Consider the following 72,089-nt stretch of genomic DNA (forward strand, 5'->3'; position numbering starts at 1 on the left):
TAGACTGTAGCCCACCAGGCTCTTCTATCTATGGAATTTTCCAGGCAAGAATACTGGAGTGCGTTGCCATTTCCTTCTCCAGGGGATCTTCTTGACCCAGGGATCGAACCTGTGTCTCTTATCTCTCCTGCATTGGCAGGTGAGTTATTTACCACTGTGCCACCTATCTGCAGGGAAAAGAAAAGGTGATATGAAGATTGGGCTCCATAAGGCTTTAAGCAAATGCCAGAAAGGGCAGGATGCCCTGGTGGGACATCTTGGCGCCTGGTCTGAGCTTAACATTTCTTATCCCTCTCTCTTAAGTACTGCTCCTCTTGGAAACAGATACTTGTGGCTTCTCTCATCACAGAATACTAAAATAGAGTGTGTGCCTATGTGTGAGAATCTGTGTATGTGTTTCTAAGGGGTCATAGGCCAAGTGCTTTTGAAGACAATAACCCAATCAAGCATCTTCTGATTGTCCCTTGACCTCCTCCAGCTTCTGGTTTTACTACTTCTTAGCATGAAACCACATTTGGTATTGCTCTTTCTTTTTCCATGTGACGCTCCCTTGGGCTTCTACACATGTTTGGCGCTGCTCAGTTCAGTTCAGTTGCTCAGTCATGTCTGACTCTTTGCAACCCCATGGACAGCAGCAGGCCAAGCCTCCCTGTCCATCACCAACTCCTGGAATTTACTCAAACTCATGTCCATTGAATCGGTGATACCATCCAACCTTCTCCTCCTCTGTCATCCCCTTCTCCTCCCACCTTCAATCTTTCCCAGCATCAGGGTCTTTTCCAGTGAGTCAGCTCTTTGCATCAGGTGGCCAGAGTATTGGAGTTTCGCTTCAGCATCAGTCCTTCCAATGAATATACAGGACTGATTTTCTTTTGGATGGACTGATTGGTTCTCCTTGCAGTCCAAGAGACTCTCAAGAGTCTTCTCCAACACCACAGTTCAAAAGCATTAATTCTTAGGCACTCAGCTTTCTTTATAGTCCAACTCTCACATCCATACATGACTACTGGAAAAACCATAGCTTTGACTAGATGGACCTTTGTTGGCAAAGTAATGTCTCTGCTTTTGAATATGCTATCTTGGTTGGTCATAACTTTTCTTCCAAAGAGCAAGTGTCTTTTAATTTCATGGCTGCAGTCACCATCTGCAGTGATTTTGGAGCCCCCCAAAATAAAGTCTGTTGCTGTTTCCATTGTTTCTCCATCTATTTGCCATGTGCTGCTATTTACCTCTTAAAAATCTGACTCCCTTTAAGTAATTCAGAGATTCATCACAATTTTTTAAAAGCTTCTTTCTTTTATTTGGGTGAGTGTGATTTTATATATATATAAACACATACACACACACACACATAAATGCACTTTCATTTCTAGAGTTCACTGTAAGATGACAGAGTGTGTTGCATGCTTAGCCTGCTATTTTGAAATCAGAACACCTTATATTTGTCCACTGGGGACTTTTCCTAAACTTGAACCTGATGTCTTAAATTTTAAAAAATTAATTGAATGAATAGTAAGAGCAATATCAAATGTGACTTATCTCAAAATGGCCTCTGTCTTAATCTAAATATGGGAGTAGAGGTTAACCAGTTTAAAAGCTATCTGAGGATCTTTATGTTTGGGACCCACTGACTCCATTTATTACTTCTGTGACCTTGAATAATTTGTTCCTTATCCCTGAGCCTCCAACACATTGTTGTGAGGGTCAGTGGGTAGAAAAGTTTACATAAAAATAGTTTATAGTTGGCTAAACACGGTGCATGGAAATGATCATCATTTGCTTTACCCCATTATCTTTGATTTCCCACCTGGCAGACCTGAATTTCAAGTTGTTCATATGTCAATATATCTTGCCCACTTATTGAAAAATATATTTGATGGAAATATTTCCATGCTTTTCCTAAAAGTTGGTAACATATTGTTTTGAGTATATGCTTTATGTTGACTGAGAGAAAGAATAGTACTGTGGATTTTATTATGGATTTTAGGATCAGGCAGATGTGAGCACTAATCTTCACTTCTTTTCTTCCTAAAGCCTTTATTGAAACAATCACAGCTCCATGGCTGCTGCACGCAACTGTGGATTCCTTGACACTGTTATTCCTGCAATAACTTCAGCTGACTAGAAGGATTAGGAGAACATCTCTGTGTCTCATTAAATTTCTGTATTTGAAAGGCTGGTGGAGTTGATTAAGACTGCCTCAAAGAAGATTATTAGAATATCCTGACAAGAAGAATTTTCTGGACTTTCATTGTGCAAGATGTCAATTCTTTTTATTGAATCTCTCCTTCAATCTTGCTAAATTACTCATGCAGTTTTACATTGGTCCATCCAAATGTACTGAGGATTTATCAGATCCCCCATCCCAAAAGTGTATCTAGATTCTTGCTCTATATGCATCAATTCTTTTTTTCAGCATGACTTTATGTTAATCTTTATCAGACTGTTAGATACTACAGAGCTGAGTCCTTGTGAAGCCTGGATACAAAGAGCTTCACGTGGTAACATCATAGTGTAACCACATTGTGGTTACAAAGGACTTCTTTAGTGCAAGGAAATTTTAGACACATCACCTTTCAATTTTTATCAGTGTGGAGTATTGTTTGTTTATTATGTTTATTAACATAAATCTCACAAATAGAACATCCTTTTACTGATTCAGTGATAATACCAGCTAAGAGGAAAAGGTGGTTGTATGTGATAGGATTTTTCTTTGTTATGCCTTGTAGTTTATAGAAAAAGTTATAAGATTATTTGGAATTAAGTATTAAAGAAATAAAAATCAGTGTACTGAAAACCCTGTTTTTGTCATTTTTGCTATTCTTATGTGTGTGAATTAGAAGCATTTTTTATGGAAATTATGTTTCATTGTCCTCCTAAAATACCAAAATCATTTTCTTATGACCATTGGTGCTATCATGTCTGTTAAGAATCTGTGAATACAAGCAGTACTCAGCATACAGAAACCTAGAGCATCAGATAATCCTGTGCTTTATTGGACATTCCCAGGGGCAATCACATGACCTCTGACCCTGTGAACAGAACTTGTCATTCAAAGGAAAAACAATGTCTATCATTAATCATTCAAAAGTTAAGATTTTGAACTCGGATAATTTAATCCTAATGTATGGGAGTTACAATACAAAAGACCCACAGATTCAATATGAAACCTAATAGTCTCTATTGCTCACTGGAAAGCTGAGTGGTTCCTTTAAACTGTGTCCAGAACATGGGACTTAGAGGTCATACTACCCACAAGCTATGTAACTTCCTTGAAGGAAATCCATGTGAACGTTTCAAAAGAAGACACTCCCTCTCTTAATAGCTTATTAAGATTCTTGTATCAGTTGAAAAATACTTGTGAAGTTGCTTTCTAAATGACTGTTAAAATTGCCTTATATTTACCGCTTTATTAGCTTCCAGAGCAATTCAGAAAGTATATGCTTCTCCAATATCAGAGCAGATTGGAACCACCTAGGCACCCAAAGCTTTTGACATGATGGGAATGTTGTCTGGGAACTGGAAGAATCCAGTATTTCTTCTAGACTCCAGTGTTTCTTTGTCCCTCAGCAAGAATGTTTTTGTTGCTCCTCCTCCATGGTGATAATTTGGGGAATTTGTCCACCTTGTTTCTACCAAACGTACCACTTCTCACCTGTAATTGTCCACTCTCCTGTCCCTGGCTCTTTGATTCTCATTACTCATAGTTTATTCTACTCAAAAATTTATCTCAGCAAGGCCTACCCTGCGCATCTTTCAGCTTCCATTCCCATTACCAATGAAGCAGTTATTTCTTAGCTCACAGTCAAGGAAAAAAACATGTTTAATGCTTCATTTCTTCTACCAGAAATGGTAGGAAACCATTTCTGAACATAATATTCCGCAAGCTCCTAGCCATGGATATGGATGCAGGCAGAAAATTCATTTTGTAATGGTTACATAACTATGTGTTGTTTCCTTATCTGCCATTAGTCGAGCAACCCAGGTCAAAGTTTACAAATTTGTTTTTGAAAATACCTAAAACCAGGAGAACAACGCCTTTGTGGTTACATTTCAACTTCGTGACATTTCTCAAACACAGTAGGAGCTGAGTCATGCAAAGTGCTGCCTCCAAGGGGACACATTTGGGGCATGTTGAAATTATAGGCCAAAGCTTCACTGGCCACTGCAGACCATGGGCTCTTCGCATTCACGGTGAGATTTGAGCTGAAGTCTTAGAGGTTCCCACTTGTTCCAAGGCCACAACCAAATGTCATGCATCCTACGTTGCCTGTGAGGTTGTTGGGGCAACCCGAAGTCTCGATGTTCTGAATGCAGGGAGCATAAGTTCTTTCAAGTAACTTTCGATTAATAAGCATTAATAGTAGGGCTGCATATGGTAATGGGCTTCCCAGGTGGCTCAGTGGTAAACAATTCACCCATCAAGTAGGAGACGTGGGTTTGATCACTCGGTCAGGAGGATACCCTGGAGAAGGAAATGGCAAAATACCCCAATATTCTTGCCTGGGAAATCCCATGCACAGTGGAGCTATAGTCCATAGGGTTGCAAAGAGTCGGATAAGACTTAGTGACTGAAGAACAACATTTGGTAGTAAGAGAAGGTAACAGGAAAAATCAGGACTTCTGGTACCAGGAGACACACTGTGGCTCCATGGAGGTGGAACCCAGAGTCCACTCGGCACCAATGACTTCGCTAGAGACCTTGCTAACTTGTCTCTGCCAGCTTCAATGCATTAAAAATACTCCATCATGAATCATATACAACTTATAAGTCTGGGAGATCCCACATCTCTTCCTAAGCTACTTAGCAAGTCTTATCTCTCATACTCTGCCCCACTCTCCACCCAGCTCCAGCCACACCAGCCACCTATATTGTTCCTCAGAACACCAAGCACTCTCTCCTCTCAAGACATTTTCGCTCAATGTTCTCTTTCCTTAGCTTTTCCTTTCTCAGGGTTTTTTTTTTTTTTTTTTCAGAGAAGTCTTTGGCATTTTATCTAATTTATGACCATCCTATCATTATCTCCTTGATCTCTTTTTATCCTATATCTTCTTCTTTGTTTTTTGACTGCCTTCTCTACTACAGGTTAAACTCCATTATGGCAAGGAAATTATCAGTTTTATTTACTCCTATATTCAAATATCTACAATAATGCTTGGCACATAGTAGGTGCTCAATAAACATTTGTCAATAAATGTATACATGAATGAGTTAAGAGGTACCATAGGCATGAAAGAGCGTGTCTAGAACAAGAATACCAGAGGAGATGAATGAATAATTTTAACTGTAGCGAAAAATGCTAAGATTTGGGTAAGCAAAGAGCTCTACCATGTTTTCTTTGGGCAGATGGGAAAGGCTTGATTTACTTTTTTGAGACCTGAAACCTAGAAAAATGGCATTTTAACTGAGGAGCCTCTGCACAGATCAGAAGGAAAGAGAAAGCATAACACATTTGGGGCAGCTTCTTATCATGACTTCAGCTTCAAATTTGTACCCAGTTATCCAATACAGGGACTTCAGCTTATCCTTAAATCTTCTTCTTTCCCAGGCCCAGCATTCACTTGCTCACCAGACCCTGCTGGTTTGTATGAAGGTAATGGTATGAGAATGAAACAGTAATGGTATCTCAAGGAGATGCTAGTGTGCTGGGACCATTCAGCAGTTAAGTTAAGTCACTAAGTCGTGTCCAACTCTTTTGCTACCCTATGAACTGTAGCCCACCAGTCTCCTCTGTCCATGGGATTTCCCAGGCAAGAATACTTTTCCTCCTCCCAGGGGTCTTCCCGGCCCAGGGATCGAATCTGCGTCTCCTGCATTGCAGGCAGATTTGGATAATTCACAGAACTAGGCATTAAAGGGAGAAAGGATTTGATGAGGACACAATGGTTATTGTTTGATGTTCTCAGATGGAGCACCTGGTTGAGCTCCCTGTATTATACAGCCACTTCCACTAGCTATGTAAAGGTTTCTTAAATGAGAAAGACAGAGTCTGGGACAGAGAAGAGAGGAGAAAAGATAATATGGAAATAAAAGAAGCAGAAAAAGAAAATAGCTACCTCCATGTGACTATGAATGTGGAAGTATACCTGAATTGGTGCACATTACATCAATCTTCCACGACACAAAATAAAAACACTGCATTTTAATTCCATGAATATGAAAATCAAGCTGTATAAGAATCATCTCTGACAAGAAAAAGAAAACCCTGGAAACTCCAAGCGTGCAGGTCATTTGGTGCAACAACTACTCTGTGTCTAGTGCAGTGATATGCTTCATAAAATTATTTGACAATAATGCTAGAGGGCAGGTGCCATGCCTGTTCAAACCACTTAGCCCATAAACAAGAAGATAACTAAATGCTTTAATGAGGAGGAAAGGAAAGAGAAGATAAAAGTCTGTGCTTAAGGGAATTAGGATTTAACTACTTGCTGCATATTTATAAATGTCTAATCATATTCATGGCTTTCCCTGGTGGCTCAGTGGTAAAGAACCCGCCTGCCAAACAGGAGACATGGGTTTGATCCCAGGTTCAGGAAGATTCCCTGGAGAGGGAAATGGCAACCCACTCCAGTATGCTTGCCTGGGAAATTTTATGGGCGGAGAAGGGTGCAAACCCCTACAGTCCATGGGGTCGCAAAGAGTTGGGCACGACTTAACAACTGAGCACGTACACACAGAATCATATGTGCGTGCACACACATACACACACACACAAATATACTCACGGTACCACATTTCTTGATTTAGTTTATCAGCTGAATGTTCAACTTTAATTTATAAGGTATTAGAGGCTCTCTATGACTCTCAAAGGAAATTCCTTCCATAATGAGCAAAAAAAAAAATTATCCTGTAAACCATTATATGAACAGAGACTAAGATTCATTAGAGAACTGTATGAAGACAGAATCCAAATAAATAATTATTATATTTACAATCTTAACAATGCTCAACAGAAGACCAGAATATTTTGTGACATGCTAGACAAGTTCAATATAAATGGATGCATATATTACAAATGCAGAAAAAAATGCACATTAGTATATTGAGAGTATTGAAAGGTATATTAAAGTTAAATATACTGAAAAGAAAATACTGATGCAGACATTTTAGCACTTAATTAGTAGAAAACTATATTTATATAGAATGTATGTTCCATGAGGTCAGGGACCACATTTGTTTGTATACCACTACATCAGCACATAGCATAGAACCTTGTACAAAACAATCAACAAATATAAAAATTAATCTAGCCTTGATTATCCCAGGAGCTATGGTATTAGCAAGAAAAATGCTAAGCTTTTTGGTTAATTTTAAAACTAAAATGTAAGAGCAAGACAAACATACAGGTCATATATAGACATGTGTCATTTATCATTTATCATTTGCTCACACATACTTCATTCTGGAAAGTATTTAAGAAGCCTTTTTTTAAGATTTTTTCATGTAGACCATTTTTAAAGTCTTTATTGAACATGTTACAAGATTGCTTCTGTTTTGTTTTGGCTTTTTGGCCCCGAGGCATGTGGGGTCTCATCTCCCTGACCAGGGATTGAACCCACGCTGCCTTCATTTGAAAGTGAAGTGTTTACTACTAGATCAGCAGGAAAGTCCCAAGGGATCTTTAAAAATATTGAACAGGAAAGATACATGCAGAAATTGGGAGGAAAATATGAAAGAATAATAGAATAAAAGGTAGAGAGTAGAGTTTGTATTCCAAGTGTATGCCTTACAAGTCTGGGCCTTTGTCAAGAATGCCAGTGGGGTTCTGTCTTAAAGGGCAATGCCAAGAGAAACAAAGCAGGCACATAAAGCCCTTAGCACCGTAGTCATAAATACAGTAGGTTACCATCCAGCTTCTGCTCTGATTCACTGGGCAAATCCATCATTTAATTTCTTGGAGAAATACACTACAAAAATGTATTATCAAGACAGCTATTCATTTTCTTTCAAAGCGAAGTAATTACATAAAATCCTGGTACATTGTGCTGGTTCCTGTTTGGTTCTCTAAATGAGTAATAAACAAATTTTTTTAAATTGAAGCTTAACCTTATTGCAGTTTTCAAGGTTTATAATAGAGGAAAATGTGTAGGGAGCTATTTAGATGACCATATACTTACTTATATATAAAGTTCAGGCAATAGAAAGAAGAACCACTGGTGTAATTAACTTGTGAATTTCCTTAGCCAACATGTGCTCATATTCTATATGAAAGTCATATAGAGGATTTGTAATGGTCAAGGTGAAAAGAAACTACAAGTGATAAAAAGGAAGGACTGTGGCCTGAGATTTCATTACTGACACTGCAATTAGACTTGAATATGGGCGCAGGCAGCCTGCAGAGAGGCAGAGAGAATGAGGGCCAGAGAGACTGAACCGTTTGTGCCTGGCAGAGGAAATGAAAACACAATTGGAGAAGTGAGATGTAGAGTGAAGACATTCTCTTCCTGGAGTAGCTTCTGGGATTCTATTCTGTAATCAAGAGCTGGCTCAAATTACACAGAGCTATCTACTGAACTCAGAGAAGGGGTAAAAGTGGGGAAATGCAAAACCCATCATTGCTTTTTACTTGAACCGCTGGGTGGCTGGATTCATATGTCTTGCCATACTTCTGTATTCTGAAGGACAGTGAAACAAATGATCCGGGCCAAGTGTGAAACTTGGGAGAGGAGTGTAGTCCTTAGACGTTTTGAAAGGGAAAATAATAAATGGAGTTCTCACTGAAAGCCTGTCCTCCTTGGCCTTTCTCCTTTTCTCTTCCAAACTGAGATTTATTGTATTCCTTTGCATATTTGAGATTTGCTCTAAGCTTGACTTCAGAATCAGTTATCTGTTTCAAATAAACATTCAAGGAACTTTTCATACATTTTCTCAGTCATTTCTTCCAGTTCTTTGAATCTTATTCTTAAGAAAATATCTAAAGCTCAGATTATCATACTAAGTGAAGTAAGTCAGACAGGGCTTTAGACGAGTATCATAGGATATCACTTATATTTGAAATCTTAAAAAATACGGTACAAATGAATTTATTTATAAGACAGAAATAGATTCACAGACTTAGAAAACAAACTTATCGTTGCCATAGGGGAAAGGTGGTGGGTGAATAAATTAGGAGATTGAGATTAACAGATACACACTACTATATAAAAAGTAGATAATCAACAAGGATCTACTGAATAGTAGAGGGAACTATGTTCAATACTCTGTAATAATCTATATGGGAAAAGAATATGAAAAAGAATAGATAAATGTGTATGTATATAAAACAATCAATTTTCTGTATATTGGAAACTAACACAATGTAAATCAACTATACTCCAATTTAATTTAAAAAATTAAAGATGAACACTTTTTTAAAAGATAAAAAATTAAAGCTCAGTTATTCAGAATGTGTATGGACATAAAAAATGTTTCTGTAATTCAACTGGACTTGAGTAAAAATACTCCAGGAGAAATTTTGCTATACACTTCACTTTCATTTATTGCCTGCTTAAATAGTGCTCTTATGTAGATTATATAATATACATTATATATATATTTATTATCCTCTCCACAAACACTATAGGTTGATTATTATTATTTTATCTGTTTACAGATGAGGAAATGAAGAGGCTGTATCAATTAATTACTTTCCCAGATGGCACAGTGGTAAAGAATCTGCCTGCCAATGCAGGAGATGTGAGTTCCATCCCTGAGTTGGGAAAATCCTCTGGAGTAGAAAATGGAAATCCACTCCAGTATTCTTGCCCAAAAAATTCCATGGACAGAGGAACCTGGTGGGCTAAAGTCCAGGGGATTGCAAAGAGTCAGATGGAACTGAGTGCGCACACATATGAACACACCAATTTCTCACATTAAGTTGTACCATGAGAATCTGAACCCAGCCTGATACCCAATCCACATTCTTAACCATCAAGTGACCATTTTTACATTATATTTCAGCTCTCTATAATAAACAAAATGTATATCCTTGGAAAGGGAAGACACTTACTTAATTCACTCATACAGTCAAGAGTAGCCAATTTTGAATTAGGAGTCAAGATACATAGGTTCGTAGCTTGATAGGGATTGCATTGAATTTGTAAATTGCTTTGGGTAGTATACTCATTTTCACTATATTGATTCTTCCGATCCATGAACATGGTATATTTCTCCATCTATTAGTGTCCTCTTTGATTTCTTTCATCAGTGTTTTATAGTTTTCTATATATAGGTCTTTAGTTTCTTTAGGTAGATATATTCCTAAGTATATTATTCTTTTCGTTGCAATGGTGAATGGAATTGTTTCCTTAATGTCTTTTTCTACTTTCTCATTATTCGTGTATAGGAATGCAAGGGATTTCTGTGTGTTGATTTTATATCCTGCAACTTTACTATATTCATTGATGAGCTCTAGTAATTTTCTGGTGGAGTCTTTAGGGTTTTCCATGTAAAGGATCATGTCATCTGCAAACAGTGAGAGTTTTACTTCTTTTCCAATTTGGATTCCTTTTATTTCTTTTTCTGCTCTGATTGCTGTGGCCAAAACTTCCAGAACTATGTTGAATAGTAGCGGTGAAAGTGGACACCCTTGTCTTGTTCCTGACTTTAGGAGAAATGCTTTCAATTTTTCACCATTGAGGATAATGTTTGCTGTGGGTTTGTCATCTCCCAGAATTCTGGAAATAAAAGCAAAAATAAACAAATTGGATCTAATTAAAATTAAAAGCTTCTGCACAACAAAGGAAAATATAAGCAAGGTGAAAAGACAGCCTTCTGAATGGGAGAAAATAATAGCAAATGAAGCAACTGACAAACAACTAATCTCAAAAATATACAAGCAACTTATGCAGCTCAATTCCAGAAAAATAAACGACCCAATCAAAAAATGGGCCAAAGAACTAAACAGACATTTCTCCAAAGAAGACATACGAATGGCTAACAAACACATGAAAAGATGCTCAGCATCACTCATTATTAGAAAAATGCAAATCAAAACCACAATGAGGTGCCACTTCACACCAGTCAGAATGGCTGCGATCCAAAAATCTGCAAGCAATAAATGCTGGAGAGGGTGTGGAGAAAAGGGAACCCTCCTACACTGTTGGTGGGAATGCAAACTAGTACAGCCACTATGGAGAACAGTGTGGAGATTCCTTAAAAAATTGCAAATAGAACTGCCTTATGACCCAGCAATCCCACAGCTGGGCATACACACCAAGGAAACCAGAATTGAAAGAGACACATGTACCCCAATGTTCATCGCAGCACTGTTTATAGTAGCCAGGACATGGAAACAACCTAGATGTCCATCAGCAGATGAATGGATAAGAAAGCTGTGGTACATATACACAATGGAGTATTACTCAGCCGTTAAAAAGAATTCATTTGAATCAGTTCTGATGAGATGGATGAAACTGGAGCTGATTATACAGAGTGAAGTAAGCCAGAAAGAAAAACACCGATACAGTATACTAACACACATATATGGAATTTAGAAAGATGGCAATGACGACCCTGTATGCAAGACAGGAAAAAAGACACAGATGTGTATAACGGACTTTTGGACTCAGAGGGAGAGGGAGAGGGTGGGATGATTTGGGAGAATGGCATTCTAACATGTATACTATCATGTAAGAATTGAATCTCCAGTCTATGTCTGACGCAGGATACAGCATGCTTGGGGCTGGTGCATGGGGATGACCCAGAGAGATGTTATGGGGAGGGAGGTGGGAGGGGGGTTCATGTTTGGGAACGCATGTAAGAATTAAAGATTTTAAAATTTAAAAAAATAAAAAACTAAAAAAAAAAAAAGATACATAGGTTCTATTCATGGCACTAGCTATGTGAATTTAATCAAGTTAATCCACCTCTTTGACCCTCAACTGAAAAATTTCAGGATTCAGAAAACCTGATTGAATTGAGGTATATGTAAGTCCTTTCATATTTTACATTCTTTGTTTTCCACTTAGATGCCTGAGATAATTTCATCCTTTCTATTACATAACTCTTGTGAATGTAGTGTGCAATTGGACAGAAATTCAAACTGCAGCATTTCAGTAGTAAAGCCCCATGAATTCAATATTATGAGCAATAATAATATGTGGTACAGTTATCACAGTAACCAGCAAGATTATTTTAACATACCACTTGGCAGATTTTCTTTTCTTAATTAATACTTTTGAATTGTGATGCTAGAGAAGACTCTTGAGAGTCCCTTGGACTACAGTGAGATCAAACCAGTCAATCCTAAAGGAAATCAAACCTGAAAATTCATTGAAAGTACTGATGCTGAAGCTGAAGCTCCAATACTTTGGCCAGGTGATGAGAAGAGCTAACTCTTTGGAGAAGACCCTGATGCTGGAAAAGACTGAGGGCAGGAGGAGAATGGGGAAGATAGTAAAGGACAGGGGAGCCAGAGTTGAAAATACTATAGCCCTCCAGGCTCCTCTGTCCATAGGGAGTCTCCAGGCAAGAATACTGGAGTGGGTTGCCATGCCCTCCTCTAAGGGATCTTTCCAACCCAGGGATTGAACCCAATTCTCCCACACTGCAAGTGGACTCTTTACTGTCTGAGCTACCAGGAAAGCCCAAGAATACTGGAGTGGGTAGTCTATCCCTTCTCTGGGGGAACTTACCAACCCAGGAATCGAACCAGGGTCTCCTGCATTGCAGGTGGATTCTTTACCAGCTGAGCTACCCAAGAAGCACACATCAAGTCAGTAAAAAAGCAAAAATGGAAACAAGCATTTTTTGAGTCACAGACAGTCAATGACAGACTCAGTACTGAAGCACAAACTCACATTAGCTTACAAAATAACCATGGAAACATTTCCCCTGAAACGAGGCCATGTACTCAGTGCATTCCCCAGTACATCTGCAAATTAATTGTTGGCAGTGGGAAGCCCTGGTATTTTCAACTCTGGTGTGCTAGTAATAAAACAAATAGACACACATCAATTCATAAGTGTTTGTCCTGACAAAGTATTGATTTTTTTATGAATCAATTCTATAAACTTTGATTCTTTGTAAGCCACATGAAAAATGAGATATCACAAAAAAAACTTAAGAAAATCTGCCAAGTGGTTGTTGTTTAGTCACTAAGCTGTGTCAGACTCTTTGTGACCCCATGTATTGTAGTGCGCCAGGTTTCCCTGTCCTTTACTATCTCCTGAAGTTTGCTCAAACTCATGTTCATTGAGTCAGTGATGCCATCCAACCATCTCATCCTCTGTTGCCCCATTCTCCTCCTGCCCTCAGTCTTTTCCAGCATCAGGGTCTTCTCCAAAGAATTGGCTCTTCTCATCACCTGGCTAAAGTATTGGAGCTCCAGCTTCAGCATCAGTACTTTCAATGAATTTTCAGGTTTGATTTCCTTTAGGATTGACTGGTTTGATCTCACTGTAGTCCAAGGGACTCTCAAGAGCACCCCACTCCCACCTGACCTTACTCTTTTAACCTCTTTTAACCCTTTTAACCCATCTTTTAACCGTTATTTTCCAGGCAAGAATACTGGAGTGGGTTGCCTTGCCCTCCTCCAAAGGATCTTCCCAACCCAGGGATGGAACTCACTCCAGTACTCTTGCCTGGAGAATTTCATGGACAGGGGAGCCTGGCAGGCTACAGTCCATGCGGCTGCAAATAGGCAGACACAACTGAGCAACTAACACACACATAGCCAAGAAGATGAGTGAAACCCAAACAGGATAAACACAAAGAAATTCATACTACAGCACATGATTATTAAACTTTTTTTAAATGAAAAATAAAAATTTGAGATAAAAATACAGAGAGAAACAATGCATTGCCCTCAGAGAAATACCAGTTCAAAAGACAAAAGATATCTTGTCAGAAACCATGAAAACCAGGAAAAAGTGACACAACATTAGTCAAGTGCTAAAAGTAAAGAACTGGCCACCACGAAGTCGGTATCTGGCAAAAAGTGTCCTTCAAGAATGAGAGAAAATAAAAACATTTTCTGAGAAAATCTAGGAGAATTTGTTTCTAACAGACACATCCTTAAAGATTTGATGAAGGGAATTCTTCAAACAGACAGAAAATGATTGAATTTAAAAAAGAAGAAAATACATCTTAGAGCATCAGAAAGAAAGCAAGCACAGAGAGGAAAGAAATACAGGTACATCGTACAATAAACTATCCTTTTCTCACAAGTTTTGCACGTGTTGTTTGTTGTTGTTTAGCCGCTAAGTGAAAGTGTTAGTCACTCAGTCCTGTCTGACTCTTTGTGACCCCCATGGACTATAGCCTGCCAGTCTCCTCTATTCATAGAATTTTCCAGGCAAAAAAACTGGAGTGGGTTGCCATTTCCTTCTCCAGAAGATCTTCCTGACCCAGGGATTGAATTTGAGTCTCCTAAATTGCAGGCACATTCTTTACTATCTGAGCCACCAGGGAAGCTAAGTTGTGTCCGACTCTTTGGCCACCCTCATGGACTGTGGCCTGCCAGGCCCTTCTGTCCATGGGATTTCCTAGGCAAGTATACTGGAGTGAGTTGACATTTCCTTCTCCGAGGGTGGGCTTCCCTAGTGGCTCAGCTGTTAAAGAATCCACCTGCAATGCAGGGGACCTGGGTTTGATCCCTGGGTTGGGAAGATCCCCTGGAGAAGGGAAAGGCTACCCACTCCAGTACTCTGGCCTTGAAAATTCCAAGGTTGCAGATATGACTGAGTGACTTTCACTTCACTTTCACTTTCTCCAGGGAATCTTCCCAACCCAGGGATTGAACCTACCTCTCCTGCATTGGCAGGGAGATTCTTTACCACTGAGCCAACTGGGGAGCCCCTTTATAAGTTTTAATGGTTAAAACAAAAATTCTAACACCATCTGATGCCCAAGGCAATGATATTTAAGAGTTGGGGGGGATAAAGGAACTTAAATGGAAATATTTCCACACTTCATTTAAAGCAGTAAATGTTGAATTAAAGAGACTATGATAAGTCCCACATTTATATTATAATCTTCAGAGCAACCACTATGAAAATTATACAAAGAGACACACTCAAAATTACTGAGTTAATCAAGATAAAATTCTAAAAACATGTTCAGATAACCTATAGGAAGCAAGAAAAGTAAAACAAAGGAACAAAAACCAGAGGAAACACACAGAAAAATAAATAATAAATTGGCATACTTGAGTGCTAACATATCATTCATTACTTTAAATGCAAACAACCTAAATATCGCCCCCAAAAGATGGGAGGAGGCGCAGGTAGTAGAGTGGCGAGTGAGTGGGTGGGAGATACTTGTGGCTATATTAAGACAACACAAGAAATCCTTGTAGTATAGCATTGGAACTGTTTAGTACCTAGACTTACACAGGTGAAAAAATTGTGCAAAACTTCACACACACACACATACACATGGTTGCAGGTATGTTAGGGGAAACCTGAATCATAGAGGTGGATTTTATCAGTGTCAATATCACTGTTGTGGTTTTATATATATTTTTGGTAAATATTTCCATTGCATTGGAGGAAATTGGGCAACGTGTACAAGAGACTTTCTGTATAATTCCTTATAATTGCATGTGATTCCACAACTAGCTAAATAAAACTGTCAGAAAAAGGAATGTAAATTACACTTTATAATTTTATTATGTTGTAACATATTGCAAAACATCTGTGTTTTAAAAAAAAATTTGTTGTATTCCATTGCGTGTGTGCATGCTAAGTTGCTTCAGTTGTGTCCAACTCTTTGTGACCCTATGGACTATAGCCTGTCAGGCTCCCTTGTCCTTGGGATTCTCCAGGCAAGAATACTGGAGTGGGTTGCCATGCTCTCCTCAAGGGGATCTTCCTGCCCCAGGGATCTAACCTGAGTCTCTTATGTCTCCTGTATTGGCAAATGATTCTTTACCGCTAGCGCCACCTGGGAAACCCCTGTATTCCATTAACTTGTATCAGTTTATCAAATAATGAAGACAAGGATAAACCCATGTTTTCTGCCCTGGACATGGAATGAACTTTTGGCATTTGGAGAAAAAAGGAACAGGGTATTCTCAAGTTTTTTATGAACACTTTGAGATAATGGCCCACTGTGGACCCATGATTTGAGTGAGAATAGTTGTCTAATTTTCACCACCAATTTTATCCTCTTTTCTTAATGCACAAATGAGCAAGTGTCTTCAAAGGGAAGAATGATTTGCCCCAGGGAAGAAAAATTCTCATAAATCCCCAACAAAATGGTTTGAAACACTCTTTTTTCAGTTCACTTCAGTTCAGTTGCTTAGTCATGTCTGACTTTTTGCGACCCCATGAATCGCAGCATACCAGGCCTCCCTGTCCATCACCATCTCCTGGAGTTCACTCAGACTCAAGTCCATTGAGTCAGTGATACCATCCAGCCATCTCATCCTCTGTCGTTCCCTTCTCCTAGTGAGTCAACTCTTCGCATGAGGTGGCCAAAGTACTGGAGTTTCAGCTTCAGCATCATTCCCTCCAAAGAAATCTCAGGGCTGATCTCCTTCAGAATGGACTGGTTGGATCTCCTTGCAGTCCAAGGGACTCTGAAGCGTCTTCTCCAACACCACAGTTCAAAAGCATAAATTCTTCGGTGAATTGGAAGAGTCTTTCTTCACAGTCCAACCCTCACATCCACATGACCACTGGAAAAACCATAGCCTTGACTAGACGGACCTTTGTTGGCAAAGTAATGTCTCTGCTTTTGAATATGCTATCTAGGTTGGTCATAACTTTTCTTCCAAGGAGTAAGCGTCTTTTAATTTCATGGCTGCAGTCACCATCTACAGTGATTTTAGAGCCCCAAAGAATAAAGTCTGACACTGTTTCACTGTTTCCCCATCTATTTCCCATGAAGTAAAGCTCTTTTATTGCTCCCCCCCAAAAAAAGAGAGTTCCCTTAAATTAAACAGCAGGAAGAAAGAAAAGACAGTTTGCCCTTTTGTTGAGATTAAATCTTTATTGCCATTGACTTTTTGAATTTGAACTTTGCCCATTATTTGTATTTATTTTCAAGTTTTTTCTTAACCTTCAGACTTAACTGACTTAAGAGAGGTACTGTAAGTTATTGTGTAGAGGCCCACATAACAGAGGAGTACCTTTTTGGAGCCAACACTGCAGTACATTATATACAAGTAGGCAGAAAGCCATCTTCTATTTCCTTGTTCAAATCAACAAATGGTGTGCAGCAACCTTAACAGATGTGATTAGATTGCAATCACATTTTGCTATGCCCGAAATGCATTGAAGGTGCAAAAACACATCGAGTGAGTCTCCTATCTTTGAATATCAAAGAAGCGGGTCCTGTGTCTCTACATCTTTTTACTGTTTTTGCAAAATGAGATGAGTTCACAGTAGACTCTTTTGTCTGGAATCTCCACGAACAGGCTATTATTATCTCAGAGTGGGACTGAAGCACAGGCTGTCCAGTTCAGTCTTCTAGTCTAAACTTCATCTGTTCTGTCTTCACAGCATAATTCTGAACCTTGTGGCAGTGATCTTAAAGAGATTAAAAGACAGAAAAGAGTACAAAACAAATTAGCAATAATTGCAATGCAATCACTGTCTTATATAACAGGACTTCATAAGATCTTTGCTTATGCTCAGTTGCCGTTCAGCGCTGTATTTCCATTTGAGCAAAACTGTTTACTGCCCTGACCATATCTTCTTAGAGACTCACAGGTGAGGTTTTTTTATTTCCCTGGAAATATGCAATTTTTAAACATTTTTAATATATCTTTTTGCCTCTTATCTTGTCCTTGTGGCAGGATGAACCTCCCTCTACTCTACTACTATCTTCTATCTTCTCACTGATTCAGCCCAACATTCTGACTATAGTACAGAATTAATCCTCAGCAACAGTTTTTTTTAAGTGATTTTTTTCTTTATTGGTCAAAATGTAGTGGCAGACAAGTGGGAGTCATAGTTATATCTCTGAGCTGTAGTCCAAAGATGGTGAGCTATCCTATGACATATAAGGACTTCTGACACAACATCAATGATGGTCAACATTCAGACTTTTCCTTAAAAAAACAAACAAACAAACAAACAATTGTTGCAAGAACACTTTACAAGAGATCTACACTCTTAACAAAAATTTTTGTGTTCCATATAGTATTGCTAAGTATAGACATAATGTTGTACATCAGGGCTCTAGAACGTATTCATCTTGCATAACTGAAACTTTATACCCATTGAATAACAACTCCCTACCACCCCTAGCCCTTGGCAACCACCATTCTGCTCTCTGTTTCTACCCGTCTGACTATTTTAGATACGTCCTCTACATGGAATCATGAAGTGTTTGTCATTCTGTGCTTGGCTTATTTCACTTGCCATAATATCCTCCCATGGATGGATTTCCTTCTGATTTGGGGGGTGGAATATGTATAGTCTATATTTTCTTTATTCATCCATACATAGACATTTAGGTGGTTTCCACTCTTTGGCTTTCAGACTTTCCTGAAATATTTATAGTGATAGGGAACTTACTATCAATGGCCATGTTCTGAAAGCATTGTTCACTCCTTTTCACACAACTCTACTAGAAAACACTTTAACTGAGCTAAAATCTTATAAACTCCAGTTCTTCACCCAGCACAATACAAAATAAATCTAAACCATCGGTTACAATCTTGAATGAAAGAGAGTGATGCTTTGAGGGAGTAAGAAAAAAATTGATAGAGATATGTGAAAAAATATGATTATCTTTTTAGAAAAAGAATGGCCCAAAATGGTGAATGGCGGCTATGACTACACCTCAGTTTGTAAGGGAGAAACTGAGAATAACAGAGATTGGTGAAATGGAAGACACATGCCCAATAAAATGGGCAACATTCACTTGTCTCCAGCTGTTGACTGCTATAAAGGAGATCGAATTTCTAATCCTTCAAGAGAAATCAGAAATCAAGATTTTTTTAAGTAAAATTATATGATTTTAAGAGTTGGCTGCTAATTTAAGCATTTAAAAATTTTATTTGGGCCAACAATGAATTGGCCAAACATCATACCTCTGTAGACCACTGTCTTGTTACCTAAAGTCTGAATCCTAGACCACATGTCAGCCTCTAAAACACTGAAGATAGACACTGTCTCCAGGGATATCTTTTCTTCATGATCAAAATGTCACCACCTTCATTAAACATTTGGTAGATAAGTGTCTCAAATTTCTGACCATTCTGAATGGCCACCTGACTTGTTCTGATTTGCTAAAAAAATAAATAAATAAATAAATAAAACAAACAAAACTTTCTGAAGTATGGAAAACAAACAAATAACACTCAAACAAACAAAACTTTCTGAAGTACAGGATTGGGAGAGGTGTAAAGAAATTCACAGAGGCTCTGACTGACTGGACAGGTGGGCATCTTTAGTTAGTGCCGGGGTCTAGCCCCGGTGGATCCAGGGAATTCGAAGGATGGACGGCGTTGGCGTGGAAAGACTTGTTTATTTATTAATATAAGATTAGATTAAGAAACAATAGTGTAGTAGGAAGATTAAGTGGAGGAAGAGGGCTGAATAGCTTGGTTTACGCGGAAGACCAATAAAATTCCAGACAAGGAATTTGTACCATTGACGTTGGGCGACTGGCGCCCGCTTGAATATCTAAGGGTGCCTCGCCTTAGGCTCCCTTTCGCTCGGGTCTTAACAGCCAGGGCAAGTAAGTAGACTTGGGGAGCCTCCGCGCCCCAGGTGGAAATTCAGCCTGAAATTAAAGAGCAGAGGGAGGGAAAGAGAGAGAAGAAGAGAGAGAGACACGGGGGGAGCCAGATTCCCAAGAAACCAGGCCGAGAGACTAGTCCGAGAAACTGGTCCGAGAAGCTGGTCCCGTCCTTTATTGTTCAGTAGGCCTTTTATACTTTTGATAAAACATGGAGATCAATGGGTAACACAAAATTATGTAGCGTTCGCAACCCAAACTCTTTCTGTATAACATTTTGTATACAAAAGGTCTCAGGTGATTTACATTATCTTCTGGCCAAGAGGCTTGTTAACACTTTTTGGCTCTCTTCCTTAATGAATGTTAATTTTGTTTCCCCTGAAGTGTTTTTCTTTAATCTACATCTCCTTAAAGGGTTAAAGTTACATCTCTATAGAACAAAGGTGCAGTGGGTTATAACAAAGAAGGTACTTATCTTAAAGATCTAATGTTGCTAATACGAGGTCTACTACTTGTTTTTCTATATACCAACTATATCTAAAAATAAAGGATATGAAAATTTAGCAGCAAGTATTGGCTCAACAAATGAAACTTTTAATCAGTCCTATTCTAAAGATTTTGACTCCTCGGAAGCTCCTACATTCCTAGGATGTTTTAAGCTTCCTGTGCCTCCTGCGGTCAGGAGGCCTCAAACAATCACACGCGCAGCTGTACGAGTCCTGCAGGCAGGCTAGAAAGCCATCAGAGGGGTATTTGGATTGAAACACTCTTTCAAATGCAGAAGACTAAAGCCCTGAATTGACTTTTTCCAGAGAATGTCAGAAGAGTGGAAAAGCAGAGCACAAAAACCGGCAGATTTTTGTTGGGGTACATGCTTAGGAATTTCCAGAGGGGCCCCTGAAGTCTGAGCACCCCTTGGGTATGTCAGCTTCCTTCCTCATGACCTTGTCACGGGCGGGATTCCTCACACTGGCTTCCGGCAACTTAGGGCCTCCCACTCTGTATATTTTCAAAAATCATGGCTATTGCTTGAGATGCTCTCCATATGTTGTTTCTTTCTCATCACAGCAATGACATGGTCTGCATGTTATTTATTATTATCTACCTACCTCCTCAGATCATCTTCCCTTTTGAAATCTCTGGCTGTAAATTCGTGTCTATTTTGTCTTAGCAAATTTTAAAATATATATTAAAAAATCAGAAATGCCATTATTTTATACCTAGATTGCAAATTTTGAAGCCATCTGTACTTAGAATTCCCTTTTAAGGTTTATTAACACTAAAAGGATCATTTATCCTTAAGTATTCCAACTGCTTCAACTTCAAAATACAAATATGCTTTTCCATAGTAAAAAAAAAAAAAACTTAATTCTGTGTATTAGACTTTTAACACACATTATTCTTTCATTTAATTGTTCCAATAACCCCATAAAGCAGTTCTTATTATACCAGTTCCTAGACAAGAAAATTGAGGCTTGGAAAGATTGAGTAAACAGCCCCAAATTGAATAGTCAATAAGAATGAAAGCCAGGAATTCAAACCTGGGCCATCTGATTTTACACTGTACCATTTGTCTTTACACTGCTCCATTTGTCTAACTCTTTCTTGTTGGTTAGAATTAAGTCCACAGTGTTAATTCCACTCCTTTACCTTTTGAGACATTTAGTTGTTATTTGAAGTTTTCTGTGACAAACAGGATAAGGCATCCCACAATTGTCAGGAGAGTTAAAAATCCTCCAGTACTTTAAACATTTACCTCCATGCAACATGACCCTGATCCTAATCGGTATTGGTTGGAACACACTGGGGATAAGAGAGCGTCTCCAAACCCAGGTATAATTCCACCACAAGTAAATACAATCCGTTATAAACAGTGAATACAGGAATTCACGCTGTTAGAACTTCAGCCAATCCAGAATTAGGAACTGCTGCTGAAACGTGCAAAGAAAGAAAATGACTTAGACATGACTAGCTATCTACTCAACCTCCGTTTTCTCCCCTTTTACACACAGAACATCAATTTTGTTCATGGAGACAATGAGTTTAAAATAGAGTTTTTCTAAGCCTTCCTTATGACTACACTATAGTCTTGTGACACACTTTATGGCCAATGAGATGTAAGTGGAACTTGCTAAGTGTGACTTCAGGGAAATCTCCCGAAAGGGGGCAGATACACTTAGCCTGTGCATTTTGCCCTGTGCCCTTTTCCTTCCTCTGCCTGGAATGCAGCATGATGCTGAAGGTGGAATGATTGTAACCAGCCAGGCTCCTCTGTCCATGGGATTCTCCAGGCAAGAATACTGGAGTGGGTTGCCATTTCCTTCTCCAGGGATTCTTCCTGCCCCAGGGATTGAACCTGTGTCTCTTACATCTCCTGCACTGGCAAACAGATTCTTTACCACTGAGCCACCAGGAAAGCACCCTGCCCCCCCCCCACCTTTTTTTTTTTTTTTTTTTTTTTGAGTTTTGCCACCATGAGGCAACAAACTTGAAAATGAAAACCACATGTTGGTGGGTGCCTGAGAGTAAAGTCCAAATCTCTGATGGCATCGTGGAGATGATGGTCTGCCTACTTGCACATTTCTTGGTATGGGAAAAGCACTAAACCCTTATTTGTAAAATAGGTTTGCAGTTTCAAGCAGCCAAATCTATCTCTAATTTACAACCTGAACATTCCCTGACAAGCATTAGATAAGGCTTTTTATATTACCAGAGTAGAAGACACCATACACAGAACGTAGTCGTTTTGAATCTCTCTAGGACAATCTGATAACTCTCAGGATTTTGCAGAAGTGCGGAGATCAAAGATTCTGGAACCTCTCCCTAGACTGGAAAACTGTAAGTGGAGGTACAATTTCCATCTAGTGAAAAGCATAGAAAGCTAAATCTTTGTCCAATGAATGGATGAATGAGAATTTATAGTCTAGTTGGAGAAATTGACAAGTAAATAGATGATTCCAAGAGAACAAAATCTTACTTAGCATAACTGTATAGTGCTTCCTGGAGAAGATTATCTTCAATCTGAAGTATGAAAACTGAGGCAACTAGTAAAGTCAGGGATGACTTTCCAAACAGAGGAGATAGCATGTGGCAGAGAACTGGGTGCAGTTTTGTTTTGCTGTTGTTGTTTTTCAGCTACTAAATTGTGTCTAACTCTTTGCGACTTCATGGACTGCAGCACGCCAGGCTTCCCTGTCCTTCACCAGCTCCTGGAGTCTGCTCAAACTCATGTCCATTGAGTCAGTGATGCCACCCAACCATCTCATCCTCTGTCACCCTCTTCTCCTTTTGTCCTCTGTCTTTCCAAACATCAGAGTCTTTTCCAACGAGTCAGTGTTCACATCAGGTGGCCAAAGTATTGGAGCTTCAGCTTCAGAATCAGTCCTTCCAATGGGTATTCAGGGTTGATCTCTTTTAGGATTGATTGATTTGATCTCCTTGCTATCCAAGAGACTCTCAAGAGTCTTTTCCAGCACCATAATTTGAAAGCATTAATTCTTCAGCACTCAACCTTCTTTATGTCCATCTCTCACATCTTGGTTATCCCCTGGAGAAGGAAATGGCAACCCACTCCAGTATTCTTGCCTGGAAAACCCCATGGCTGGAGGAGCCTGGTGGGCTACAGTCCATGGGGGTCACAAAGAGCTGGATGTGACTGAGCACCTTCACTTTCACTTTCAGCCTTCTTTATGGTCTATTTCTCACATCCATACATGACTATTGGCAAAACCAAATAAGCTTACAGTTTAGGAATCCAAGAAGACTGATGAAGCTGGGGAGGTAAGCAACAGTTAGACAATGAAGGGCCAGGGTAAACCCACACAAAGCACAGTCTTCTGGCCTAATCTAGTCTAGCTGCATCTGATAAACTACTTTCAAAGTATTCTCAGTCTCTCCAACTGCAATCACAAATTAAAGTCTTTAAATTTCAGGAATTCTGTAATGACTATATGGACATTTTTAAGCACATTTTTTTGACTTTGAGCTATTTTCATTCCTATTCTACAAACTTATAATATGCATCGTGAGTGTATCTACCAGTGATTTTAGGAAAATCTTTCACTGTTGAAGTGGAACATTTTGAAGACTCTCCTGTCTTAAAGCTGAGGTGTTACCTGGAAGTTTTATCGTGTTTACTGGGAAACCCTTTCAGCCATAACTGTCTTCCCACACCTGTGAGTTTTTCCCACATGACTATAGCAGCCAGGATGAAATGTTTTCCCCGCTTCCTGTCTCCATAAGGCTTTGTGGTATACTGTATCAAAGTTGCATGCATATGGCTTCACTTTGCCCCTGTTAGAGCAGGAAAAAATGAATTGGAAGCCATAGGTTAATATTTTCCATGATTAGGGCAAAGGTGACATAAGCATGTTAGCAGTTTTCTCCCATCTTTGTCTTCCTGTTTCCTTCTCCCCAAACCCATCAACCATCTTTCCAATTTTTCTCTTCTACATCTGGCACCTCTCCAAGAAGATGAGGTTGCTTATTTGTTTAATTGGAAGTATCCTCAAACCTCAGGAAATCTATGATGCATGAAGCTGGCTGTGAATCTTATCACTTTGCCACCAAGCTTGAAAGGGAAAGAAGATGAAAATACCTTGCATATAAACTTACTCTTTCCTTGTCTTTTTTATAACTAAGAAAGTCTGCTTTCTGAAAATTCTCCTGTGTGTATTTCTAATATGCTATCTTTACCATTAACTTTTCAAGAATTAAAATCTGGCCCTTATTATTAAGGCAATTGGTTTGAATGATAGGAGCAAGGTAAGAATTTCTCTTTTCAGTTTACTTTGCCATTGGCTGTCAAAAACGTTTAAGTGAGCTTTGTAATTTTATATAAGGGAGTAACATTCTCAGAGACTCAGAAGTTAATAAGTATCTCTGATCTCTTTGTTTGCTTTCCATCTCATTTCAGAAATAAAAAGAAAAAAAATGGAAAAAGAGGTACTGCACACCTAAGTGTGAAATTATATAATATTTACTAATTAAACTCTGATCTAGTTAACAGCTATCTTAATCAACAGAATTGTCTAAATATTAGCAAGGTCATAGATGAAGTCACAGACTACTTTGTTTTTGTAACAGTGGGTTTTATTTCCTAAGTTAATGAGAAGTTTGCATTTGACCCTGCCTATGACTTAGATTCCACTTTATGTATCTGACTACAATTTGCCTTAGATAATATTCTATCACATTTCAATAGCTAATGTTTTTCTTCATCTGAAAATTTGAAGGTATGGAACAAACAGCTCCCTGCTGTTTCTCCCCTATACATTTATGGATTGGTCTGCTTCTGGAAATAATTTATCGATCTGTTTTTCTACTCCTAAACAATGGTTTTAACAACTCAAAGACATTTTTCTATTTTTGTTGCCAATGAGTGCAGAGCACTGCATACTTTGTTTCATGCTGTTAATATGTATTATTCAGAAACCATTGATCAAATCGACAAGGTTCTGTTAGTCCAGGAAGTGGCATTTATGTATAATCCATGTGTCACTTTTTAAAAATGCAAAATGGTGAACTTCAAAACAAGTAAAAGTCAGGTCTAGTCTCTTGATTGAGGCTTTAATTTCTGTCATCAGGAAATGTTAAATGGTTCATTTTCTTATCAACTGACAGTTGTAAAGTATTGCAGTAGCACACTGATGACTTCTTACAAGCATTGCATTTATGTCCATAAGTCATCTGTGCAATAATAAGAAATATAAATTCTCTGCCACCAGTTCCTGTTAGTACTTGATCTTTGATCCCACTTCCTGATTCAGAATTTCTAAAGTCCTTAGAATTTCCTGCGTGATAGGAGTGTCTGACACAGAGCTCCTAAGTTCCTTGGAATTTCACAGGTGACAGAAGCATCTTTTGTTCTAATGAGGCGATTCTCGGTGGGCTCCTGGATGGGGCTGGTCATCAGAAAGACCAATGCATGATTGGAAGCCTGGAACTTTCAACCTGACCCAGAGAGGGAAATGATTAGAAATGGAATTAATTGATTATATAAGTGAGAAAATCTGCATAAAATCCCCAAAGTATGGGATTGGGGAAACTTCTGGTTTGGTGAACTCTATGTGCCTGGAGGGTGGCGCACCCCAGCTCCACAGATGCTCCTGTGCTCAGGACCCTTCCAGACCTTCTCAGCTGGCTGTTCCTCTGTATCCTTTATTATATTCTTTATTAGGTAATAAACCAGTAAATGTGTTTGCCTGAATTCTGTGAGCTAAACCAGAAGGAGTTTTGAGAATCTCTAGCTAAGTCACGCAAAAGTTGTGAGTAAGCTGGGGACTTACCACTTATGACTGGCATCTGAGTTGGGGGGGCAGTCTTGGGGCACTGAACCCTTAACCTAGGGGGTCTGTGCTGACTCCAAGAAGTTAGTGTCAGAATTGCTTGGTGTGGAAAACCCAAACATTTGGTGGCTAGAAGCAAAGTATTAAAGAGAGCAGGCATATTCTGTGAGGAGAGGAGAAAGCGGTTTTATCCCAGGCTCCCTCTGTCTCCTTGGCCCTTGGCACTGACTCTCCCATAGCCCTCAGGGAGTCTGCGGTCAGCCTTCCAGACTTCAGGGCCTTTCTCAGCCAGCCAGTCACAGGGTAAGTCCTTTCAAAACTAGCCTGGATCCTAAGACTCCTAATAATCAAATCACCAAGCTTGGTAAATGCCAAGTATGGGGGTATCTGGGCCCAGGGTATCTGGGAGGGACAGGACACAGCTTTTCTTTTCCTCAGTTGCAGCCACAAAGGGAACAAGGATGGAAGGAGGGAGATTTTCCACTTGGGTGGCACTCTGCCAGTGTGGGTTAGCTGCTTGGTGAGCACTCCCTAGGGTTGGCCTGGCTCTAGGGAGAGAAAAAGAGCCTTTAGTTCAGCTCTGCTGGCCCTGGCCTGCTTCTATACCCTTGGTCAAGACACTAATGTGTCTTGCACTTAAAAAAAAGTTTCCTTGGCCCTCATCCTTCCCTGCTAGTTTTTGAGGCCCAAGAGGATCCTTATTTTCTGTTCTATGTGTTTATACATTATGTCTAATTATAAAGAGGGGCTTCCTTCATAGCTCAGTTGGTAAAGAATTTGCCTGCAGTGCAGGAGACCTGGGTTCGATCCCTGAGTGGGGAAGGAACAGCAACCCACTCCAGTATTCTTGCCTGGAGAATCCCATGGACAGAGGAGCCTGGCAGGCTTAAGTCCGTGGGGTCACAAGAATCAGACATGATTTAGTGACTAGACCCCCACCAATAATAAAGTGGAAAAAATCAGGAAAAAATAATTTACTAGCTTGGATCCCATTACTCCTAACAATTACCAATCAAATAATCAACCTTATGGAGGCCTTAACTTGTGTCTCAGATGCATAAGTCATTCATTAACTCATTCCCCCAAAATAGTGACTGGGGACAATTGTTTAATCCGTTCATTTAATGACTCTTATCTTTAGCTGAACCAACTCCCAAAACAAGATCTGCTCAAGCAACCCTCTGAGAATGCCTTCTTCATCTACTACATCTTTTCCCTTCTTTTCATTAAAAAACTACATCCAAGATACATCTCTTGCCCTTTGGATAAGCATTCTTCTTCTGAAACTAGCAAAGTCCCTACTATTATGCTTCCCAAGTTCTTTTCCAATTATGTTGGTGTCTATAGTTAGGTTTCCTTACATTTAAAGATCTTTGAGTTTAGAGAGACTACTGGAACCAGAACAGTGCTCTGCACAGAGTAATTAACCAGTGTGATTGATTCTTTACCAGGAAGCAGAGATTTGTTATCATTAAGTTACCACTAAAAGATAAAACAGTTTTGCAGCTAAAGTAATCAACAGTTTTGTAAAACATGTGTGCTCCAAAGCAAACCCTTAAAGGGAGCACAAGTAGAATTTCAATTTGATTATGTTTGCTTTGCTCATTCTTTTTTGTACAGTCTCCCAGCAAAAACTAGACAAACAACTTGCGTGACATGATAATGAAATAGTTATTGGCTTTAGAACCCATCAACAAAAACAGATTGGATTTTCTAGTTCAATTCCAGGAACAAAATACATACCAATGCCATTATGACTAAAATAAGTGATTATCTGCTAGTGTGGGCTGAGCGAGAGCATACAAGAATTGAACTTAGGCATCTCTACTGTGTTTATGTGAGTTTGGAGGAGACTATAGAGAAAGCAAAGCACAGAATGAATACATTAATACAGTTTTCTCTATTTTGAGAACTATTAAGCCCAATATTAAATATAAATGTAAATTTTTTGGTATAAATTCTTAATTGAGGAAGTAGAATTCTTTTCATGATTTACAAAATTTTAGGAGCTTTCTTGTTATATTTAGATGACTAAAGATGCACTTTAAAAATAGAATGAAGACTTTATCAGCCAAGAGAGTAGTTATGAGTAAAAGTATTCAGAAACACTGGTCTTTAAAAATATGCCTATTATGAATTACATATAGTTCTATATTTGAAAATATAAATATCCCAACCTAATAATGAAACTACTCCATAATTCTCCAGTAGAATTATGCATAATTAAATATTCAAAACATTGCAATTTGAGAAAAAGTATATAATAGATGTAAGCTCAGTTCAGTCACTCAGTCGTGTCTCTTTGCGACCCCATGAACTGCAGCATGCCAGGCTTCCCTGTCCATCACCAACCCCCGGATCTTGCTCAAACTCAACTTCATCGAGTTGGTGATGTCATCCATCCAACCATCTCATCATCTGTCATCCCCTTTTCATACAACCTTCAATTTTCCAACATCAGGATCTTTTCCAATGAGTCAGTTCTTTGCATTAAGTGGCCAAAGTATTGGAGTTTCAGCTTCAGCATTAGTCCTTCCAATGAATATTCAGGACTGATTTTCTTTAGGATTGACTTATTTGAAATCTTTGCAGTCCAAGGGACTCTCAAGAGTCTTCTCCAACACCACAAGTTTGAAAGCATCTTCAGCACTCAGCTTTCCTTATAGACCAACTCTCACATCCATACATGACTACTGGGAAAACAAAAGCCTTGACTATTCTGGACCTTTGTTGGCAGAGTAATATCTCTGCTTTTTAATCTGCATGCTAGTCATAACTTTTCTTCCAAGGAGGAAGGGTCTTTTAATTTCATGGCCGTAGTCACCATCTGCAGTGATTTTGGAGCCTCCCCAAAAAAACTCTCACTGTTCCCATTGTTTCCCCATCTATTTGCCGTGAACTGATGGGACCAGATGCCATGATCTTAGTTTTCTGAATGCTGAGTTTTAAGGCAACCTTTTCTCTCTCCTCTTTCACGTTCAAATCAAGAGACTCTTCAGTTCTTTTTCACTTTTTGCCATAAGGGTGGTATCATCTGCATATCTAAGGTTATTGATATTTCTCCCAGCAATCTTGATTCCAGCTTCTGCATTATCCAGCCCGGTATTTTGTATGATGTACTCTGCATATAAATTAAATAAGCAGGGTGATATACACAGCCTTGATGTACTCTTTTCCCAATTTGGAACCAGTCTGTTGTTCCATGCCCAGTTCTAACTGTTGCTTCTTGACCTGTATACAGATTTCTCAGGAGACAGGTCAGGTGGTCTGGTATTCCAATCTCTTTAAGGACTTTCCACAGTTTATTGTGATCCACACAGTCAAAGGCTTTGGCATAGTCAGTAAAGCAGAGGTAGATGTTTTCTGGAACTCTCTTGCTTTTCCATGATCCAGTGGATGCTGGCAATTTCATCTCTGGTTCCTCTGCCTTTTCTAAATCCAGCTTGAACATCTGGAAGTTCATGGTTCACATACCGTTGGAAGCCTGGGTTGGAGAATTTTGAGCATTACTTCGCTAGCGTGTGAGATGAATGCAATTGTGCGGTAGTTTGAGCATTCTTTGGCCTTGCCTTTCTTTGGGATTGGAATGAAAATTGACCTTTTCCAGTCCTGTGGCCACTGCTGAGTTTTCAAGCTTTGCTGGCATATTGAGTGCAGCACTTTCACAGCATCATCTTTTAGGATTTCAAATAGCCGAATGGGAATTCCATCACCTCCACTCTCTTTGTTTGTGGTGATGCTTCCTAAGGACCACTTGACTTCACATTCCAGGATGTCTGGTTCTAGGTGAGTGATCACATCATCATGGTTATCTGGGTCATGAAGATCTTTTTTTATACAGTTCTTCTGTGTATTCTTGCCACCTCTTCTTAGTATCTTCTGCTTCTGTTAGGTTCATACCATTTCTATCCTTCATTATTCCCATCTTTGCATGAAATAGTCCCTTGGTATCTCTAATTGTCTTGAAGATATTGCTAGTCTTTCTCATTCTATTGTTTTCCTCTATTTCTTTGCACTGATCACTGAGAAAGGCTTTCTTATCTCTCTTTGCTATTCTTTGGAACTCTGCATTCAAATGAGTATATCTTTCTTTTTCTCCTTTGCCTTTAGCTTCTCTTCCTTTCTCAACTATTTGTAAGGCCTCTTTGGACAATCATTTTGGTTTTTGCATTTCTTTTTCTTGGGGGTGATCTTGATCACTGCCTCCCGTACATAGTCATGAACCTCCATCCACAGTTCTTCAGGCATGCTGTCTTTCAGATCTAATCCCCTGAATCTATTTCTCACTTCCACTGTATAATCATAAAGGATTTGATTTATGGCATACCTGAATGGTCTAGTGGTTTTCTTCAACTACTTTCTTCAACTTAAGTCTGAATTTTGCAATAAGGAGTTCATGATCTGAGTTGCAGTCAGCTCCAGGTCTTGTTTTTGCTCACTGTATAGAGTGCAAAGAATTCTTTAGCTGCAAAGAATATAATCAATCTGATCTTGGTATGAGCATCCGGTGATGTCTTTGTGTAGAGTCTTCTCTTGTTTTGTTGGAAGAGTGTTTCTATGACCAGTGAGTTCTCTCGGCAAAACTCTGTTAGCCTTTGCCCTGCTTCATTTTGTACTTCAAGGCCAAATTTGCCTATTACCCCAGGTATCTCTTGACTTTCTACTTTTGCATTCCAGTCCCCTATGATGAAAAGGACATCTTTTGGGCGTGTTAATTTTAGAAGGTCTTGTAAGTCTTCATCAAACTGTTGAACTTCAGGTTCTTCAGCATTACTGGTTGAGACATAGACTTGCATTACTGTGATATTGAATGGTTTGCCTTGGAAATGAATAGAGATCATTCTGTCATTTTTGAGATTGCACCCAAGTACTGCATTTCATACTGTTTTGCTGACTCTGAGGGCTACTCCATTTCTTCTAAGGGATTCTTTCCCACAGTAGTAGATATAATGGTCGCTGAATTAAATTTTATCCATTTCAGTTCATTTTAGTTCACTGATTCCTAAAATGTTGATGTTAACTCTTGCCATTTCCTGTGTGACTGCTTCCAATTTACCTGTATTCATGGAACTAACATTCCAGGTTCCTATGGAATGTCATTTTTTACAGCATCAGACTTTAGTTCCATCACCAGTCACATCCACAACTGGGTCCTGTTTTCACTTTGGCTCCATCTTTTTATTCATTCTGGAGTTATTTCTCCACTGTTCCCCATTAGCATTTTGGGCACCTACATTCCTGGGAGTTCATCTTTCAGTGTCATATCTTTTTGCCTTTTCATACATGAACGGTATACAAGAATGCTGATGTGGTTTTCCATTCCCTTCTCCAGTGGACCATGTTTTGTCAGAACTCTCCACCATGACCCGTCTGTCTTAGGTGGCCCTACACAACATGGCTCATAGTTTCATTGAGTTAGACAAGGCTGTGATCAGTTTGATTAGTTTTCTGTGATTGTGGTTTTCATCCTGTCTGCCCTGTGTGGGATAAGGGTAAGAGGCTTGTGGAAGGTTCCTGATGGGAGAGACTGACTATGGGGGAAACTGGGTCTTCAGATGTAAGAGATGAAAAGTCTTATTTCAAATATAGTTTGTCTTACTGTGAATAAATTGTTATTTTACATTACAGTGAAACTGAAAAGACATTTTTAGAAAAAAATTAACTCTATACAGATGGCCAAAAAGCACATGAAAAGATGCTCAACATTGCTAATTATTAGAGAAATGCAAATCAAAACTACAATGAGGTATCACTTCCCACCAGTCAAAATGGCCATCATCAAAAAAGTCTACAAACAATAAATGTTGAAGAGTGTGTGGAGAAAAGGGAACTCTCCCACACTGTTGGTGGGACTGTAAATTGGTACACCTACTATGAAGGACAGTATGGAGGTTACTTAAAAAACTAAAAGTAGAGCCACCATATGACCCAGCAATCCCACTCCTGGGCATATAATCCAGAGAAAAACATAATTCAAAAAGATTCACACACACCAATATTCACTACAGCATTATGTACAATAGCCAAGAAATGGAAGCAACCTAAATGTCCATCTACAGATGAATGGATAAAGAAGTGGTACATAAATATATACAAAGGACTGTTATCCAGCCATATAAAAAGAATGAAATAATGCCATTTGCAGCAACATGAAGGGACCTAAAGATTCTCCTACTAAGTGAAGTAAGTCAGACAAAGACAAATATCATATGATATTATTTATATGTGGGAATCTAAAAAATTATACGAATGAACTTATTTACAAAATAAAAACAGATTCACAAACTTAGAAAATGAACTATGGTTACCAAAAGGGAAAGATAGAGGGAAAATAAATTAAGGAGGTTGTGATTAACATATACACTATACACAAAATAGAAAGACAACAAGGACCTATTGTATAACACAGAGAATTTTACTCAGCACTCTGTAAAATCTATATGGGAAAAGAATCTGAAAAAGTATCATTGTCAGTCACCAAGTCATGTCCAACACTGTGCAATCCCATGGATTACAACATGGCAGGCTCCTCTGTCCTTCACTATCTTCTGGAGTTTGCTCCTTCATTGAGGTGGTGATGCTATCTAACCATCTCATCCTCTGCTACCCTCTGCTCTTTTTGTCTTCAATCTTTCCCAGCATAAGGGTCTTTTCCAATAAATCAGCTCTTCACATCAGGTGGTCAAAGTATTAGAACTTCAGCTTCAGCATCAGTCCTTCCAATGAATATTCAGGGTTGATTTCCTTTAGGATTCACTGGTTTGATCTCTTTGTAGTCCAAGGGACTCTCAAGAATCTTCTCCAGCACCATAATTCGAAAGCATCAATTCTTCAGCACTTAGCCTTCTTTATGGTACAACTCTCACATCCATACATGACTACAGAAAAAAACATAGCTTTGATGATACAGACATTCATCAACAAAGTGATGTCTCTGCTTTTGAATACACTGTCTAGGTTTGTCATAGCTTTCCTCCCAAGGAACAAGCATCTTTCAATTTCATGGCTGCAGTTACCATTTGCAATGATTTTGGAGCCCAAGAAAATAGGATCTGTCCCTGCTTCCACTTTTTCCCCTATTTGCCATGGAATGAAAAAGAATAGATATATGTATATACCTAACTGAATCAGTTTGCTGTAACCTGAAACTAACACAACTTTGTAAATCAACTATACTCCAATCTAAAATACAAGTTTAAAAAAGTAATCAAGTCAAAATAAACTCCGACTGCCTCTAAAGTTAATGTATACCAGGCTCATTTATGTCATTAAGGTAAAAATAATGCAAGATGCTAATAAATAGGAAAACACCAGCTTCCATGCTATTTAATTAATACATACTGCATAATCTACAGCATTGCTGTGGTTTGGTTCTTTAGGCCTCAAAAGGAAGCCAAGATGTCTCTTCCCTAATATTACAGGATTTGAGGACAGAGTCTTTGAACACAGTCTTATGTAAGTAAGCAGCCACAGAATGCCCCTGTTAGTCTGGGGAACACCACATACGTCTGTGTAGTTTCTTCACTTTAATCAGCAATGAAGTCCTGGGATATTATCAGAAAGCAGTGTCTCCAAACCACAGTGCAGTGAATTCTGTTTGAAGGGTTCTGTAGTCCATGTGAAGCAGATACTGGTAACATTGCCTACATCATCTGGAAATTAAGTCTATGTGATTCTTCAGACTTCAATACCTGAAATATTGACGAATCATGGAGCTGACCATTTAGTTAACAAGGGACAAGAAAAACCAGGTAAAATTTCTCAACTACAAGACACCTATCTAAGGACTTTACATATTTTATCTCATTTAATCCTCATAGCAGCACTACTGAGCAAGTGTTTAAGATGAAGAAGCTGAGCAGTTAAAGTCAAGGAATTTTTTTAAAGTGAGCTAAGACTATATCTGTGTACCTGATTTTCATGTGTTTTGTCTATTTGCCTTGAATTCAGACTTCATGGAGAATTAAATGTAGCAGAGATTAATATAACATTGTAAATCAACTATGGTCCAATAAAATTTTTTAAAAATTAAAAAACACTAAAATGAACACATAAATAAATGTAATGAGCATTGGCAAGGATGAAATGCTTCTTGAGGTGACACTTGGAGCCTTAAAAGTGAATTTCTCTACACATTGGGTCCTTTGATTTCTTGTGGGTAAATAGTTCTGACAGTGAGAAGGAAAATACTGAGTACTTATAGATCTTTGTTTTATACCTTGGTCATCAGAAATATATTTAACTGTAAAGAGAGATCAACCTCCACCAGTAAACATGCCTATCAACTCCAAAATGAATTACCGAACCCCACAGAGATCAAGGATTTGTGTGACAAGTAAGACAGCTTTGCTAACAGTAATTCCTAGCTGATGGGTTAATCTCTAGCTCGGACAGACTCAGAGGCCTTGTAGATTGAAAGGAAACAATAAATAATCTTTCCTGATGTTGGCAAAGGCTTTTCATTCCCTAGATTTACACACTTAAGGGAAAGCAAGCCTTTGTTCTTATGCTGGTGAATAAAAGCAAAGTCAAAATTTACGTATGTCATTTGAAGTGCAAGCCTGTTTCTGAGATATATGAATAGGGGGGAATTGCTAAGTGGCTCAGTGCTTAAGAATCCACCTGCCAAGAAGGATACACAATTTCAATCTCTGGGTTGGGAAGATCCCCTAGAGGAGGGCATGGCAACTCACTCAAGTATTCTTGCCTGGAGACTCCCTATAGACAGAGGAGCTTGGAAGGCTACAGTCCATGGGTTTGCAAAGGGTTGGACAAGACTGAAGCAACCTTGCATGCACGCACAGACTTGGGCAGTTGGAAATAAGACAGAAAGACAGAGAAAGGAGTTGTAGAAACCTAAGAATTGTAGGTTGCCACAAATGTAAGGTCCATTGGAGTTCAGGACATAGACTGATTTTACCATGAGAAAGCTTATAGAAAAGAGCTTTGGCCTCTTGAAATCTGTAAAAAGGGATGTTCTGAAAGAAGGCACTCGGGTAGAGCAACCACACCTACTCATTCCTCCCGCTCCAACCCACAGCCCAGGCCCCCAGCACATTTTGTTGGAGCCCAAGTAATGCAGCATTCATCTTACCCACCCCTGTGAGTCTTCCTGCAACTTCATCTTTAATGGCTTCAGTGCCACCGAAAAAAAGCCTTGGGCGGAAGTTCATTCTGGGATTGGACAGCTCTGACTCCTAGTCATGCTGAGAAATCTTCCTGTAATAACCAGTTACTTATCCTAATGACAGTCTAAGGAGTCTTCCACATACCATGCAGACTGCAAGCATTTGAAGACATACTTTTCAAGCTGCTTTGTGTTTTATTCATATGAAGGTGACATCTGGCACCAAAAAAAAAAAAAAAATCTATCCAGGCAGATTCCTAAATGAGTAAGTGCACAGTGACCTAAAATCCAAGCAGTCTGTTCCTGACAAAAAAATTCAAAACCAACATCTGGCTGTAAAAGTTGGAATGTTTATATGAAACATTGATCCTTACAGTACACCCCTGTAAGACTTTAGTTCATTTGACACTGTTGTTAAGACTCAAGTTCACTTGACACGGTTTGGTTGACAGTATGTTTACACTTCTTGTAAACTTTTGGATTCCTCCTACATAGATCAGACAGTCTGATTTTTGTGACAAAAATAATGCTTTGTCTTTCTAATCCTTTTCTTCCCCATACTAAACCTTTTCAGCTAAGGTTCTCTTACTCTTTGTTTCAGCCACTTTACAATCCTAATAGGTCATCTGAAAGTATTTCTTTAGTTCACTGGTCATAAAATATAACTCAGGTTACTTAAAATCAAGGGGAAAAATAGACTCAGTTCAGTTCAGTACAGTCACTCAGTAGTGTCCAACTCTTTGCGACCCCATGAATCATAGCATGCCAGGCCTCCCTGTCCATCACCAACTCCCGGAGTTCACTCACATTCATGTCCATCGAGTTGGTGATGCCATCCAGCCATCTCATCCTTTGTTGTCCCTTTCTCCTCCTGCCCCCAATCCCTCCCAGCATCAGAGTCCTTTCCAATGAGTCAACTCTTCTCATGAGGTGGCCAAAGTTTTAGCATCATTCCTTCCAAAGAACACCCAGGGCTGATCTCCTTTAGGATGAACTGGTTGAATCTCCTTGCAGTCCAAGTGTCTCTCAAGAATCTTCTTCAACACCACAGTTCAAAAGCATCCATTCCTTGGTGATCAGCTTTCTTCACAGTCCAACTCTCACATCCATACATGACCACAGGAAAAACCATAGCCTTGACTAGACAGACCTTTGTTGGCAAAGTAATATCTCTACTTTTCAATATACTATCAAGGTTGGTCATAACTTTCCTTCCAAGGAGTAAGCGTCTTTTAATTGCATGGCTGCAGTCACCATCTGCAGTGATTTTGGAGCCCCAAAAAATAAAGTCTGACACTGTTTCCATTGTTTCCCCATCTATTTCCCATGAAGTAATGGGACCAGATGCCATGATCTTCGTTTTCTGAATGTTGAGCCTTAAGCCAACTTTTTCACTCTCCTCTTTCACTTTCATCAAGAGGCTTTTTAGTTCCTCTTTGCTTTCTGCCATAAGGGTGGTGTCATCTGCATATCTGAGGTTATTGATATTTCTCCCAGGAATCTTGATTCCAGCTTGTGCTTCTTCCAGCCCAGCGTTTCTCATGATGTACTCTGCATATAAGTTAAATAAGCAGGGTGACAATACACAGCCTTGATGTACTCCTTTCCCTATTTGGAACCAGTCTGTTGTTCTATGTCCAGTTCTAACTGTTGCTTTCTGACCTGCATACAGGTTTCTCAAAAGGCAGGTCAGGTGGCTTGGTATTCCCATCTCTTTCAGAATTTTCCATAGTTTATTGTGATCCACACAGTCAAAGGCTTTGGCATAGTTAATAAAGCAGAAATACATGTTTTTCTGGAACTCTCTTGCTTTTTTGATGATCGAGTGGATATTAGCAATTTGATCTCTGGTTCCTCTACCTTTTGTAAAACCAGCTGGAACATCTGGAAGTTCATGGTTCATGTATTGCTGAAGCCTGGCTTAGAGAATTTTGAGCATTACTTTACCAGAGTGTGAGATGAGTGCAATTGTGTGGTAGTTTGAGCATTCTTTGGCATTGCCTTTCTTTGGGATTGGAATGAAAACTGACCTTTTCCAGTCTTGTGGCCACTGCTGACTTTTCCAAATTTGCTGGCATATTGAGTGAAGCACTTTCACAACATCATCTTTCAGGATTTGAAATAGCTCCACTGGAATTCCATCCCCTCCACTAGATTTGTTCATAGTGATGCTTTCTAAGGCCCACTTGACTTCACATTCCAAGGATGTCTGGCTCTCAGTAAGTGATCACACCATGGTGATTATCTGCATCATGAAGATCTTTTTTGTAGAGTTCTTCTGTGTATTCTTGTCACCTCTTCTTAATGTCTTCTGCTTCTGTTAGGTCCATACCATTTCTGTCCTTTATCGAGCCCATCTTTGCATGAAATGTTTCCTTGGTATCTCTAATTTTCTTGAAGAGATCTCTAGTCTTTTCCATTCTGTTGTTTTCCTCTACATCTTTGCATTGATCTCTGAGGAAGGCTTTCTTATCTCTCCTTGCTATTCTTTGGAACTCTGCATTCAGATGCTTATATCTTTCCTTTTCTCCTTTGTTTTTCACTTCTCTTCTTTTCACTGCTATTTGTAAGGCCTCCCCAGACAGCCATTTTGTTTTTTTGCATTTTTTTCCATGGGGATGGTCTTGATCCCTGTCTCCTATACAATGCCACGATCCTCAGTCCATAGTTCATCAGGCACTCTATCAGATCTAGACCCTTAAATCTATTTCTCACTTCCACTGTATAATCATAAGGGATTTGATTTAGGTCATACCTGAAAGGTCTAGTGGTTTCCCCCACTTTCTTCCATTTAAGTCTAAATTTGGCAATAAGGAGTTCATGATCTGACCCACAGTCGGCTCCCAGTTTTGTTTTTGCTGACTGTATGGAGCTTCTCCATCTTTGGCTGCAAAGAATATAATCAATCTGATTTCAGTGTTGAGCATCTGGTGATGTCCATGTGTAGAGTCTTCTCTTGTATTGTTGGAAGAGAGTGTTTGTTATGACCAGTGCGTTCTCTTGGCAAAACTATTAGCCTTTGCCTTGCTTCATTCTGTACTCCAAGGCCAAATTTGCCTGTTACTCTTGGTGTTTCTTGACTTCCTATGTTTGCATTCCTGTCCCCTATAATGAAAAGGACATCTTTTTTGGGTGTTGGTTCCAAAAAGTCTTGCAGGTCTTCATACAAGCATTCAACTTCAGCTTCTTCAGCTTTACTGATTGGGGCATAGGCTTGGATTACTGTGATATTGAATGGTTTGCCTTGGAAAAGAACAGAGATCATTCTCTCATTTTTGAGATTGCATCCAAGTACTGCATTTCGGACTCTTTTGTTGACCATGATGGCTACTCCATTTCTTCTAAGGGATTCCTGCTCACAGTAGAATAAATAGGGCCTTAAATTCTCGTAGGTTAACAGTTTTAACCAGAAGTATGGTTCTGAGTTTCTTGGGAAGCTTTGTGAAAAATACATATACCTAGATAACATTCTTGTGGAGTCTGGTCACAAAACGGCCTGTGTATTTAGAAAAAGCTGCCCAGGTAATTCTGATACACAGTGCTGCTCAAGAATCATTGTCTGATGTCGACTTTACCCTTTGTGGTCTAGTTTATCATTCTTCCTAGCTAAAGAAAATTTGGGAGGTTTCACTTTGGGTCAGTCACTCATAGAACATTATAAGTTTGGCCCCACTATCTGAGAGTAATACAATTTCTAAGGATGATGATATGGTAAGACCAAACTATGAAGAGCACTCACATTTCAACTTGGCACAGGAACAGAGCTCACGGCAAGAATCGATTGTAAGGAGTGGTTAGGGTTGATGTAAGACCCTGGAGTATGAAAGTAGGCAATGGAGACACAGAGGCAGATGGAACCACAGTGAATCCACTCTGCTCTGGCCCTAGCTCAGGATGCCTACCATGCCAGCTGCATCCTCCACAGTATCCACATCCTCACCCAAAAGTCTGAGGGAGCAGAGAATTTTAACCAAGAAACCCCATTTTCCCCTCAGGTTCTTCAGACTCTCTTTTTAATGCTTTGAATACAAAAGAGCTGATCCCATCCTCTCTCCACTAAGTGATCCATAGATTTTTAAGTCTTGGCATAGTGCAGATCTTTGAAATACAAAGGACAGTTTATGATTATGCATGATCCAACTTAATTCTGCCTAAATGCCACATCTGTACTGTCAAGCCTGATATTATATTGTGTATATTACACTGATATTATTTCTCTATTTAAAAGAGTTTGGTGATGAAAAAGGAAAAGAGTAAATAGTTTTGTTTAAAAAAAAAAAAACAGTTCTGAAAGATAAGAAAGGCACAGGCAATATTTGAAGCAAGAGAGCAGGAGGAAAACAGAGAGACCATCTACTGGATTGTTACTTACATTGATTCTTCTCTCCTCTTCGGTTTAGTTCAGTCCAGTCGCTCAGTCATGTCCGACTCTTCGTGACCCCATGAACTGCAGCATGCCAGGCTTCCCTATCCATCACCAACTCCCAGAGCTTGCTCAAATTCATGTGCATTGAGTCGGTAATGCCAACAAACCATCTCATCCTCTGTCGTCCCCTTGCCCTCCCGCCTTCAATTTTTCCCAGCATCAGGGTCTTTTCCAGTGAGTCAGTTCTTCTCATCAGTTGGCCGAAGTATTGGAGTTTCAGCTTCAGCATTAGTCCTTCTAATGAATATTCAGGACTGATTTCTTTAGGATTGACTGGTTTGATCTCCTTGCAGTCCAAGGGACTCTCAAGAGTCTTCTCCAACACCATAGTTCAAAAGCATCAGTTCTTTGGCACTCAGCTTTCTTTAGAGTCCAACTCTCACATCCATACATGACTAATGGAAAAATCATAGCTTTGACTAGATGACCTTTGTTGGCAGAGTAATGTCTCTGCTTTTTAATATGCTGTCTAGATTGGTCATAGCTTTTCTTCAAAGGAGCAAGCGTCTTTTAATTTCATGGCTGCAGTCAGCATCTGCAGTCATTTTGGAACCCGAGAAAATAGTCTCTCACTGTTCCCATTGTTTCCCCATCTATTTGCCCTGAAGTGATGGGACCAGATGTCATGATCTTAGTTTTCTGAATGTTGAATTTTGAGCCAGCTTTACTTTCCTCTTTTACTTTCATCAAGAAGTTCTTTAGTTCTTCTTCACTTTTTGCCATAAGGAGATGTCATCTGCATATCTGAGGTTATTGATATTTCTCCCGGCAATCTTGATTCCAGCTCATACTTCATCCAGCCCGGCATTTTGCATGAAGTATTCTGTATGTAAGTCAAATAAGCAGGGTGGCAATATATAGCCTTGATGTACTCCTTTCCCTATTTAGAACCAGTCTGTTGTTCCATGTCCAGTTCTAACTATTGCTTCTTGACCTGCATACAGGATTATCAGGAGGCAGGTAAGGTGGTCTGGAATTTTCATCTATTGAAGTATTTTCCACAGTTTGTTGTGATCCACACAGTCAAAGGCTTTGGCATAGTCAATGAAGTACACGTAAATGTTTTTCTGGAACTCTCTTGTGTTTTTTTTTGATGTTCCAATGGATGTTGGATCTCTCCTCTTAGACTGAAAGATTTCTGAGGACTAGGATCCACACCTCATTTTACACCCTGCACGTTTTATTTTTGAATTTATTTATTTTTATTTGGAAGAGAATTGCTTCATATTGTTGTGTTGGTTTCTGTCGTGCATCAACCTGGATCAGTCATAGGTAGACATGTGTTCCCTTCCTCTTGAACCTCCTTTCCACTTCCCACCCCATCTCATCCTTCTGGGTTGCCACAGAGCACCAGGTTGAGCTCCCTGCATCATACAGCAAGTTCCCACTGGCTATTTTCCATATTACTCCGCACATTTTAAGTGCTAAATAAATATCTTCAGATGGTTGATGGTCTCATATTAAATGGTGATCTCTTTAGGGACCCATGGTTCAACAGGATGAGAACTTTAGGGATAAAAGCAATAAAAGTGCTGCGAGGATAGGAAAGCATGGTGAAAGTGTGTGTGAAGAAACTCAGTGACTAGAACCTGGCATCAGAGGCACTGAGATGGGTAAGACAGAGGCAAAGACTACAGAATAGCTGCATTCTCCACAAAGAACACATAGCACATGGGGACCATAGTGCAAGGAAGAGTGTGGGTAAAGTTCCTATTCTGTTCAGCCTCTTACTTAGGCTAAGACTGATGAATTTTCCCTGCTACTTTAGCAATGTGCTATGGCCAGCTGGAAAAGGGGGAGAGATAAGGATTCCCTTGAATCAGAGAGGTTGTGTTGTGACGTTTTCACTCAAATGCAATGAACCTCCATTGCAAACACCTCTGTCTGGCATGGCATCATGTGGGAGATGATGGTACAGTCACAGGATGATGTGAAGGGTGGTGAACAAAGGTAGAAAATAAAACTTTGGAGGAGAACTCAAAGGCAGTAGTGGCTGTAGATTACCCATAGATGTTGAGTAGAAGTGATCCAGAGGCTTCAGTACCTCTCTGCTCTACTGAACACCCAGTGGTTGAGGAAAACCACCACAGCTTATTATAAATTTCTGGAACCCATCCGATTTAAAAATCTTTAAGCAAAGCTCAGCACAACTTGAAAGGGCTCAAGGCATTGGGCTAGTTTTCTGGTCTTTTGCTGGCTGCCTGCTGGCATTCTCAGATCATACATATTGTCTGATAATGCACACCCTGGGAAATTATTATCGTTCAATGGTTTTTATGAGTTCTATCTTTCAGGTACAAATTTCTTAATATTTTTTAATCGCAAATAGCGTTAGATATATAGGAGTAAATTTCCTACCCTTTAATACTTCAGTTTATTAAACTGGCCTGCACATTTTTTAAATTTCCAAAAATAATCAGGGTGAAAGTCTTGGGTATATGAATATTTCAAGAATATATAGTATCTCAAGCTGATGAACTCACTCATCATAAGTGCATCTGCTTTGCTCCTCAAGATGCAATGTGTTTTTCCTCTCTGGAGACTGCTTTATCCTTTCAAAGATGCTGAAGTTTTTGTTTCAATACCCTTTGTTCTCATGAAAAGAGGCTACTCACTCATTGCCTCAGGAGACCCTTTATTCACAATAGCTGGAGTTAAACCTAGACACAGGAGGTACTTAGTTGACAGTAGCCTGAATTTAAATAAAAAAAATAAATTAATCAAATCAAGTCATGTTCGTGCTCCCAGATTTCAAAAGATTCATGTGACTATGTTTTTATCTCATCCTTGGCTTAAAGACATACAATTAAGGAGGACTGAGTGCATCTTAAAGGAGAGGATCCTAACCCTTCATGATTGTAGACTGTGCTTTGGAGTCAAGCTTCCTGCACGTGAAAGGGCTCCTCTAGCCCCTAGTCCTTCATCAATTAAGACTGTCCTGCCAGAAGGACACAGCAGCTGCCCAAATCCCACCTGTATTTGGGGCTTTGTCCCAATCCCTCCACTGGGTCTGACTAGGAGAAGTATGGCCTTCTTCTCTACGGCCCTTGCTCTCTAAATAATCAGACATGACTAGGAGATTGAATAACAACGGAGAGCTTATCTGTCATTGTTCCCTTATTCCTGAGACCTACTTAAAGATAGGCAAGCTAATTATTATCTCAATTACATTATCTTGAAAAGGGTAAGAAGAGTTTATAACTCTTGGAATTAGAACATTCTTATAACCATTTTTTTTTTTTCTGATTGTTTTGTCCCTAAGTTGCATCCAACTGTTTGCAACACCATGGACTTACGGAGTTTCCATATTCCTCTGTCCATGGGATTTCCCAGGTAAGAATACTGGAGTGGGTTGACATTGCCGTCGCTTGCATTGCAGACAGATTCTTTACTGCTGTGCCACTGGGGAAGCCCCTTGCTAGTAATTTATTTTAAAACAATACTTTTTGGAAGAAAAGAAATTCGTGATTCCCACTTTTAAAATAACAATATTACTTAGGAAGCTTTTATATTGTTCTGATAGAGATATTCATGTTCAAGCATTGGCCAAGTACAAAAGGGTGGAGGGGAATTTCAGGCAGAAAAAACAACAGATACAGAGGTAACCAGGAGTTCAACAGCTTGCCATTAATAGGAAGCTAAAAGAAGTTTGAAATGAATGATGGAGTATCATAAGACTCTTGAGAAAGAAGGACAGAGCGGTAAGGTAAAGGCCAGATGATTTTTTTAATATGTTTTTTATGTTTATGAGTTTAAATTTTAACTAAAATTTGTAAGAACTACCGAAAATTTTTATTCAATGGATGACATGGTTGAACTTGGAATTTTAGAACGGATAATCGAGCAGCAGCAAAAAGTGTTGCTTGGAGAGCATCACATTGGAGACAGAGACACAAGTGTGACCTTGGGGAAGTTAATTAATTCCTCTGAGCCTCAGTTTCCACATCTGCAGAGGGGAGAGGAAGAGAACCTATTTCATTTGTGGCATAAATAAAATGACACACGTGAAGTATAACGTGTCTGAGATTTGGGAAGCAATCAATATGACTGTTATGATAAAGCTACCTCGACAGAGTCAGGGTGGAGGGTTGTGGAGTTGGAGGGAGATAGCAGGAAGGAAAGAAAAGGATTTATTTGTCTATTCATTTAAGAAACATTTCTTGAGTGTCTGTTCTGTGTTAGACATAGTGTGAAACAATGGAGTACACTCATTATCTGATAGATGAATTGGTAATAAGTGTCAGCCAGATCTTGTATCCTAGCTAAAAGCTACTAAGCTACCAACTACAAAGGAGCACTTGTATTGAAAATAGTATATCATTCACATTTTGAAGGTTCTTTTCTTTCTATTATATAGTTAGAATTAAAGAAGATACTCTAAAACTCATCACCTCATTAATAAATTCTTTAATCCCATATTCTTTGTCAATCTCTTTTAACAGTGATTTCCTTTTAATATCTATTCACATTGTTTCTCTCTTTTGAATGTCAAAGATGAGCGCTTGCACAATGCATGGGGACTTTGACAGGCACAACATCAATTATTTCTTACACTGATTTGGTAGCTAAACAATAAAAGTGAAATGTACCCTTTAGAAGAAAATTTGTCCTGAATTTCCTGTGGACAGTTCAATATTACATCCTTATTTTTTTCTATGAAAAAAGTAAACAGACATTTTTATGCCATAGGCTATACAGATCTTGGTCCTATAAAACTTTTGCTCTAAACAACTAAAACCCAGAATTGAATAAAAGGATTTTACAGTGTTGTATATCATTGTATCATTAAAACATATCTGAAGAAAACCAAGATTGCATCTGTATGAGGTGAAACTAAATAAACCTACAAAGTTACTGTATATTAATACATAAACCTGCCCTAAGGATATTTATAAATCCACAAAGTAGTAACACAGATATATTACCTTTATTGACTTTTTTATGTTAGTTTTAAACAAGGCAGTTAAATCTTTTTTGACACTCGAATATTCCAAGAAAGTTTTACTCTTTTTTTCATTCAAAGATATTTTTCATTTCATTAGATTTGAAGAATAAGTCTAGCCATCCCAAAGATCACCTAATTAATTTCCTTTAGTTATTTGAAGTGCAGTCATTGCTCCAAAAACAATCTATAAAGCCTCACAGCTTTCATTCTTCAAGTAATTTTCCTCTTGTTACCTCTTTTACTAATAACAGAATTCCTTCTAGAGTTTGTCACTTCTTCCCCAGAGCTATCATTATCTCATTTGCCAAAAACTCATAATGTTGAATGGAATAATTTGGTAAAGGAAAACCTCATGACATCAAAGCAGAAGTCAATCCATCATCTCCTTCGACCAAGAATAGATCTGATCTTGAGTGATAACTCATGATCCAGGACAGTAAGCAATTTCAAATAATTACATTTAAAGGGCAGTGCTATCTACTGGACATTTTCCAGAGGAGCAACAACTACTACTTGTACATATGAACTAACAATGAATGTTTATACACTTTTGAGTGACTTTACCTAGATCTTACACAAATAAAAAATTTAGAAAAAATAAATCCCTGTCTGGGAAAAGTGTGCAACCACTTTGAATCATCAAAAAGAAGGTGGAAAAGGTAAGGAGCATTTTAAGATATAATCCTATGTGATAAAACACCATGGCTTTAATTTATCCCTTTCCATTTAAGTCCCTCTTCATAACTTTAAAAAGGATTAATTTTATTTTTGGTCAAAAAGACATTTCAAAACATTTTTAATTTTCAGAAATATCTTAATCATCCTTAGTGTTTCCTACAAAGAATTAATTTAAAAATTCAGTCTGTATAAACCTTCCATTATATTTATGGGTTACCGTTACTAAATATAGAGATACCAACTCTTTATAAACTCTTCATAATACATGGTAGAAGTTGTTAAAAGCAGTTTCTAAATGTGTCCCAATTTAAATTTGGTCCAGCTTCAATTTCATTTTTGGCAGTTTTTAACAAAGTTTCATACTAAGCAAGAAGTAAGATTTTTACAAATATATGAATTGCTTAGGAACATTTCTTTTCAGCTTCATTGTCTAGGAACAGATTTGCATGCAAATATGCTCAGCTAAACTTGAACTATAGAATGGAGAGAATATAATTTGGGAAGGAAAAAAAGCATGCAAGATGACTCCAGATATGCAAAAGTAATCTTATTTAGTCAGAAATACTTACATTGTAGCATCAATTGTAGCACAAACTAATTCCTTCCTTTTTTAAAAATGAGAAGGAACAGATATTTCGGTAGATAAAATAGCACGCATACTAAAGGCGACCTAAATTTGTGCAGCAACCTAAATTTATTCCTTAGCATTCTATCTTGAAGACACAGAGCTTTATTTTAATAACTCTAAAACAGTGGTGTTTGGGAAGAGTGGTCTGAGGGAAAGTAACAAAAGTAAACAATATGTGTGTCTATATACACATATGGTTACACATATAATATTTTTATATATTTTAATATTATAAAAGTATATGTCAATATATACATACACATGCACATATATATATATTTCATAGTCAGGGTAGGGCAGATTGAAATGTGGTGGGTGGAGGGGTAAAATGGTGGGAGTAGTAGTGAATGTGGCCAGTTCTTGTGATTTATTAATAGATGTGAAGGGAAGGAAGCAGAAAATGAGACATCTCAAAATTTGCTTTCTTTTCAGATGAAAGAAGTTTCAGATGTTGATGATTAGAAACACCTTTATTTTTTTAACCTGTATACCTGATATTCATGTAGATTTTAGAATAATCCTAGAATTGAATCTTAAATGTAAATTGAAATCTTGCCCAACATGAGCATCCTTTCTATAAAGGTCACTTTAGAAGATCATGCAGACTCTGCTTGGACACTTCCCGTGATAGGGAACTCATAGCTTCGTAAAGGCTCTGGTTGCATTGCTGCACACCTCTGCCACTTCCAAAGTACCTTGTTAAAATGGCACCACTGATACCATGGACATGAACCTGAGCAAACTCCAGGAGATGGTGAGGGACAGGGAAGTCCGTGGGGTGGCAAAGAGTTGAACATGACTTGGAAACTGAACAAGTCAAACGACACAAACGTGCTCTGCTCTGATATGGAGAAGGCTTAGCCTTTTGGCACCATGTGTAAATATAATATTGTGTGTCTTTAGTTTTTCCAGTCTGTCAACCCTTCCCATCATCTAGATTTTTCTCCTGTGGGTGAATTCTAGTTTATAAATTTCCACTTAAAAGAGTAGTGCAGCCAATTAAATCATTAAAAGCAACTTTTCAACGGACCCTTGTTGATGTTGAATACAGCAAGACTGTTACCGTCTATGATCTGAGTTTCTGTTAACACAGCAATACTCTTTGCCCTTTGTCCTGTCAAGCATGACACTTCTTTCACTGATTCTCCTGCAAAGGAACATTCAGATGATCTTCTTGAGAGAGCTGATTGTCATCTGTACAATGACCTAGTTATCATCTTTTCCAAAATGCCACAGCCAAGCTGGCTTTTAATAGCATTCTCATCATGACACCAAGTGGTCAGCTAGGCCATCAAAATCTTGCTTCCAAAGGGCTAAAGCCTAATCTTGTCCTTTTCATTGGTACCCTGTACTGTCACTTAACCTGTCATTAAAATACAGTGCACAGGCATTAAATATTTTTTTCAATGTGCCTCTCAATAAATACTTTATGACCTTTTGTAAAAATATAGCTTAGAATTTAAATGTTAATGCCTTTTGAATTGAGCACCATTTTTCCAGGAAAGCATCATGATGTTTAATGGGAAGTGCTACAGTAAATTCTGTGGAAGCTTGCATGTTTCTCTAGGAGCCCATATCTCAGATCATTTTCACTCCTGTATTCATTCAGCAAATATGCAATGAGTGCCTCCATGCACTGGGGAGGCATGTGCTGGGCCCTAAGGAGAGAGCAAGCCACGAAACCCACAAGATTTCTGCCCCCAGAGTGTACACTCCATGGAAAGATGGACAGTATTACCCAAGTTAACACACAAACAGACTACGACGGATGCTGAGGAAAGCACTGTGGAAAGTGAAACTGGAGCAGGGTGATTCCTAAATTTAGTTTGAAAAGTCAGAAAAGTGACATTAGGCTCACCTATAAGGATGAGTATGTGTTTGGTTTGGCTTTCTTTCCCTTGTTTGTTTATTTCCAGAGAAAGTGGGGAAGAGCATCTCAGCAGAAAGAACGTAAAATATTCTATGCGAAGTTCTAGGAACTGTTTTTTGTTGTTTTTCTTTGTTTTCTGTCCAGTTTTACTGAGATATAATTAACATATAGCACTGATGTACAGAATAATGATCTGAATTCTATATACCAAGAATTGATTACCACCATAATTTTAGTGAATATCTGTTATCTCATGTAGATACAATATTTAAAAATTAGATTTTTTTTATTCTGATGAGAACACCTGGGATTTATTCCTTTAACTTTCATATATAACAGACAACAATGTTAATTATGTTCTTCATATTGTACATCTCTAGTACTTATTTACCTTGTAACTGGAAGTCTGTACTTTTTGACCGCCTTCATCCTATTCCTTCCCACCCCTCCCCACACTGGTAATCACAAATCTGATCTCTTTTCCTATGAGTTTGTTTAAAGTTCCTGGAACTGTTTTAAGCCCTGATTTTTCCGTGTGTATAAAGACATATGAGACATCATGGTTTGATCTGTGCAAATGTAAGACATAGCTATAAATAAGTGAGTAAATTTTGCCGGTGTTAAAAACTGGATTCTTTGGCATGCACATAAACACAGCCTCCTCAGTCATATGTATAAAAGGAAGAAATTTTCTGAAGATGCCAGCTCATTCAAGGATGATAAGAACCCTATATCAATGTTTTTTCATTTGCTAGAAACTGGCACAATTTTTTTTTTTTTTCATTCAAGATAACTTCTTCAAAGAGAATGAAAAGCTCTGAGTCAAGTGCCCGCTCCAGGTTAGAGTGCATGTGTGCATGCTAAGTCGCTTCAGTCGTGTCTGACTCCACAACACTGTGGACTGTAGCCCCCCAGGCTCTTCTGTCCATGGGGGCTTCTCCAGGCAAGAATACTGGAGTGGGCTGCCATGCCCTCCTTCAGGAGATCTTCCCAACCCAGGGATCGAACCCATGTCTCTTATGCCTCCTGCAATGGCAGGTGGGTTCTTTAGATTAAAAAAAAAAACAGCATTATTAAGGTATACTAGATAAATAAAACTGTAAAATATTTGAAGCATGCATTGTGGTGGTTTGATATACGACTACATTGTGAAAGAAGTCCCTTTATCTAGTTAATTAATAGATCCATCACCTTGCATTTTTATAAACACACACACACACAAACATACAGATGAGAACATTTAAGTTGTACTTTTTGAAATTTTGATTATACTACACAGTTGTCAACTATATTCACGAAGTTTTACATTAGATCCTCAGACCTTATCATCAAAAAGACACGAGATAAGTGTTGGTGAGGATGTGGAGAAAGGGGAATATTTTTTTTGTGTGGGAATGTAAATTCCCACTGTGAAAGACAATATGGAGGCTCCTCAAAAAATTAGAAATATGGGAATTCCCTGGCAGTCCAGTGGTTAGAACTCGGCAATTTTACTCGGCAATTTACTGTGTGAACCTGAGTTCAATCCCTGGCCAGGGAACTAAGATCCCATAAACCATATCATGTAGCCAAAAAAAAAAAAAAGAAAGAAAGAAAAGAAATAAGTTAGAAATAGAACTACCATAAGATCTAGGAATCCCATTTCTGGGTATATAGCCAAAAAAATTTGAAAGCAGAATATCAGAGAGATATATGTGCTTTCCTGTTCATTGCACCATTATTCCTAATTGTCAAGATATGGAAACAACATAAACATCCATGAGTGGGTGAATGGATAAAGATGTGGTATATGTTTACAATGTCATATTTGCCCATGAGAAAGAAAGAAACCTTGTCATTTGTGACAACATAGATGGACCTCTAGTACTTTGGCCACCTCATGCGAAGAGCTGACTCATTGGAAAAGACCCTGATGCTGGGAAAGATTGAGGGCAGAAGGAGAAGGGGATGACAGAGGATGAGATGGTTGGATGGCATCACCAACTCAACGGACATGGGTTTGGGTAAACTCCAGGAGTTGGTGATGGACAGGGAAGCCTGGCGTGCTTTGGTTCATGGGGTCACAAAGAGTCGGACACGACTGAACGACTGAACTGAACTGAACTGAACTGAAGATGGACCTTAATGCCATTATGTTAAATGAAATAAGCCAGAGAGGCAAAGATAAATAGTACATGATATCATTTATATATGAAATCTGTTTTAAATACAAACAAATATGAAACTGACAGAAACAGAGTAAAGAATGGTTTTCAGGGGCTAGAACATAGGGAAACAGAAAAGGTTAGTAAAATGGTACTAACTTTCAGGGTACCCTTCCAAGGTGGGAGATCCCTAAAGATGCCTTAGAATTTGTGAGCAATCAAAACAGAATCAATAACATTTGCAGTTTTTCTAAAGAAATATGTCCATTATATTTTCAATTCTTCCTTCATTGGTGGTTAAGCTTATGCTGAGCTATCTACCTTCTATTCTGTCATCATGAAAAAAGAGATTTTTGAGGAAGACGATAAAAATAGAAAGCTAATTTCATAAAAAACTGACGGAACTTTTTCATCTGTATTTTCATGGTTAATTTCATCTAAAAACACCACTCTATTTCAAATAATACCTAATAGCCTACCTTTCAGAGAGCATCTCAGGAAAGATTTGCTGAATAGATATTTTCTGGCAAAAGTCTGAATGTTTTCAGATCTGTCTTTAAAACCTACCAATGTGAACTGAGAGTATTAGGGTGACTAGTTGTCTCAGTTTGGCCGACACATCTGGTTATAGCAAAAGGAACACTACCTGCCAGGAAACCCCCTAGTCCTGGACAACCTGGCACAGTCAGCCACTCAGGTTGTGCTCAGATATGCCCAAATAGACAAAATTTAAAAAAAAATACTATTCATCACAGAAAGTAATTAAAGACATGCTGACTATGTGCAGGAGCAGGGAAAGCAGGTTCATTAAAAGGAAAGTTTCTAAGGGAAGAGAGTTATAAGGGAAGCTCAAGGATGTATCATACGACACAGAGAACAGAGCCCATGTTTTGTAATAACTGTAAATAGAAATGGATAAAAATTTTACATTTTTTTAAAGAGAAGAGATTTACATAAAACTGGCATTCATAGGTCATCAAGACCCCAGTACTGTGTGACAACTTGGGAAGTGAAGCACATGCCCACACGTACGCGCACACACACATCCTTACCTCCACCCCATCATATGGGCATTTATGCTTCCTGTGACCAAACCCTGCAGGACTGCTATCAACAATAGCGTACATAGGTGGGAAACTCTTCCAACACGGAAATATTTGGTAAGCCTTTAGCCAAATTTGGGAGACAAAACTCACCTTTTCACCTGTTTGTGTAGCATACTTGAATAAAACAAACCTTTGTTCCATACATCAGTTTTCAGTTCAGTTCAGTCCCTCAGTCGTGTCTGACTCTTTGTGACCCCATGAATCGCAGCACGCCAGGCCTCCCTGTCCATCACCAACTCTCGGAGTTCATCCAAACTCACACCCATTGAGTCAGTGATGCCATCCAGCCATCTCATCCTCTGTCGTCCCCTTCTCTTCCTGCCCCCAATCCCTCCCAGCATCAGAGTCTTTTCCAATGAGTCAACTCTTCGTATGAAGTGGCCAAAGTATTGGAGTTTCAGCTTCAGCATCAGTCCTTCCAACGAACACCCAGGACTGATCTCCTTTAGGATGGACTGGTTGGATCTCCTTGCAGTCCAAGGGACTCTCAAGAGTCTTCTCCAACACCACAGTTCAAAAGCATCAATTCTCAGTGCTCAGCTTTCTTCACAGTCCAACATCAGTTTTAGCTGGTAACATTCCATCCTTATTGTATCAAAAAGCCACACAGCCTCTGAACATAGGATCAGAATCTGAGTATTGTTAGGCTCTGCTTCCTTCCAGTCCTGGGTTTCCAGGAACTTTCGGGAAATGCATTTATTTATTACTCTAATGAGTGGCTGTGAAACAGCTACCTTCATTGTCCTGCCTTTGGGAGTTGATTATGCTCTAAGTTCTATGCCAAGAATGCTCTGGATATCCTAATATAGCATTTCGCCAAGGCAGTTATTCCCCCTGTTAGCTCACATGAATACGAACCTTCTGATTGAGAGTTTGACCAGGTTTTACGTATGGAGAAGTGGTTGAGAACAGGTAAAAGTGATTAGTGGAAAATGTCTGCTAAAAGAAGATATTTTAATTGGGTCACTGAGCTTGGATGATAACCGGAAGTTTGTCCTTTTCTTTATAGACAAATGAATGCTGCTGCTGCTGCTGCTGCTAAGTCGCTTCAGTTGTGTCCGACTGTGCAACCCTGTAGACGGCAGCCCACCAGGCTCCCCAACCCCTGGGATTCTCCAGGCAAGAACACTGGAGTGGGTTGCCATTTCCTTCTCCAATTCATGAAAGCAAAAAGTGAAAGTGAAGTCGCTCAGTCATGTCTGACTCTTCGCAACCACATGGACTGCAGTCCACCAGGCTCCTCCGTCCATGGGATTGACAGAACAAATATGGTGATGCCAGGATGGTTTTAGGTTTCAGCTCTCAGGGTGAACCAACAGCATCATTCCAAGAGGGCAGTTGTTCTTGATTCTCTGTAATCTACACATACCCCACCCTGTTCTTTTTTCTGTCTTCCCCAGGACATACTGTGGTTTATTTAGTGATGAAGTGAACAAGACTGGAGAAGGCTGGAGCTAAGTCTAGTGAGACACAAATGAAGGGTAGTTGGTAATTCAGAGGATAGGTTGATAGGTACCTGAATGTGTAGATAAGCCCCAAACTAAAAGGTCCAGCTATAGGAAATGTTCAGGAGGTAAGGGAAATATTACACATGGGCAAGATGTGTAATCTATTGGTTCTTAAGGTGGAGGCAATAGATGAAGGTGTTGCAAGGCAGGTGGTTGGCACTGGAATCCCAGCATGAAAAATCCAGCACTTGTTGGCAGAAAATCCAGACAAACACAGTCACTAGGCAACCAGGTTGGAATTCTATCTCAAAGTAACAACAAAAGAGATCAGTTACCTGGAAACCAGTGTACCTAAGTCAGAGAGGGATCAACTTCTCCAGTGGAACAACAGAGACTGTGTTCTCTACTCTCATTTCTATGTTGTAAGGCCAAGGAAGAAGATGTGTGAACCAAAATCCGTGACATGAAAAAGAAACCCATAAGGGCCTCCATAAAAAAAAAAAATTCGTTAAGAAAACAAAAATCAGTTTATTAGCTCTTCTTGTTTAGCTAATTATATGAGTCAAATGTTTAATTGGTACATATTGTAAACTTGCAAAAGAGTTGAGAAATGCAACCCTTTATCTCTGAGTAGCAACTATTCATTATGAAAATGGCCTCACTTCTAACTGGTTGCCATGCATTATCTGCTGACGTGCAGAGCTCAACACCATGCAGTTTTGATCTCAGGTCTATGTAATCCGTCAAAATCTCTAAAGATTTATTCCAGCAATCTAAGAAGAGATGTGAATCCTATAGGACACAATTGAATATTTCATAGAAAATTCTCTCTGGATTTTTTTCACATGTGTCTAGTTCCATCTGAAACCGTTTACAGGTTATAAATACAAAACTAAGAGCAAAAATCAATAGTAGAATAAAGAAAAAGAAGTTCATTATGAATCTATAGCAGAAGTGTTGAGTATATATGTACCTTACGGAGGAAGGAAATGATCTATGGTGCATATAGAGCACTAGAGAGAGAAATATTAATTATAATAAATGCTATCACTTTGGGTTTTCTTCTCAATTTCACTCTTTGCCATTGGTTCTTGAATTTGGTCTCTGGACCAGAAACATCAGCATTACCTGTGAATTTCTTAGAAACACAAAATTGGGAGGTGGCACTAGTGGTAAAGAATCTGCCTCCCAATCCAGAAGACGTAAGAGATGTGAGTTCAATCCCTGGGTCAGGAAGATCCCCTGGAGGAGGGCATGGCAACCCACTCCTGTATGCTTTCCTAGAGAATCCCATGGACAGAGGAGTCTGGCAGGCTATAGTCTATGAGTCACGAAGAGTTGGACACGACTGAAGCAACTCAATGTTCATGAACCCAGATCTACAACCAAAAACTCTGGAAGCAGGGCTAAGAAATCTGTTTACCAGGCCTTCCAGGTGATTTGATGGAAATTTAAACTTGAGAACTACCATTCTACACCAGGTTACAAATCTACATCTGTTCCCAAATACCAGATGAGAGGAGACTTAGAGAGATGGCACAATCAAAACATGTCGAAAATCAAGTCATTCATCTCTTTGGCATACTGGTTCCCCTTTTCTGCATTTTCTACCCTAGCTAATCAGATGTGCCCCGTAACTCAGTTTATCTGTCATCTATTGCTGTGTAACAGATTCCCCAACTTTAGCAGCTTGAGACAATAAATACTTATTATTCAACACCATTTCTGAGGGTCAGGATTCTGAGAATGGATTAACTTCATGGTTCAGGCTCAGGATCTCTCATGAGGTTGTGGTCAAGCTGGGACCATAGTCATACGATGGCTAATTTGGGTTGGAGAATCGACTTCTGAGCTCATTCACACAGCCACTGTCAAAAGGCTTCAGTTTCTCAGCATGTGGGCTTATACGTACGGCTACTCATTAGAAGATAGCTGCTTTCTCAGAGCAAATATCTGAGAGTGAGCAATGAAGACAGAAGCCACAGTTACTTTATAACCTGATACTAAAAGTCACACACCATCACTTTTTGCATATTGTATTGGCCAAAAAGACCAAGCCTCATGCAATCTGAGACGGGACTACAAAAGGGAGTAACGCCAGGAGGTGTGACCCATAGGAAGTCATCTTGAAGACTGGCTGCCACACCTGCAAGAAATATCAGAATATTTTCAACTCTTTCACTGCCATATACAACTATAGTTGACTCATCACTCATACATTAAATATCGTCCACGCTGTCTCCTTCTTTGTAGTCCAGCCACCCTGGCCCTATTTACCTTTTTTTTTTCCCCCCATTTGCATATCATCTCTAAGTTTCTAATCCTGGAAGAGCTCATTTGCTGTTCCTTCTACTCCAAAACTCAAACCAAATGCTATCATTTCTGGTACCTTCATCAAAATAAACTGTGCTCATCACATACTACTATTGTACTGCCAACACAGAATTAGTTGCAATTCTAGTTAGTTTTTTCAGAGTATTGATCTCAAAAATAGATTTTCATCTCCCCAGGGTTAAGGGTTTTATTTTAGTCATCTTGGTATTATCAATAAAATGTACCATCAGGGTCTGTTGAATTATAGCATACAATTTCAACAGGCCTTCAGATACAGGAATTGATTCACTCTACTTTTTAACAATGCAAAAGGGAGATATTAAGTATGAATTTGAAATAATCATGACTATTCTGCTCAAGAGTAATCATTCCTACCGGATTCCAACTGGAAAAACTGCTTGTCACGTCTAGGCTATTTTGACATTTGAAAGACTTTTCCTAAGGATAAACGGAAGACTGTCCTTCTAAGCAACACAGAACCCAGAGTCATGTGTGCAGACAGCAGTGGTGAATGGCTTACGAACAAGCTAAATATGGTGATGGGTGTTGTTGTTTAGTTGTTAAGCTGTGTCCAACTCTTTGCAGCCCCATGGGTTGTAGCCTGCTATGTTCCTCTGCCCACGGAATTTCCCAGGCAAGAATATTAGGGTGGGTTGCCATTTCCTTCTCCAGGGCATCTTCCCAACCCAGGGATCAAACCCAAGTCTCTTGCTTGGCAGATAGATTCTTTACCACTGAGCCATCAGGGAAGCTCCCGAATAGAGTGATAGAACCTCCTAAAGGGTTTTATCAAGGGGAGTACCTGATCGTATTCGTATTTTGGGAAATAAACTCAGGGATAATTAATTGCAGACTATTCACCTGAAATGGAGGGGTGTGGGAGACTAGAAAACGAGTTATCAGGGAGATATGGGAGTCAAGCAAGGGGGTGATGGTGGTGGGCTTGTCAGTGGTAATGGCAGAGAGATGGAGAGAAGAGAGAGGTATTTAAGGGATAGAGCTCGCTGGGCTTGCTGATTGACTAAATGATTGATTGTGAAGCTAGAAAGAGGCCTAGAATGACATCCAGGTGGGGTTTTGTATCTGTGAATCTGGCCTTATGTAGCATCACTCAGTGGAAAAAACACTTCAGAACATTACCTTTACACAACAAGGCACCAGCATCATTGTTATGTTTGGAAGACAACTCCTTCTGGGGGAGGCCACAGGAGTTGTCAGGAAATTACACTGACCTTTTCCACAAATGAATAGGCTCAAAATTAGATTCTTACAGCAACTGACTAAAAGGAAAGCTATTAAATTGTCAGGCAAGAGCTCACCATGGTTTTTATGGATTACTATGATTCATCTTTCCAGGGGAAGGATCCTAGCAAGAATCATTTCTGCCACATCTCAGGAGTTCCTGCAGGATCCGTCATATACTAGAGCATTAGGACATAAAGAATGATTCATAATAATAGCATCAAGATTTGATTGGACATCTACACACAAAAGGTGCATTCTTGATATACCTTTATCAAGTCTGTGATGTGGTTTTACTAAATCAACTTAATTTTTGTTTGTGTTATTAATGTCCTTTTCATATAGATTTAGGGATTACAGAGATACAGAATATAGCTATGTGTGAAACAAAATCTTTCTAACTATACATGGTCAATTGACACCAATTACAACAGTCTCACACAGTAACATGCTTATGTGTTATTAAGGAAATAGTGTTCTTATATTACACATTATATTTGAGACCTATTTAATAATGGGGAAGTAGTCAGTAGAATATAACATGTCTTACATAGTATTTTTTAAACATTTGAAGTTGAATACATTTAGATGGAGCAAGAATATTTCAGCCCACAGTCACAAATATTTCTCGTTTTTTCATCACCCAACTCACTTTTTTCTTTTCTATTCCTACCTGGCTTCAGAGTCGGGAATGTTGAAAGAGAACAACCAGGAGGGCGGGAATGGATGTCCCTGAGTGTAGTTAATATAGATCACTGAGCCAATTTGAAAGGAGGCAGAAACATTTGGGACAGCTACACTGCAATTTATGGGGATCACCTTGTCTGGGAGCTGCATGCCATGTTGATCCCTCGTCTGATTCCCTTCAGTGGTTCTTAAGACAAAGCCTGGGGACTTCCCTCATGGTCCAGTGGTTAAGACTTCACCTTTCAATGCAGGGGGTGCAGGTTCAACCCCTGGTCATGGATCTAATATGCCACATGCCTCTTGGCCAAAAAACCAAAACATAAAACAGAAGCAAAATTGTAATTCAACAGCGACTTTAAAAAATGGTCTTTGTCACACACACACACATACATACACACACATGTGTATATATATATATATAGTCTGAAATCCCTAAGGCAGCTTCCAAGGCCCTCTATAGTCTGGTCCCTGCTCACACTTTCAACCTCTGTCTTGCCCCTCACTCTCCCTCCAGCCACAAAGTCTCATAGGTCCAGCAGCAGTGGAGGCCTGGAATCCCACCTGGCTTTCCCTCCAAGCCCTAGACACTCATTTTCCAGCTCCCAGGAGCATGGCTTGCTAATATCCATGCCTCAGTCCCACCCTGGGTGTTGCCCTCTGCAAACTCACCTAAGGACTCATCCTCCACTTTGTAGACAGAAGTCCATGAAGGGGTAGAGGGGTGTAATGTGAGGCAGCTCTGAAGGGTCACCCCAGCTCCAGAGCCTGTCTCACCTCCTTATAAATGTGATTCCAATAAACAGCTGATCATAGATCTCCATCTCAGAGTCTTTTCCCAGGGAACCCAATTCAAGACACAGGTGCCATGCATGCCTTCCCAGAAGACTGTCACTGCTCTGTCCTCTGTCTGGAATGTTCTTTAGCCATTCTCCTTCCTGTCTAACTCTGAGTGTCTCACCTACAACTGTTTCTTAACTCTGGGATCATTTCCTCAGGAATACCTTTCCTGAACACCCATCTAATTCAAGTCCTGCTGTTACATGCTTGCATGGGAACTATTTCTCTTCTATCAGAGGACTGGTTTAAGTCAGAAAGAGAAAGATAAATACCATGGAATTGGTATTTTTGACTAGTAGTTATGATACATGGAATCTAAACTACGACACAAATGAATTTATCTATGAAACAGAAACAGACATACGAGGACAGACTTCTGGTTGCTGTGGAGGCAGATGGGGTAAGGATGGATTGAGAGTTTGGGATTAGCAGATGCAAACTATTATATATAGGACAGATAAACAACAACATCCTACTGTACAGCACATGGAATTATATTCAATGTCCTAGGATAAACCATAATGGAAAAGAATATGAAAAAGAATATATATGTATATGTATGATTAAATCTCTTTGCTGTACAGCAGAAATTAACACATTAAAAATTAATTATACTTCAATAAAATAATTTGTTTAAAAAATTCAGAGGACTTCTGTCTACAATTATATGGGCTTCACTTTGCATGTTTGATTCATGTCTCACCTACCTAACAGAAAACTCATGTGAGTATGGACGTTTCTTGTTCTTGCTCACCATTGCTGTTCCGGGACAGAGCGCTGATTTTGGCTCAGATTTGAAATTCATCAAACATACATTATTTAATGAATTAATGATTTGGTGAATGACTGTCCTCTGCCATCAGAGTTTTTTATCTGAAGGACAACCATATGATGTTTCTCTCAGGGTTACCTTGGGCTTTTTCTTGTTGTTCTTATGCTGGCTCTTTGTTGCTGCCTGCGGGCTTTTCTCTAGTTGCAGAGAGCAAGGGCCCTCTAGCTGCGGTCCTCAGGCTTCTCATCGCGGGCACTTCTCTTGTTGTACGGCACAGGCTCCAGGCATGTGGGCTTCAGTAGCTGCCGTGCTCAGTGGTTGCGGCTCCCAGACTCCGGAGCACAGGCTGGTGCACAGGCTTAGTAGCTCCACAGCATGCAGGATCTTCCCAGACCAGGGACTGAACCTGTGTACCCTGCATTGGCAAGCAGATTCTTAACCACTGGACCTACCAGGGGAGCCCTGCAGATTGTTTTCTTAATCCATATGTCTGAAGCTAATCTTAGAAAAAAGCCAAAGTTGAAAACAAGAGGGAAGTGTTTCCTCTACCTCACCTCCAGCACCATGCTTCATGGTAGGAATTTCAAATGGTTAATGAACAATAACCCAAGAATTCAGTGTTTGAATCAAAGTCAGTATTTTATTATGATCTTTTGAAGATTTTATAGTAAAACAGGGAGTGGAAAATTGATTTCCAAATTAAAGAGGACAAAAGCTCTCTTTGCTTCTATATTCAGAGGCTTTTGTTCTAGAAATTATTTTTAGCCTTGGTAAATAATGCTAATTAAGACAACTAAGCTAAAAGGCAGTATATTTGGAACCAAGAGAACATATTTTACTATTTTTTTTTAATTTCCCAAGTAGATTTAAAATTAGATTTTAAAAAAAAAGATTATCTGATTATTTAGCTGAAAGCCACCCTGGGGTCAAAGTGGTTGGAGAGAAAGGAGAAATCCATCCCAGCCAACTGAGCACATTCATAAGCAAGTTACCCAAGGCCACAGTCGTAGGGGTCAGGGGACACAGAGTGTTTCTAAACTTTGGCTACCGGCTCTGAGCAAAAGCAAAGCAGACTCTGGCAGTCAGAGGCAGGCCTGGCATTGCCATTTAGGCCTTAGTGCTGCTAGACACTCGCCTGGTACTCAGGGCCAAGGGGCAAGGTTCTCTTGCTGGACGTAAACAATTTAATGAAAGCCACATCAGTCACGACACTCTGTGACTTTGATGGATCATGACACAGTCAAGACTACCTCCAAATGATATCTGAATGCTGACATAAACAAGAACATTGTCCAAACACTGTTACCAAAATCACGAACATTCCCTATCCTAGCTGACAGGAGAGCTGCTGCTTTACTAATTATAGCTTAAGCTTGGCTTCATTCCTCCTGTTACTTAGATGAGATTTCATAAAGATAATAACATTAGGCCTGTTTTAAATCCCTTGTACTGAGTGGCTACACAGCTCCCTGTGGTATGTGTTTGCCCTTGTTGCAATGAGTCAATAAACTTCACTTTATTTAACTAAAGACATATTCCAGGGGGTCTTTGGAAGCCATTGAAAGCTCCCAATAATGTAAAAGTAATATGTAGAGAGCTATATAAGAATAGTCAAATAGCCTGTATTAAATATTTAACTTGCAATACACATATTTATTTCCATGCCTTCACTCTTAGAGTTAACCGAATGATTTATAATGGAGTAAGCATTTGGGGCACAACTGTGATGAATCAAGTCTTCTCTGACCAGTGGATTTATATCTCTCAGAACAGAAATGATAAATGACTGAAAGTCAAGAAATAAGATGAATAGGGCACTGTAAACAGCAGTTTTCAAGACCACACAAAAGACCTGGTGACGAACAGTTGCCTGGCTTAGTGCAATCCCCTGAAACCCCCACCCCAAGCTGTTGAGGTGTTTGGTGGGCAGGAACTAAGCTGCCTGGGGTAGAACATAGACCATGCCCCTCTGGGCGGCTGGTCCTTCTCACTGTCTTGTGAGGGGACCTCCTACCTGGGAGCTTGTTCTCTGGGGGATACTTGGCCCAAAATGGCTACAATAAAGTGCTTCCATCCCACAGGCCTGGTTACAAGATCCTCACATAGGGGTAGAGAGCCATAACCCCACTTCCCTTCCCAACATCTGGGTTTGTTACTATTTTGCACTCTTAACACCTGCCAATAAACATTGTCTACATGAAGGGGGAGGAAAAGGAGCAGAAGCAGACTGGTGTACAAGGTGAGACCTGAGAATTTGGGCAGAGGTGCTGGGAAAGAAGTAACTATACAGGTGGTATAATTTGCAAAGCTTTGAGCAACATCCTGCTTCACTGTGTATGCCTTTACATGAACAACATATGTTTTCTTCTCTATTGCAGAATGTGTTATTCACTTGTTTAAATTTCATCTGATTTAGTTTAATGGTACATGGACTTTTTTTAGTCTTTTCATCTCTTTAAGGCACTATCACCAAAGTCTAAGATTTAAGTCTTAATTTGTCCCCCCCCCAAATTTCAGAATTACCTACATTAAATATTCCTATGTGAAGTATCTTAAATCATCAGGAAATCCAATCTATGATGTTGTATTTAATCTGAGACTATCAGAGCACTGCAGCAAAGGTATCCCATGCTACAGAGAAACTCAGAATCTGAGAGGTACCAAGTCTAATCAAACAGACATAGTGAAGATTATACTGTTCTAATTTGTAAACTCCAAATGGCAGTCAGTTGTTTATTATTTTTACTTTTCACAAAGGCAGAATAAAATGCTAAATAAAACCATGAATTAAGAGGCAGTATACTTTGGAAATTAAGAGCACCAACTAAATTCAGACAGACTTGGGTTTGAAACTTGGTTCTATTACTTCTCTCTGGGTGACCCTAAGGAAATTATCTGACCTCTCAAAAATTGTTTTTCTCAGTAAAATGAGGGGGGATAGTAGTATCCACACAATAGAATTCTTATTAAGTAAACTATCATGATGCCTATAAAATATTCAGGTCAGTGCCTGGTACATAGTAAGTGTTATGATTGCTACAGTGTTTTTAATAACCTGTAGTCATGTTGGAGAAGACTCTTGAGAGTCCCTTGGCCTGCAAGGAGATCCAACCAGTCCATTCTGAAGATCAGCCCTGGGATTTCTTTTGGAAGGAATGATGCTAAAGCTGAAACTCCAGTACTTTGGCCACATCATCCGAAGAGTTGACTCATTGGAAGACTCTGATGCTGGGAGGGATTGGGGGCAGGAGGAGAAAGGGATGACAGAGGATGAGATGGCTGGATAGCATCATGGACTCGATGGACGTGAGTCTGAGTGAACTCCGGGAGTTGGTGATGGACAGGGAGGCCTGGCATGCTGTGCTTCATGAGGTCGCAGAGAGTTGGACACTACTGAGTGACTGAACTGAACTGAACTGAGTCAACCAAGTACAGAAATCCTCATGCTGGAATAAAGTGTGAAGTCTCATATTGTTTTAGCTTTGTGGAGAAACATATTTTAAAATATTTTTTAATATTAGGTCTGAACTCTGATTAGAGAGTTTAATGAATCCAACACTTACCCAATAAATATTATGCCCTTGTTTGGTGTTGGGCACAGTATCTGGGCATGTGAAGGGGTAGAAAAGAAAGCCAAATAGATATGATTTAGACACAGATGTGTTCAAAATCAACAATTAAACATGGCTGACTTTGATAAGTGTTATAATCAATTTCCAATAATGTTATCCTAGTAAAAGGGCAATTCATTGATGAATCAGTCTGGGAAGCATCGTGGAGTGATTTTGAAACAAGCAAGGGATTTCCTCAAGCAGAGACTGGGATTGAGAGTCTAGAAGATCAAGCTGGGTAGACAGAAGAATATAAACAAACAATCAGAGGTGGGAGGTGACAGAGGATGTTGAAGGAATTGGGTGTAGAATGGTGAATGAGCTGGGTAGGTGGCGACTGGCTAAGGAACTCATGAAGTCTCCAACATGGAGGCCCCTTGTTTGCCCTGTTAAAGAGTTCCTATCTTGTCTTATTCAGCTCAGACCACTGCAACAAAATAACACAGACATAATGAACTAAACAACAGGAATTTATTTCCCACAGGATGATGGGAAATCCAAGATCAAGTGCTGACCAACTCCATTCCCTGGTGAGGGCCTTATTGCTGGCTTCAGTTCAAATCAGTTCAGTTGCTCAGTTGTACCTATTTACGACCCCATGGACCACAGCACGCCAGGCCCCCCTGTCCACCACCAACTCCCAGAGTCTACCCAGACTCATGCCCATTGAGTCAGTGATGCCATGCAGATGGCCAGCTTCTTGCTTTGTCCTTATATGGCAGAGAGAGAGAGAGAGAGAATACTTTGATATTTCTTCCTCTTTTTAAAAGGGCACTAATCACATGACAAAGACCTCAACCTCATCGTCTCATCTAAATCATTTTACTTCCCAAAGTCCCTACCTCCAAATACCATCACATTAGAGGTTGGGAATTCAATATGTAAATTTGAGGGAGGGGGATGCAAACATTCAGTACATAACAGATCTTAACTTGTACTCAGAGAGAACTGACATTTTCCGAAAAGGCAAATACAATTAATAGATTGAGGCTTTAGAAGTTAAATCTGCTGTGAATAGGTGTATAAATTGGAAAGCAATATAGAAACCAATTAAAATATTGCTGCAATAGTCCAATCTAGAGGTGCAGTATTTCATCCCACCCACAACAATATCAGTTGTTAGATATATCATTTTTATGTGCCTCTAAGGAAAAGACAAAACTGCCTTTGAACTCTGATGCAATATTTTCTTGTGTAGAATTTTCACTTTATATTTCTTGAAAGAACTACTTAACAGATTTTCAGGTATCATTCTTTTGTGTGTCACTCTTTGCACATACATAGAAGGAAAATATGAGAAAAATACATTAGCTAAGATTTTTTTTTAAACTAATTCACATTCACAGTCCATTTCTTCTGAATCATTGTTTCATTCAGATGTTATGGTATGTAGTATTTCAAAGTTTATCAATGTATATACAGATCTGGTGATGATTTTGATTAAGTAATCACATTTTATAGTCTCTCTTGTCACTTTTTTTTTCATTTAGCATACTATGGACATTTTTCCAGGTGATTAACTATAGTTCCATGCCATCATCTTAACTCATTCAAAAACTGTATTGAGCATCTAGACCTTCTACTAGGAACTAGGGAACTGCTAGTGAGCAGAAGCACATGGAGTGTAATTCTCTCACAGAGCGTGATCAGTTTAAACAATTCCCTAATGACAAACATCTTGCTTATTTTCATATTTGCTCTCTTTTTTTCTATCACAATCAATACAATAATAAATATCCTTGTTAGATGATCTCTTTATAAGTTCCTAGAAGTGTAATGTCTGGGTCAAGGAGCTTATACATATTTAACATTTTGATACATATTGTCAATGTACCCTCCAGAAACTAGCATCAGTTTATATTCCTATCAACAGTCTCATCATGTGCCTATTTCCCCACATCTCTTCCACCACTGGGTTTTATCACTTTTTCAGTTTGACTAATCAAGAAAGTAAAAAGTGAAACTGAAAGTATTAGTCACTCAGTTATGTCCAATTCTTTGTGACCTCATGGACTGTAGCCCCCCCAGGTTCCTCTGTCCTTGGGATTTCCCTGGCAAGAATACTGGAGTGAGTTGCCATTTCCTTCTCCAGGGGACCTTCCCAATCCAGGGATTGAACCTGGGTCTCCTTCATTGCAGGCAGATGTTTTAGCACTTGAGCCACCAGGGAACCAAGGAGATAAAATTGATATTTTATTGTTTTAAGTTGCATGTCTTAATTACTGGCATGGTTGAATATATTTTGATGTTTATTAACCATGTATAAGTAATATTTATTATTTATAGATATAAACATAAAGCATATATATCTATAAGTAATAAATATTACATATACATGGTTAATAAACATCAAAATATATCCAACCATGCATATACTTTTATGTTTCGGAGAAGGCAATGGCACCCCACTCCAGTACTCTTGCCTGGAAAATCCCATGGACAGAGGAGCCTAGTAGGGTCCAGTCCATAGTGTCGCTAAGAGTCGGGCACAACTGAATGACTTCATTTTCACTTTTCACTTTCATGCATTGGAGAAGAAATGGTAAACCACTCCAGTGTTCTTGCCTGGAGAATCCCAGGGACAGAGGAGCCTAGTGGGCTGCCGTCTATGGGGTCGCACAGAGTCGGACATGACTGAAGCGACTCAGCAGCAGCACCAGCATACTTTATGTTTATTAGCTATATGTGTATGTAGTGTGTGTGTATGTATACCCACACTTACACATAATGGTTTTTATCCTTGGCCCACTTTTATATTGATATATTGTATTCAAATGATTTTAAAATAATTGTTTCCCTCTCTGAACTACAGAGTTACTATCTTAGAAATGTACGGAAATTCAAAAACACAATCCCTACTTGTAATTGGCACTTTATAACAGCATAGTCTTCCATAATAAAGTTTGATTTATTAACTCATCTGTGAAAATGTCTATGTGATATTATATTCAGAGCAGAATGCCTACTATTATTTTTAACTATTCAAATCTACTTTAATAAATCTAAAGACATCTTATGCAAACACCAAAACAGGATGTTCAGTTTCCATAGAAACAGAAGCTAATATTATTAAAAAGGAAGAAGCCAGACTGAAACCTTTCCCCTCAGGGATCCTCATTTGCAACCAATTTCTTGAATAAATCACATATGTGAATTATACCACCTGAAACTAGTTAACATTACTGATGCTTAATAAAGACTTCACTAGGCATCTGATCATTGTGAGGGGAAGGTTGATATAAACTGCATTGCCTACTAACTAATTCAGATTTTTATTTTAAATTGTAATGTAAAAGTAAAACCCATTTCACTTGATTTCCTAAGAAGAGCTGTTCATTTCCATACTGAAACTGAAATGAGAACAATAGTGTAGGTGTAGGATTTCTTTTTCAATTTTGAAAATTCTGATTGTAAAACAAACTTTCTATTGAATCAATTTACCTATTGGCTTGGTATCTCAATGGAAAAGATTCCTTAAGAAAACCGTCTTAAAGAAAACAAATGTTTGGTGCAAAAGTGCAAAAACCCTTCTTGGAAGAATATGAAATAATTATATGACTCAGACCATCAAAGTTTATAATTACCATTTGGAAATTGATTCATGTTAATGTATGGCAAAAACAAATACAATATTGTAAAGTAATTAACCTCCAATTAAAATAAATAAATTTATATTTTAAAAAAAGAAAGAAAATCACCCATCTGAAAGAAGCTCCCTCTAAGTCTAAATCACCCAGAATGATGTGTCATATATGTTATTATATGTCATATATGTTATTATATGTCATATATGTTATCAAGCTTTACAAACAGTCTGCAATTCAGTTTTTCATCTGAAAGTTCCTTTGAAAGCTGTTACCTATTCCATATATTCTATGTCATATTTGCCTTTGAAAATCTCCACTTACTACTGGCAGTAACTCTTGGTGTAAATTAATGTTCTGCTTTTATAAGGTAGAATGCAAATTTATTCATAAGAGGAGGCAATTTACCGTCCAAGAAATGATAGGCTATCACAAAAAGATTACGAACTTGAAATAATTTTTGTGCTCATGATAATCACACCATCACTTGAAAAAAAAAAAACATAAACATGTGGCCACATTACTGACTAATAGTAGTATCACTATAGAGATAAGGAAGTCAGGCTTACCCAAGCCTGACAGCTAAAAAGTGTAAGAGCTGGAACTCAAACTCATACCCTGAGTCTCTAAATCACAGTAAGTTTCCATGGAATCACACTCCCACCTATGAATAGAAAGTCCTTTTAGCAATTACCTTTTTACAGAAATGGAGTAATCTGCCCTTCAGAGTAGCAACGATGTCCTTCACATGCAGGTTGAGAAATCACCGTGGAGGCAGCATGTCCTGTAACCTGCTGCTGCTGTTTCGTCATCCTGGCTTCTCACCTGGTTGGTGGTAGAGGTGGAGATGGTCATGGTGCCATGAAGATCAGACCTTCAAAACTCTGCTTGATCAGACCTCTGACCTCACTGCACTCCACTCTCCCCTGTGTTCACTACACTCCAGAATGATTGGTTTCTTTCCCTTTGGATTTTTTTCTATACCAGACACAAGGGAATTAATATAAAGAGATATCTGAAAGTGTTCCTTCTTTCAACATTACAGTGGAGTTAACAGATTGGTCTTTGACATGAGATTGCCTGGGTTAAAATCTTGAATTTGCCATTAACCAGTTCTGTGGCTTCAGGTCAAATTAAATGCATTCAACCACTAACCTCTCTGTGCCTGTTTCCTTATCTGTAAACTGCTAGGGCCTACCAAGTGGGCTTGTTATAAGGATTACACGAGATAATTCATGCAAAGCTGTATCTGATAATAAGGACTATCTAAATGATCACTTAAAAATACATTATTTTTTAACAGTCAAAACACCTAATGTAACTGGTCAGTATAAAATTAATCAATATGGGGAGAAATCAGAGTGTCTGTTCAGGGAAGGACTTGAGTTAGTCTCTACCAGAGGGGTTGGACTTGGCAAGGAGGAAGGAAAGGGCAAGGTCAAGAAAGGGGGGCAGTCTAAGAAGGGATGAAAAAGTGAGGGTAGCAGCAGGAAGGCACACAGGGTGGTGGAGAGGATGAACTGGGCTGATGAACGCCACAGACTCCTGCAAACAGACTGTATGGAATAAGGCTACAGGGGCAAGACAGGACCAAGCGAAAGAAGATTCTGAATTCCAAGGTAAGAATTTGAGAATTAATTCAGTCGCTTTACTAGGGAAGAGACATAAATTCAGGGAAATTGGCCTAATAGGGAAATAAGCTTGTGCTGTGCTTTGTCGTTCAGTCATGTCCGACTCACTGCAACGTCATGGACTGTAGCCCACCAGGGTCCTCTGTCCATGGGGATTCTCCAGGCAAGAATACTGAAGTGAGCTGCCATGCCCTCCTTCAGGGGATCTTCCCAACCCAGGGATCAAACCCAGGTTTCCCACGTTGCAGGCCAATTCTTTACCATCTGAGCCACTCTTCCTGAATGCCTTCAAGAAAAACTGTTCAGAGCACTCTTGGAAGAGTTCCTATTTAGTGGCTGTCAATGTACCTGGAATTGTCTATACACTGCCTCATTTCGTTTCAGCAGCAACTCTGCAGGATACGTATAGTTTGCACATTCTCTGCAGAAGTCTGGAGAAGGTTAAGAAAACGTCTGAGACCACAGGGCTGTAGGAGAACCAGGACCTAAAGTTAGTTCTTTGTGTCTGTAGATCCCATTCCTTCTACTATTCTATTCTGGTTAAATAGGTCTTTTTTAAACTTTGGTCTCCTTTATTTTGTTTTATTTTCTGGTTTTGGATTTTTTAATGAATGGCCAATGAGGAAAGCAACAGAAGTTAAGAGAAATAAGCAAGGTCATAAAAGGAATATTCTCCATGTCACTAAATGGATGAACAGAAGCCATTATGGGAACAGTTAGAAAGTAACATTTCTCTGCCTATTAAATAGCCATTTCAGTTCAGTTCAGTTCAATCACTCAGTCGTGTCCGACTCTTTGCGATCCCATGAACTGCAGCACACCAGGCCTCCTTGTCCATCACCAACTCCCGGAGTTCACTCAGACTCACATCCATCGAGTCAATAATGCCATCCAGCCATCTCATCCTCTGTCGTCCCCTTCTCTCCTGTCCCCAGTCCCTCCCAGCATCGAAGTCTTTTCCAATGAGTCAACTCAGCATGAGGTGGCCAAAGTACTGGAGTTTCAGCTTGAGCATCATTCCTTCCAAAGAAATCTCAGGGTTGATCTCCTTTAGAATGGACTGGTTGGATCTCCTTGCAGTCCAAGGGACTTTCAAGAGTCTTCTCCAACACCACAGTTCAAAAGCATTAATTCTTTGGTGCTCAGCCTTCTTCACAGTCCAACTCTCACATCCATACATGACCACAGGGAAAACCATAGCCTTGACCAGACGGACCTTAGTCGGCAAAGTAATGTCTCTGCTTTTGAATATACTGTCTAAGTTGGTCATAACTTTCCTTCCAAGGAGTAAGCATCTTTTAATTGCATGGCTGCAGTCACCATCTACAGTGATTTTGGAGCCCCCCCCCAAAAAGTCTGACACTGTTTCCCATCTATTTCCCATGAAGTGATGGGACCAGATGCCATGATCTTCGTTTTCTGAATGTTGAGCCTTAAGCCAACTTTTTCACTCTCCTCTTTCACTTTCATCAAGAGGCTTTTTAGCTCCTCTTCACTTTCTGCCATAAGGGTGATGTCATCTGCATATCTGAGGTTATTGATATTTCTCCTGGCAATCTTGATTCCAGCTTGTGTTTCTTCCAGCCCAGGATTTCTCATGATGTACTCTGCGTATAAATTAAATAAGCAGGGTGACAATATACAGCCTTGACGTACTCCTTCTCCTATTTGAAACCAGTCTGTTGTTCCAAGTCCAGTTCTGTTGATTCCTGACCTGCGTACAGATTTCTCAAGAGTCAGGTCAGGTGATCTGGTATTCCAATCTCTTTCAGAATTTTCCACAGTTTATTGTGATCCACACAGTCAAAGGCTTTGGCATAGTCAATAAAGCAGAAATAGATGTTTTTCAGGAACTCTCTTACTTTTTCCATGATCCAGCGGATGTTGGCAATTTGATCTCTGGTTCCTCTGCCTTTTCTAAAACCAACTTGAACATTAGGAAGTTCACGGTTCATGAATTGCTGAAGCTTGGCTTGGAGACTTTTGAGCATTACTTTACTAGCATGTGAGATGAGTGCAATTGTGCAGTAGTTTGAGCATTCTTTGGCATTGCCTTTCTTTGGGATTGGAATGAAAACTGACCTTTTCCATTCCTGTGGCCACTGCTGAGTTTTCCAAATTTGCTGGCATATTGAGTGTGGCACTTTCACAGCATCATCTTTCAGGATTTGAAATAGCTCCACTGGAATTCCATCACCTCCACTAGCTTTGCTCATAGTGATGCTTTCTAAGGCCCACTTGACTTCACATTCCAGGATGTCTGGCTCTAGATGAGTGTTCACACCATCGTGATTATCTTGGTCTTGAAGATCTTTTTTGTACAGTTCTTCTGTGTATTCTTGCCACCTCTTCTTCATATCTTCTGCTTCTGTTAGGTCCATACCATTTCTGTCCTTTATCGAGCCCATTTGTATGAAATGTTCGCTTAGTATCTCTAATTTTCTTGAAGATATCTCTAGTCTTTCCCATTTTGTTGTTTTCCTCTATATTTCTTTGCATTGATCACTGAAGAAGGCTTGCTTATCTCTTCTTGCTATTCTTTGGAACTCTGCATTCAAATGCTTATATCTTTTCTTTTCTCCTTTGCTTTTCACCTTTCTTCTTTTCACAGCTATTTGTAAGGCCTCCCCAGACAGCCATTTTGCTTTTTTGCATTTCTTTTCCATGGGGATGGTCTTGATCCCTGTCTGCTGTACAATGTCAAGAACCTCATTCCATAGTTCATCAGGCACTCTATCTATCAGATCTAGGCCCTTAAATCTATTTCTCACTTCCACTGTATAATCATAAGGGATTTGATTTAGGTCATACCTGAATGGTCTAGCAGTTTTCTGTACTTTCTTCATTTTAAGCCATTTGATAGCTATTAAAATAATAGAAATATTATGAGATTGTTAGATAGGAAGGTTAGTTGCAAACAACAAAACTTATCCTGGCTAGTTTAAGCAGGAAATAATTAAATGATATTAAGTCACTCACTATTTCTGCTCTATTGACTATGCCAAAGCCTTTGACTGTGTGGATCGCAATAAACTGGAAAATTCTGAAAAAGATTGGAATACCAGACACCTGACCTGCCTCTTGAGAAACTTATATGCAGGTCAGGAAGCAACAGTTAGAATTGGACATGGAACAACAGACTGGTTCCAAATAGGAAAAAGAGTATGGCAAGGCTGAATATTGTCACCCTGCTTATTTAACTTATATGCAGAGTACATCATGAGAAACGCTGGGCTGGAAGAAGCACAAGCTGGAATGAAGATTGCCAGGAGAAATATCAATAACCTCAGATATGCAGATGACACCACCCTTATGGCAGAAAATGAAGAGGAGCTAAAAAGCCTCTTGATGAAAGTGAAAGAGGAGAGTGAAAAAGTTGGCTTAAGGCTCAACATTCAGAAAACGAAGATCATGGCATCTGGTCCCATCACTTCATGGGAAATAGATGGGGAAACAGTGGAAACAGTGTCAGACTTTTTTGGGGGGGCTCCAAAATCACTGCAGATGGTGACAGCAGCCATGCAATTGAAAGATGCTTACTCCTTGGAAGGAAAGTTATGACCAACCTAGATAGCATATTCAAAAGCAGAGACATTACTTTGCCAACAGAGGTCCATCTAGTCAAGGCTATGGTTTTTCCAAGTTCATGTATGGATGTGAGAGTTGGACTGTGAAGAAGGCTGAGCACCGAAGAATTGATGCTTTTGAACTGTGGTGTTGGAGAAGACTCTCGAGAGTCCCTTGGACTGCAAGGAGATCCAAACAGTCCATCCTAAAGGAAATCAGTCCTGGGTGTTCATTGGAAGGACTGATGCTAAAGCTGAAACGCCAATACTTTGGCCACCTCATGAGAAGAGGTGACTCATTGGAAAAGACTCTGATGCTGGGAGGGATTGAGGGCAAGAGGAGAAGGTGATGACAGAGAATGAGATGGCTGGATGGCATCACTGACTCGATGGATATGAGTTTGAGTGCACTCCGGGAGTTGGTGATGGACAAGGAGGCCTGGCCTGCTGTGATTCATGGGCTCGCCAAGAGTGAACTGAACTGAACTGAAGTCACTCACAGAAAGCCCAGATGGGCTAAAGGACCAAGCATCCTGATACCCAACCACACGTACAGAAGCAAGCATGAACTAGCTCCCTCCTGATACACAGACAATGCTTGGGACCAGGTGAACCCCACGCCTTCCACACCACACTAACCAGACATGTTTCCTGCATGGGAAAGCCTTTTCACACTGCTGACTTCCAAATCCCAGCCTTGATGAGTGTGGTCTGATTAGTGGAGCTTAATTCCCGTGCCTGTACCAAGCTGCAAAGGAATCTAGGTTTGGGAGTTTCTTATGGCTTTTTTTTGTTTTAATCTTTAGCAGCCAAAACTCATAAAGTGAGAGATTCCCAAAGTATATGTTTGGGGGCAGTCACAAATAATAAATGTCCATTCTTATTAGGCAAAGGTGTTTTGGAAAGTTAAGAATCCATCTGCATGTGTCTAGCACTCTTCAGGGAAAAGTTGTGCTAATGGACATGAGTATTTAGTTCTGCTTGACAGGTTCAATGTTTTATTCAAGAAAGAGAAGTGTGACTCATCAAATGTAATGAAAATATCCATGAAGGCTATTGAGCTCCCTTGGGTATGATTCATACCCACCAAGAAATCATTGATGACCATTAAATTTCCCTAGTAAATTTATCTGCTGGAAAAAGGTTGAGCTTCCTAACTACAAAGAAGAATATTTGGGTCTCTTCCACAGTTATGTTTGATTGTTGGTGTTAAATTCAGTTGTTGGCAAAGTCCAGGCATTGCACTTGGCACTGAAAATCCAATGGTATCTAATCCCATCTTTGCCCTTGAGGAGCTCACAAGCTGATGATGAAAACAAGTATGTGAATGAATAGTTACAGAATGATGTGATAACTGCAGATCAGGCAAAATGAAAGCAGCAGTGAAAAGGGTCACTGACCCCCCAGCCCCTCCCACATAAGGGGAAACGTCATCAGGATCACAGCCCAAGTAGAGGCTTCACAAGGAAGAGTCAATCAGATGAGGAGGGGCAGGAGAGGGACATGTCAGGTTGAGGAAAGGCACAAAAGGAAGGAGCACAAACTAATTCA

The sequence above is a fragment of the Ovis aries genome, chromosome 8 (genome assembly GCF_016772045.2).
Source record: "Ovis aries strain OAR_USU_Benz2616 breed Rambouillet chromosome 8, ARS-UI_Ramb_v3.0, whole genome shotgun sequence".
NCBI lineage: Eukaryota > Metazoa > Chordata > Mammalia > Artiodactyla > Bovidae > Ovis > Ovis aries.